This window comes from Agelaius phoeniceus, chromosome 2 (assembly GCF_051311805.1).
Source record: "Agelaius phoeniceus isolate bAgePho1 chromosome 2, bAgePho1.hap1, whole genome shotgun sequence".
NCBI classification, from domain to species: domain Eukaryota; kingdom Metazoa; phylum Chordata; class Aves; order Passeriformes; family Icteridae; genus Agelaius; species Agelaius phoeniceus.
In genome coordinates this window covers 100875781-100947869 of record NC_135266.1, presented here as the reverse complement: position 1 = coordinate 100947869, position 72089 = coordinate 100875781, and the positions used below count along the sequence as shown (strand labels likewise).

General features: G+C 39.3%; 1 protein-coding gene across 1 annotated transcript; it reads left to right on the top strand.

Annotated features, from left to right (window-relative positions):
- Nucleotides 1–23426: 23426 nt before the first annotated feature.
- Nucleotides 23427–43465, top strand: ZPLD1 (zona pellucida like domain containing 1). Its single transcript, XM_054628128.2, has 10 exons — nucleotides 23427–23532; nucleotides 28695–28915; nucleotides 31234–31415; nucleotides 32045–32117; nucleotides 35144–35241; nucleotides 35862–35942; nucleotides 36754–36925; nucleotides 38252–38360; nucleotides 41347–41376; nucleotides 43290–43465. Exons 1-10 carry the CDS (start codon nucleotides 23427–23429, stop codon nucleotides 43463–43465), a joined length of 1248 nt encoding a protein of 415 aa, XP_054484103.2.
- Nucleotides 43466–72089: the final 28624 nt, after the last annotated feature.

Sequence of the window (72089 nt, the reverse complement as noted above, 5' to 3'; positions counted from 1 at the left end):
TAAGAGTAGCTAATTCCTAAGATGGACTTCTTGATGATTGATAAAACCAAACATTATTCACAGTCTCAGAGGTGCATCTTTATGTATTTGCTCGGTGAGAGAAGTAAGCATCTTAAATTTGGGAGCAGGCCAGCAGCTGTGCTGTGCTCAGTCCATGGGATGATGGGCTCCTGCATCTCCCATGCATGAGCAGCCAGCCATGCATCATGGCCATGTGAGGCCTGCTGCCTTTCAGGGAGACATTGGTAGCAGCTGCAGTGAGAGGCAGCAGGAAATCAGGCTAATTTCCTAGGATGTTACTGAAAAGAAGGGTCCAGGTCTGTGGCTGTTGGGTGGGAAATCACCCTGTTCCACCTGTGACAGCCCAGCCCCACCTCTGTTTGGCTGGGTGAGCATGGTGGCATCACTGCCTGGCTCACAGCAGGGTCTGGGAGAGAGCTCTGTGTGGTCCTGCCTGTGGCTTCCAGAGGGGCCTTGGATCTGAATCCGTTTTTGTTTTGTCCAGGGGCACTGATGAATCCCATGACCAGGTCTGCCTCTTGTCCCCAGACCCTGGGACCTGGCTCTGAGGCCACCAGGACTGCTGGCTGCCTTGCCCTGGCAAGCAGCTGGCCCTTTGCTGCTTCCTGACACTGAGTGCCTTGGGTGTCCAAAGATACTGTGGGTCCTTGCAGTTGCTTTCCTGAGGAATCAGGTCCTGGAAACCAGTGGTTGATTTGATTGTTTGTTTGTCTAAGGTGTTAGCTCTATGGGGGAAATAAAGTTAGTATTTCTGGTAGCTTGTGACAGAAAATATCTCCTTGATATCTTGCTTGCAGAGCATAATGAAACAATGCCATGATGGCCAAGACCTTTAGTAGTATAATAACTGTGGTTTTCTGCACAGTGGGGTCTAAAACATGATACATATGCCATTTCTTTTGACAGACATGCAGCACTTGAAAAAACTGGGTTTTCATCTATGGAATGCTTCTTTACAAACCTGAAATGTGCTGGTGGCATGAAATACTTTTAGTGAGATGTTAATTAAATATAGTGAATGTGGGTACCAGCCAGGCCAGCCAGAAAGATATTTGCAACAGTTCTACATGTAAAACAACATGAAGCATATGCAGTGCTTTCCTTTGTGATGGGAGGGGAGAAGGTGACAGCCACCAAGCAAGAGATGCAGTGGAAACAGTGGTTTGTCTTGGGGTCATCATGCTGCAGGACTGTTTCAGAGGTGCTGGAGCAAGGCTGAGAATGGCTTGGATTTGTTCTGCTGTATGAAAACATGGAAAAATTACAATCCTGAAAAATCAGGACTAGTGGAAACTTCTTTTTATTTTTGCTTTTTCTATGACAGTTTTAAAATTATGGAGGAATTGTACAAATTTTATTCATGTTACCCACATTAACCCAACATCTCACCCTTCAGTGAAGTCTCCTGTATGCATCTTGTGAGTGGAGAAAAGAATGGCTACGTTTATGTGTTGCAGTAAAATGGGAAACTAAATTGATGGAGGTCAGTGGTAGAATTTTTTGTGTATCATGGAAGCATAAAACCCATGTGAGTTCTATGAACAACTCAGCTTGATTCCCATTGGGATCTTCTTCAGAGTTTGTGGATTCCTTTGTGTTTTGTTGTTGTGTGGAAGAATGGAGATACTTGTGGCAGTGACCAAAGCTAATGTGCTGAAAATGGAAGGTCTTGGGAAGGGTGAATTTGTGGACAGAAGTCACAATCTTGTTTAACTGCCTATACCACATTACCTTCCTGCTTCTCTCTTTTCAGAGTACTGGATTGTGTTGCTAGTTTGTCTGTACCAGTGCTGCTTGTAGATTACTTACTTTTTTTTTTTTCCCTCTGTGCTTGCTTCCAAACACTCATCCTTCTGTCCTGACCTACACAAGACATATAGGCACTTCCAGCTTACTGTGCTCCTACTTAGTGTTTAAAAGGCCTTAGTCTGGATCTAAGCTGAGGTAATTTTTCTCCCAGATAAATAACTTAAAGGTACAGGTAATGAAATAATCATGTAAATATAAGACACCCTAATTCAGCAGAGCCACTAAATGGACTTCATCAACTATTTACTAGTATATTAAGAATACACATGCATAAAAATAGACTGAAGTCTCAGCTAAGTCTCTGCCCATGTTTTTCCTAATACAAATATTCAGATGGAAAACATAAGTGGTCTGAAGTGTTAGGTTGGCTGATAACCTTTTTCTTAAGGGCATGGGAAAATTGTGTGTCCTAATTGTTACTCCTATAGGTGTATTTTAGCTCCCATACTTCTTCATAAATGTACCATGCGAACTTAAGTCAATAAATGAACTCAAATGAAACTTATTAAAATCTAACTCTGTTCACATCATTAATTGCATGACGTTTTATATCCCTAGAACAAGCATCTCTACTGTAAAAGAACCTGCACACAAGGTCATCTGTCCTTGCGAAGTTATGGATTATAAATCTGGCCCAAGTATTTATGCTGGTAGTCATTTTTGTTCTTCTCTTGCTCATAGTTCATAATATCTTTTAAATAATGGCATTATGGAACTTATTTTATCCCAATATGAGCATTTGAGTTATTTACAAGCTGAGAGCCCTTGCTTGGTACTATTAATGTAGATTTTTGAAATAAAGTAATGAAATGATACAGTTTAGTGTGTGCATAGAAACAATGTGAGTATAATTAGAAGTAAGTGAATTCTGGAAGTAATTACTTTCAAACATTGGTATTCACACCCAGTGTATTGATCTGTGTTAATGTGATTATCTCTAGGCAGTGTCTAAGTACTGCAGCTCCCTTCTGTGAAATTTCTGTTTTTACTCTTTGTGCAAGCAGATGAGGCCGCTCTTGTCATTACACTGTGTCTTGTTCCAGAGATGGGGGCTCTGCCTCATTGTCTGGTGGTTTGCTGAGTGTATTCATGCTCTGCTTGTACTCCTCTAGGATGTGAAAGTGCAGTTTTAGCTGGCTGTGTCAGTGTTGCCCGTTTCTTTGTTAACTTGTTGCTGCATTCTTCTACACTGACTTGTGTCTGTGGTCTTTCAAGATCCTTTGTGGCTTTAGATGTTACAATTCCTTCCTCATTCAGTACTGATAATGTTGCCTTTTCCCTATAATCAGTGATGTGTTCTGCTTAAAACTTAAAACATTTTCTTCATTATTTTGCTTCCTCTCAAGCCAGGTAAGAAATCCTAGCAAATATCTCTAAATATACCTGTTCATCTCCCTATTAAGGCTCTGTTAGGTTAAGGCCTGAACACATCTTGGCTAGACTGCTTATGGTCTAAACCATTTCTCTTCCATTCCCAGAAAAGATGCTTCAATGTGATGAGAAAGAGCATGGAAAGGCTGGGAGCAGGGGCTGGATTTATGGCTGGGAATGGGATTTATCTGGCCTGTTTTTCCTGCTGCTCCAAGACAAGGGCCCAAGGACCAGAGCTCCTCATGCTGCTGCGTGGGGTCTCATGGCTTTACTGGATGTCCTGTATGTAAGCCACATGTTCTTGTGGACTGCAAATATAATTAGTAAGCTTTTGGGACAGATGCTATCATCTGGGTGTTTCTGCAGTCTCTGGCATAAATGTAGGATTGTTACAGTAGAAAGAGTATATAATTGTCAATGGATTTTATAGACAGTGCTTTATTTAGTTAAAGTTCTTTAACCAGAGCTTTAGCTGAAAGAAAATAGAAATATAAAGCTGAAAGAGAATTGAAAATGTTATTTATTTAAGAAAAATAAATGTTAGTGTGGACTTTTTTAAACTAGTGCATTATGTTGTATGTTCTTTCCATATGTTATTTTTATTCTCACTTATAATGTTTGGAATTAAACTAGACAGTAAACTCTCCAAAGCACAATTGTTTTCCCAAATGTATTTGTCTTGCAAGTAGCAGGCTTTCATCTTAAGAGAGCAGCTTCTTGCATAGAATAATAAAAAGCAATAGCAGTTACTTTTGTTTGGAAGTAAAGCTGAAAATGATGTGGACTGTATAGAAAAAGTGTAAAAACAGTAGGCTTTGTTTATGATCTCCCTTCCCCTGTGCTAGCTTAAGCTGTAAGCTACAAGTATAATTGTGGTCTGTGGATATACTGCTTTAAAACAGATACAAGATCACATCCTGATGCATCTGTTCAAAGATTGGTTATAATCATTAGTGGTTACGCTTGTAGATTATTTTAGTAAGAGTTTTCATCTACTTTACTTGGATTCCATGTTTTACTACTGATAATGTTGCCACGAGCTTACATCACAAACGTGACTGTCTTTTATGTGATTGTCTCCGAGACTGTACATGGGTCCTGTTGAGGGAAAAGTAATTTTTTTATGTATAAAAAGATTTATTACATAAGTAGAGTTTGTGTGTATGTGTTGGGCAGATTTTTAAAGCATGAGCTTCATTTTCTGCGGCTCCGCCACCTGATATGGGCTTTCTAGTGTTCTCCAGTATTTCTTTTAAGTTAATCATAGGTCTGCAGCTCTTCATTGCTACAAGGATTTCTTGAAGCTGTGATTTGTATTTTATTCAGGAATAGCATTGCTAAAGTTCTTGCTTCTTCTCTGTTTTGTGACCCATTGTTATTCATACATTCTTTTCTCTGTTCTAATTTTAAAACCGTCTGTGTTCCAATTTAGCTGAAGTGTTCAATGTATTCCTTTTTATGTTACTTAAAAGTTTTTGTATTTCTTAGTGGCTTGATTTCAGAAAGAGATGTGATGGAGCCAGCTGGCTGAGAAATGGATTTCTCCATTTCACAGGAGAACTTCTCTACACTTATTTTAGAAAAATGATCTCTTTATTTCCCCAGCACCCCGATTTGAAATGGAAATGAAGTTCCAAATGTTCTGTGGAATTCAGTTTATGAAAAAAAAATATTTCAGATGTATCAAGCTAAAAAAACCTCCAAACCCAAGCTCTGATGCTGTTTGAATGATTTATTTAACATTTTACTTGAGATATTTTCAATGACCAACATGCTAATGTTTTGGTCTCTTTAATCTGATTTTGTTTTCACTGCTCAAAAAAGTGTGGAGGAGAAGAATAAGTACCTTTACAAACAATAAAGTACAGGAGACTCTCCAGCCACAGTGTAAGAATACATAGAAAAATAAATAAAACATCTGTTTTGAACATTGCTTTACCTAAAAAGCCATTTTCTGGTAAGAATTGTTGTCCTTGTGTAGCTGGTAACAAATGTGAGAGTCTGTGCCTATCCCTGTGTCATTTCAGCCATTGCTGCTCAGCATTCAAAAGCCTGACAACACTTGTGTGAGTTGTGTAGGCACAACAGAGTGTTTTATCCATGTAAATGTGAATCAGGTATTTACCTGATTCATGGATAGTTTTTTAAAAATGCTTGGGGTTCCCTGTGCTGTAGCCTGGCTCCCATGGGTAGAGCTGTGGGCTTGAAACATATTGAAGTTAAAGACTGTCTCATCTCGCAGGATAAACTTTCAAACCATGTTTGGTGTGGTTAGTGTGGGTCCTGGGCTAAGCAAAAGGGAGGGGTCTGTCTCTCACAACAGTATTTCTTTATCACAGAAAGACAAAAATATCCTATTACACCCTTAAATGTCTTTCTTGGCTGTAGCCATGCAGTGTGTCCTCAGTACAGCAAGCTTTTTGTGCTGCCACACATAACTGTGAGCTGCAAATTCCTGTGATCTGTTACTGCTGCATTTAGCAGTAACAGTACTTCTAAATCAAATGACTTCTGAGTGGTTATCTTGATTAAAGCACTTGAATGAATAAATAATTCAGTGGACTTAATAGTAAGGAAAGAAATAGATCAAGTGGAGCTGTAATTCTTGAGAAAATATATTTTCCTCAACTTTTAACTTTATGGATTTTTTAAAAAAATATTTAATCACAATGTTTTTTGTTTTCTTCATTTTTGCAGTGTATTTGTTTAGTGTACTAAAATATACTTTGATCTGTTGCTATGGTATTTAATAGGCAATTCAGATATTTAGCCTACAGTATCTTTCCATAATGTACAGAATAATGAAGATTTGCAAGCATTCATTTCTTCTGTGTTTTCTCTAGAAAATGAGTATGAAATTTAGAGCTTAAACTTTGTAGCTATTTGTGCTGGTTTACCATGGAGGAAGATGAAAATTAAGATGTGTAATGCTGTACCACCAGTATGTTTTAATTTGCAGTCCTGAGAAGTAGTCTTGTAGACTCTTGTACAACAGCAAAGAAGGGACAAAATCACAGACTGGGTAGGTTGGAAAGGGCCACAATGGGTCCATCTGGTCCAACCTCCCTGCTCAAGCAGGGTCATCCCAGAGCACAGGGTTGTATCCAGACAGGTCTGGAATATCTCCAGTGAGGGGGACTCCAGCAGCCTCTCTGGACAACCTCTTCCAGTGCTCAGTCACCTGCAGAGTAAAGAATTTCAGAGTATTTCAGAGAAGGGCAGTTCAAAGTGGGGATGAATTTTACCAATTCAGGTGGATCAGCTGAGGTCTGGTGATGGGCATGTTCAGCTAGTGAACAAAGGGAGAAAGCATCAGCTTTGAGTTCTCTCAATGAAGAATGTGGGGTACATTGTTTCCTGCTTTGGGAGATTAAACTCTGCAATTAAAAATACATGTTCAAACAATCAGAGAGAGAGTTACAGGTTCCTTCTTTCTCACCCCCCACAGAAATATCTGATCTTATTTGACTGACTACTAAGGTAATGGCCATAATCCTCATTCTCCACTGAAATGAACAACTTAGGGAATGTCTAACTTGTTCGGAGATGTGACAGAAAGAAAAAAAGAAAGGATATGTCCAAAAATTGGAGCACTCCTCCCCCTCATAATTCTGTGCCTTTAGCTAGAGCAAAAATGATTTTGAAGTACTTGTGAATTTTAGAGCACAACACCAAATTTAAACAGAAAACAACAACTCAGCAACCTTTTCCCTTTCCCCAAACTATACCATTTTTTAATTACTCTACTCTCTAGCAGAAGATAAATAGTTCCTGAAGATAAACAACATTTTTTTATTGAATTTTGCCCTGACAAACAAATAGCTCCCTTGGAATCCAACCATGTCCAGGGATGAAGATAACTCTTTACAAGAGAAAATTGTGCTTGCTACACAATAAAGACGTGATGTAATAGACAATTAATAGTCAGTCAGTCTAAATTGCTGACAAGAGCAGGGTGCAATCAAATAAAATGAAAGCACTAGAGGGTGAAACAAGTGAGAGGAGTTAACATTGAATTTTGTACATACAGTCTTAACTCTAAATACAAATTATAGAGGAATTAAAATAACTTAATGTGTAGAGGAGTCGGATGACAAGACTGATTCCAACCTTTCTCCTGAAAAAATCCAGTGAGCGCTTTTAGCATAGGGCATTTATGGATTGATGATGTATGGGTGGGAGAGGAAAACAAGCCTGACTCATGGTAGCAAGAATGTAGATTATGTATGCGGATTTTATGTGTTGCCATAAAAGAAGAAATCAAACGTCAGCTTGAATGATAAGACCATGTTTTTAACTTCTGTTATCCCTCTTGTGATGCTATTTGTGAAAAAGTTTGGTGGCCGTGATAGAAAGCTGCCTCTGCAGTAGCTCCTCTTGTTAATTCAGGGATCTGGCTGCTTGACTTATATGTAGAAGACTTAGATTTAATTCCTCTCTAGTCTAAGAGCATTATTTCAACTTTGTTTCTCAGGACAGTGCTGTGGGCACTGATCTAGATGTATGCTGAACTGGATTATTTTCTCATTTGCTGTAATTGACATTAGAGTTTTCATTTAACCATTTCAGTATGAGCTGGTGGGGACAATTCCTGTTGCCACTAACCCAGGTGTAAGTTTCATCCTTTGACCTAATGGAGTGGTCCCCAAGGTGGAGCTGGAGGAGGGACATTCAGCCTGTTCTCCTGTGCACTGGGCAAATGCCCTAATAGCTCTGGGGGTGGAGTGGGATGAGAACACAGTCTTGGTAATACTACAGTGATGGCAGCACAACTGATTTTATCATCACCTTATGATGATTAGCTCTTTGCCATATCTGTGAAGATGCCCAAGAGGGGAAGCAAATATTTGTTCAACAGGGCACAAGAATGCTTTCATTCTCAGCTTTGATAATGACCATGAAATATCCATCTTGAGTGGATCCAAAGTCATGTCCTTTTTTAGCTGATGCAACCACTAAGCTGGGAACTCCTCCTTGCACAAGGAGAGCTGTTCTGGCACATGTCCCTGCTTGGAGGGAGCCTGGGGCAGAAAGGTGTTCTTGTGCTGGGTGCTCGTAAATGATCTGAAGACGAGTGAAAATCGATGCACCCTTGGCAAATTATGATTTGGGAGCTCATTATCTCTTTGTGAAACTCATTTTCCAGCCTACTGATTAGGCTTATAAAAGCACAGTTTTAATATGCCTCCCGCCCTGTTTTTAATTCCCTGGCTGACAGTAAAGAAAATTCTGACCAACTCTCAGGACAATTTATACTCTTCTTTTATCTTGATGGCATATTGATCCTGCTGAACGTTCCTTCTGCAAAATAATGAACGTGCATCTTAAATGCAGTTCATAGGGGCTGTGCAGTAAGCTTTTTTTCTTCCTAGGGGCAGTTTGCTGCTTTTGTATTCTGAGAGCAACCTAGGAGGAATGGGTCAAGGCTCATCTGTGAAAAAATCTTTCTGATCTCCGTCACTCTTTTTTACTCCTTTATTAGAGTTTCCTGACATTTAATGGTCTTATTGTTTTGAAGTTTTAATCTTGCATTTAATTATAGAAAATTGTCATAGTAACTACAACAGTGACTATATTAGGCTGGGAAAAATCGTATAAAAAATGGTCTTAGAAATCTGTCCATAATTGACTAAACATGGGAAACTGCATTTATTTCTAATACTGTGCTTGCTTTTTTTTTTTTTTTCCTTGAAAATAAGTAGCTTAAATCCCCCCTGCCTCCAAAAATAAGAGACTTCCAAAAGAACCTTCTGGTGTAATGTAAGCCAGGCTCTAAAGCTGAAAACCCCATTTACACCAAAGGAGGCACGGGTAACCATTTGGCTTGGGGAACTTCACTGGTGTATTCAAGTACATAAAACTCTCATCCTACCTTACTTGGTGATTGCTTTCCTTCTTGGAGAAGCCCCAGGCTGTGGGTGCATACATGGTCTGCAGCAGTGCTTGGTCAGGCAGCCCCTTTGCCCAGCTCACTTTGGGCTGTCACTGAGCTGGAGCAGAAGCTGGGACTATCTGCATGTAATTTTCACCATTGTGAGCAGGGCCTGACTCTCTGAGAAGGAAATAAAGGTCTCAGGATTTGTCACTGGAATAATGGCAATTTCAGGCATATTTCTGGCATATTTCTTTGCAATGCAAGCTAAACTACCTGTATTTTTCCAACAAATAATTATTGCCTCATTCACCCTACACTCTGGAGGCGAACAGGCTCGCAATCATATGAATGAGGTAATCTTTCAGCAACTTAACACTAAACTTGAGAACAGATGAAATAAGGAAACCACTTAGAGGAAAATGACCTCTCTGTGATAGCCCTTTCTCAGAAATAGAAGATTTGCTGTTCAGCACCAGCAAGTGTGTAGGGAACCAGCTGAATGGGAGAATCTGTCCACTCCTCTAAGTACTTAATGGGACACTTATTTCTCTTTTCTAAAGAAAGGCTGGTGACATCTGCATTTAGTTGAAGAAGCTAATGGCAGAGGGAGACAAGGAAAAAGGCTATGCTGTAAAGCAAGAGGACCAGGTGAATATTCCTTTCAGGTCAAAAACACCCTTTCTTCTCATCTGAGGGATGAAGGGGCCTCTGCAGAAGAAGAAAATGCTTTAACTACTGAAAAATTAAGAGTAATCTGGGACAGGAATAAAGACTGTCGGTTTGGCTGGGCGGTGGAAATATGCTCATAAAGGAGGGTGCCTCAGTTGTTACATACAAGTGTGCAGTGTTTAGGATTCATCTAATGCTACCAAAGAGTGTGCATATTTGGAAATTGTAGCCTTAAAAACAAACTTGTGTCTTGTGTGTGAAAAGCGTAACTCTCTGACTGGAGATAAGATAGCAAATGGTAATGTGGTGATTTTTTTGTTTTTTTTTTTTTAGATTTGAGACAAAATAAAAATTTTCTGTATAATCCAAAAGGAAGTTGAATTCCTGATTTATTTTCACACTGAGGTGTCAAGTCTGTAATTGTCAACACAAAAACTCTGTTTCAAAACAGCCGCAGGTGAGCTAAGGTAATCTGTGGTGTAGGTGTAGATCAGTTGTAGGTTCTGCCAGTAGGGGCTTAAAAATCTAAAACTAAAAAGCAGAGTTGTGAAATAAAAAGGAATTTTCAATGGAGAAATGAGCTGGTTTTAATGCTGTTCTAAAACATAGGGAGTATGTATTTATTACCACTGAGCAGGCAGGTTTGCCTAAATCCAGAGAAGCTGAAGGAGTCGCGTGTGTATTTTTTATTCCAATTCCCAATTTGTAACCACAGCCATTTCTAATTCACGGTATTATATATTCACACTCTGCTAATACTGAAACATGCTGGACTTTTGATGTATATTGTTATGTGCTAGTAAAACTAACAGGGATTTGTCTTTCCCAGTTTTGTGGTCTGTACCCAAATGAAACCGATGCCAGGGTTATTCACAACCTGTTCAGGTCATGTTTTTGCCTTTGGTGAAACTTTGCCTAAACTGGATTTGGTTCTGTGATGTTTCATTGCAGGTATACTTTCATGATCATCTTTCTCACTTGTGCTCCCTGTTCTGCTAGTAGATTGCATTGGAGAGATTTAAATTACAATTGCTTTGGCAAGATAGAAAGTGAACTAGATGGTTTTGAGGTTGAATACTATTCAGTTAAAACTGGTGTGCACTTTCTCTAGATGCCAATAATGTAAACAGCCGTGACAATTTTTAAGCCATATGTTTGTGTGAGTATATTTGATTACAACTAGGGAGGAATCTCTCATGCAGTATTGATTTTTTTACTTTTTTTTTTCCTTGTGGTTACAGCACACATTGATTTGGTACAGTAAGAATTATATAAGTTGTTAATCCAGTTTAGCTGGGGTTTGAATTAGGTCTGATCTTTTAGAAAATAAACTCAGGTAGTAATGTGAATTGCTTATATCAAGGGGCTCAATGTGGACTTAATTATGAGAAATGCCTAGAAAAGCAAGTGTGTGTATGTGGAGTTTAAGTGCAGATGAATACAGCTGTAAGAAATGCAAAACAACTGGAGAAGGTGTGGGAGCCTGTTTGGAGGCTTCCAAGATTTCATTGTCAGAAGAACTGAATGTGGATGATGATTATGATGATATCTTGGCAGAAAATCCACGAGAATACTCTCAAATATAAGCCTATACACAGATATATGTCCCAAAAATATGCTGAACTTTGACAGGTTATTTTATCAGAAAGATTTGGTTGTTTGTGTTTTGACAGCTGACGTTGTTCTTTTAACTATCCTTTTTTTTTTCAGACATATTTTAAACATTTGATGTTGACATATATTCTACAAAAAGCATCATTTTATAGAAAATTTTCACAATATAGTTGTGCATAAAAAATTCTTCTGTTTCTAAACAGTGGAGATGTGCTTTGGCTGAGTTGTTCCATTAGAAGGTCATTTAAGCTGCCGAACTTATTTCATGGATGGTCCAGCAACCACTGTGCACCTTCAGAGCCCATTTCCAAAAAACCCAGAATCCCTCTTTACAGAGCAGAGCCTTTCACATTTAAACTGAGAATGGGAATTTCATATGACTTATGACATTGAAGAATATTTTGTTTTGAAATAGCCTCTGTGCTTCAATGTAGCTGAGGTTTGTAGAATTTCATATTAACAGTGAAATTCTGATGTGGTCTGTGTTTGGTAGAAGCAAGTTTAAGATAATTCCAGAGCTATCTATTAGAGGATAATAGTGATAAAACCCAGGAGATTTTTTTATTGTGGTTAATAATAAAGGATGATCTCATCTATATTATTTTTATTAAGATAATTGAAAATCTGATAAAATATGTAGTTACATTGTTGGCAAAACAGCAGTGGAATTTGGCTTGCATGTGGGCTGGTTAAAATCTTTGGACATAATCTTTTATTTGAAATTTGTTCTTCTCTATTGAGTTTTTCTATTTTCTTGCAGTTTCTCTGTCTCTTCACAGGTATTTAGATATGGGTAGCAAGGTTTTTATGTTCTGGAGAAGAGGGAAAAACAAATGTTTTTGCTTATGTGTTACACCCTTCTATATAAAAGAAAAAGTTCCTTAGAAGCTAATAGATAAAATTAGTAATCAAACTGTGTCCAAATCTCCTTGAAAATTATGGTTTAGAAGAATAAGCTTGTCTGATTTCAAATAATATATAAAATATGAGTGAGATGGGCAGAGGGATTTGTGGAATGGAGGCAGATTTTTAATTTGGAAATGAGTAAGATGTCTCTTAATGAGGTACATTTGGAAAGCTTATTGTGATCTATTCATAGAACTGTAGTCTTATATTTGTTCTGGCCAGAATAGCTGTTGTAAATCATGCTGAAAACTCTGAAAACCATTGAATATTATACAGGGTGAAAATAGTTTTCCTTATGAATTCTCTTAGATTGGAGAATCAAATATTTGGGGGCACATTCTCTCAAGGGTTAATGGTGAAATAGTCACACTTTTTTTTTTTTTCCTGTCAAAGGATTCAGGAATTTTTTTTTTATAATGTAAAGAACAGAGAAATAGCACATTATATAGCAGGTGAATTACTGAATTCTCCAAAGAGAAGTTAAAAAACAAACTTGGATTTTTGAGGGTGTGTGGTATATCCTTCAGGTCACTTATAGGTACAGTGTTATAGCAGTGAAGGGCTTGTTTTTACTAAGAACAGGGATTTGTTGATTTATAGCTTCCAGTAAACAAGAGCAGTTAATAAATCATGAAACATGCTGGGCTGTTTTTCACCCTGCCTATGGGGTTTTAATAGATTGAGGGGAAACCAGCTGCCCTTCCAGGTGGCAAAAGCTGTTTGGGGTTGGGAACATCTAGGTAATCACAGTTTCCCTGAGAAGGTGAAGGTGAGAGGTGCTTGTCAGCAGTGAGTGCCGCACAGCATGCCGTGCTGTGCCCTGCTGGGATCAAGGCAGTGGAAGCGGCCACTGGGGCTGTGCTGCCCAGCTGGCTTTTAACCCACTTCTGCTCACACACCTGGGCAGGTGGAAGTGTGCTCACCTCTGCCAAGCTGCTCCTACAGCTTTTGGGGAGAGCTCTCTCCCAGAGGAGCACAGCCACAGCTTCTACATGGATAGCTGCTGGTGAGCAACTCCTTGAGTAAGGCTCACATAATAAGGACCTGTCCCGCAGTCTTGTGCTTTGTCTCCTTAATTTGTTGAAAAACAGTCTGCAGCAAGGGAAAGGTGGGATGACACCTGTCAGGATTTCATTGTGTACATGCTCCTGCAGAGGGAGGAAACCCAGATGTTGCAGAAGCTGTGATTGCTGTCAGTGGAAACAGAAATTGCACTGTGATTTATGATGATTTGATGCTTCCAATAATCTCATCTGAAGACCAAAAGGCAAGGGATGGCTTTTGTTATTGGACATGTCTTAAATGATAAAACAACATAAACAGAGATTCTCATTTTGGAAACCTACTCAAGGTTAGACTGTTCTTTAAATGCACTTGTTTGTGAAACAGGTATTACATAGAAAAATTTTAGTTTGGATTTGTATGACACTTCAGTGTTAAGAGGAAAGTCTGCTTTCCTCTGTCATTGCCCTGACACTGGAGGATGATGAGGAGGGGGGTCAGTGCATCATGTTGGTGCTGGTTCTGCCAGGTCTGCTCTGTGGGCCTGCCTGGGTTGCCATCAATGTATACAGTGTGCACTGCAGCACTTTGATGTTTAAGAGGAGCTGGCCAAAGTGAAGGCATGGCAGAGGCAGGGCTTTTCTCTTCTAAAAACTGCCCCACATTCCAACAAATCCAGACACCTCAAAGCTGTCTCTATGATGCAAAAGCCTACAAACTACTGTTTTCCCTGGCCAGAGGTGTAACAAAAGCTTCCAAGCATAGATGGTTACAATATAAACTGAAGGGAGGGGGCTGAAGGAGGAAGAAAGTCTCATGCCAGAAATGAGAATTAAACATCCCCTCCCCTTCCCCCCCCCAAATCTCAGAAATGGAGGAATAGACATTATGAAGCAGGCTTAGTTTCTAGCAGCTTGATCTTTGCCTTTGTGTGCACTTGGCTTTGTGTGCATTGATGTCCTGTTGGTAATTATCATTCTGTTGTCACCTGTATTCATGATGACACCCCTATATCACATTTTCATCGCAGCGTGAAATGTCGCTCTTTTTGCTTTTGTTTTGTTTAGTACTATGAGTTTAGCCCAGAGCTGAAAAAAAAACAAAAGACACTTCTCACAACACACAATGGTACATTGATAACCTTGCAGTTTAGTTACTGATCCTATCTCAATGCTTCCATCTCTCTCCTTCCTCCCACCCCTCTTTTTAAACAGACAAGGTTTTCCCTCAACAAGCTGATGACAGAATAATTTCTCCGGGTTGATTGTTCGCCCCACATGGTCCTCTGGATTTCTTCATACAAGTGGAGAGAAGCAGATCAAAAGCCTGCAAGAAAAAAACAGGCAAAGGATTGAAAAAAGCCACCATAAAGAACCTACTCAGGTTTCATTCTGATGATGAACAGGCTTGTAAAGTATTCTGAGACCTGTCAAATTTTCCCATCTGAAATCCAGACCTACTTTAAAAAGAATTTTCATAATGAGTGTCTCTTTTCCTCCATCCACAGGCTCAGAGTATTTTCTGAAAAAGTTCTGCAGGGCAGAGGAGTTGAACAGTTGATCACATGCAGGAGCACGGGATAGATGGAGTACAGCTGACTCAACAACTACAGGGGATTTGGGTAAGTGCCCACCATGTCAGCCAACTAGGACTTACTAAAATATTGGTTAATATCACAGTATTCATTACTTTTAAAAGGAAATTCTTACTTTGTCATCCATCAGACAAATTAAACCTCACTAGGAAATCTCAGGGGTAGTTTATTGGGGAAAAAGTATGCAGGGAATGGCTGATGCAAACATGAAGGCATTAACATCCAGCTGAGATTGACTTTTGCAAGTTAGCTTTTACCTAAGGGTACACAGACCAGACTTGTGCTAGTAATGCTAGGGGAGGAAGGTTATAAGCCCTGTGCAATGTGGAGGCTATCAGTGTATGTCAAACCCACTCGTGCTGCTTTCAGGAGGGAAACAATTAATTGCTTGAAGGAGGCAATGTTATCCAACTTGTGGTGTCAGCCAGCCTGTTCCCACAGTCACTGCATTGATGGAGGAAAATTTTGATAAGCAGGAATTCTTATCTGGCTCCACTGCAGTTGAATGACAAGAGTTTGTTGAGTGGAAGTGACATTGTTTCCGGTCACAAAGCTGGCTGGACATGGTAATTGCACCACCTTTGTTTATTTTTAAAGTAATGATAACAGCAATATATTCTTCAGTGAAGATTGCAGGGATTTGAAATCAAGTCTTGGGTTAAGCTGATGAAGTGATACTGTCCAAATTGACATAGTTACTGTGATTGCCTTGCGTACTGTGGGGGAAAGCCTTAGGAGCTGCAGGAGATAGGAATGCTGGCCCTGCTTGCATATTCTTGGTCAAAGAATGGTTTTACCAGCTCATGATGATTTGTTTTTTTTCTAACCAGATCTTCAGCAGTACACCTCAGGCTTGTTTTACAGGTTGGCTCAAAAATTACTTCAAATCTTGTTTTAAGTCGCAGATGGCTACAACATGGACTTGAAACATGATGAAAGAAATAGCCATAAGCGAATCTCTTCTGTTTCACAGTAGAAACAGTTTTTCTTTTTTAAATATAAATTTGGGAACAGAATGTCTTTGATTTCATAGTTTATGAAATCTGTGGTATTACATGCTTTCTTTGACCAAGATATTGGCAGCATTATTTACTGCTAATTTGTTTAACTTCCAAGGATTAGATAAGGTTGTGCTCTACTGCAGCGTTATTATACATCCTTAGTGCTTAGTTGTTGTTTCTAAAAGCAAAGAAATTGAACTAATCATGATGGCATGAATTCTTGGTGCTTTTTGTCAGGGAAGTCTTATTTTACTGGTAACTTTTCAAGCCGCAAACAGATGGCTGCAGTATAATCTACTTGCTAGTGACATCAAACATTATTTTACTGAAGATTTATATTTATATTGCTCTCTTCAAAAGCATAAAAAGCGCAATTAAGTAGAATGATACTAATTTAGATCTTTATCTGCCCGTGTGATTGCAGGGCTCTGGGGTCAGGCAATAGGATTAAGAGCATCTCATCACTAGATCAGTGTGTTTGAATCCAGACCATGGTTAGAGGCGACTAAAGGCCAGCAGAATGTGATGACACTTCAGGGGCCTCTATCAAAAGATTTGACCGTCTCTGTAAATTTGCTAGCTGGTGGAACCCCTATAATGATCAGTGGTCTGAGAAGGAAATCTGTAGACTGAATGTGCATGTGTGGGGACTGTATTTAAGCTTAGGAACAGTCTTTTAGTTCCAGGTTTTAGGGACAGTCTTTGTACACTACCAGTGCAGGGGACGTGACACAGCTTTTACTTTTGTGTTTCAGTCCAAGGTGATCCTGGACTTGCTTTAGTTGCAGTGATTGTCAAATTTCAGTGTCCCCACTAAAAGTGAAGGAGAAACACAATGTAGACCAGCTGCAATAGAGCTAAATTGTCCCATTTTTTTCCTCACTATTGGATTAATTAGACAGTGTCTTAAACGCTGTAGTTCTGTTCATTACAGATACTTCTATATGTGTTTGCCAGCCAGTAAGTGAATGTGGCACAGCTGGTGTTTATCTGATGGCTCTTGTTTTGTAATCAGCTTGTTTATAGTATTTTGTGGCTGAAGTAAGATAAAGAAAATCCAACATTATTTTTATTTTAGTTTTATGATGTGAGTCAGAACTGCAGTGACTTCAATAGGGAATCCATCAATGTTTTCAGTTGGTTTATGTTCCTGGTGTTTCAGTTGAATCCACTGAAGTTGTACTAAAGAGTTTAACCACAAAATTAAAGAAAAGCAGAGCACAAGAGGCCAAATTACGTGGATTTTAATGATTCAAAGGAGGTCTTTATTTGTCAGGAATATCCAAATTTGAGCTACAATGATCTCTTCAGACCAGTCAATGCAATAATCTCCAAATCTTATACTGAATTTCCTTTCTTTTTTTCTCAGGTATCTTGCTGATGTCAAAGTTTTTCTAATGCAGTAGACAATACTAAGCAGAGCTATGTTGAAAGTAATATGGAACAGTGTAGGGGGAAGATATCACATTTGAAGAATATAATTTCACTAGACTGGAATAAATCTACTGTTTAGCACAGAATAGCAGGAAAACAGACCTCAACACTTGCAAGTGAATAAATTTTATTAGACCTAGTAAGTCAAAATCTCTGACTTGTTCAACAAATAATTGTTTAGATTTATTTATACTATTATAATTGTGTTTTCCCTGGGGTCTGTCTTCTTGGAAGAAGGTATTGTGCTGCTTTGTATAAATCTCCTGGAAATATTTCATAAGGGTGTAGTATTCACTTGATCACTATTCTCTTTTTACATTGTAAATATGCAGTTAACTCAGTTTCTTTTCAGACTAGATTTAAAAAAAAAAAAAGTGCATCCAAGGATTGGTTGTAAAAATAAAGACACACACATATGCTAAGGTACAATGTTTAAAAGTTTATTAGGAATGTTTTGAAGTATTAGAGGGTAGGTTTGTATTTTTTTTAAGAGCTTTTTGGCAGTATGGTACACCAATTAAATTTCCCTAGTCATTAGGCAGGCAGAAAAACTGTCTCAGCTGGATTTCTGGGTTTTTGCCTATCTGAGGCTCTGAGATGAAGCTCCAGATGGACCTGTGCTACTGCCTCTCTCTAAACACACCTGGCTTTATAGATTCAAGAGCTGTAAGGCTTCTATTATTTACCCAACACACACATTTATTTCTCACTACAGTCATAAGATTCACAAAAAACACTGAGCTGTGAATTCTGGAAGCAGATGCAGGTTTTCACCCTTTTGGTGTTCAGAAGGGTTTAGAATTATTATTTCATTTCAATTCATAAGCACATTATGTATTGCTTCCATATAAATATTTTATGATCTTGAATATGACTTGTCCATTGTAGTGTGCTGGTGAAAATCTGGGGTCCTTCAAATTAAAGTCCAATGATTTTGTTGTAGCTTCCTTTTGTGGAAACTTGACATCTCTTTCTCAGACCCTTTGGCTTTTTTGTTCTGTGAAAGAGATTATTTTAAAAAGACTCGAAAATAACACAAAATTCTTTTAACTTACAGCAGATTTTTAAAAAATTTTGGACCAAAGCAAAAGCTTTGTTTTTCAAAAGCTGCAAAAATTTCTTCAGTCTCATTTTCCTTGGACAGTATGGGCACCTACTTGATTCACAAAACATCTTGGCATTTGAGACTTTAGCTATGATTTAGAATTGGTCAGGGAAAGCTCCCATTTGGTTCTGGTTGTATTTTGATTAAGGAGGTGTTCCAAGCTTTGACCTGATATTTAATTACAAATCTAATATATTATGGAATTAATTCAGGATTCCTTTTTATAAATCTCAAGAATTGAGGGCAAAAATATGACTAGGAAATACATACAGGTCATTCTGAGGCCAGATGATTGATGCTGAAGGCAAGTCTCTGCCTGACTAATGTGTGTTTTTAAATCATGGTCTTTCTCATTCAGTCCACAACTGCTGTGTTCTGAATAGCTATGAGAGAGATTAGTTTATTTATTTTAAGCAAAAATATTTTCACATTTTCCATGTGTGAAAAATCAGCTGGTTTTGTACATTCTGAGGTGCACCAATTTCTGATGTTCTTAGTTTTATTATTTCCTCATATATGTTGAATTTGCTGTGAGCCTTAAATACTGTAATTTTGGGAATATACAGGCTGTTCATAGGTTTAGTAGGGAACTGTGGAACTGCAAGGCTTGTGTGTGTGCCTCTGTGTGTTTGCATTTATCATGTACCTATATGTATGTGCATGTCTGTAGATATTTATTTTTTCAATTTTGCAGGTTTTTCTAGGTGTCAGAAATGTGATGGCACTATGGGGTCTGAAATCACAGAACACTCTAAAAAAGATATTGGTGTTTCAAAGTTTCAGGTCCAGAGATTATCTACAAACATAGAGAAATTTTGTAGTTGAAATGTGTCTTAAAGTTCTTTGCATCTCAGTTGCCCTTTATGTATTAAAAAAGACTTTTAAAAAGGCAATTATCACCTTTTGATAGACGTATCTTTAAAACAGTTGCTGTAAAGATCTAAGTCCTGTTTTATCTGCATCATAAGACCCAAGGATATAAAGTGGAAGGCGATAGTGAAAACAACCTGGATAATTTACTTCAACAGGATGTACAAGTCAAAAGAAAAAGTTCCACTGAAGAACTTGAAGTAGAGAGATATTCTTCTGTTTTTGTTCACTGGGTTACTTTTAAGTGATGGCAAACAGTCTCGTGTGTGTTTAGATGCAAAGTGGTTCTGGAGGACCTGAGAGTGGCACAGTAAATGCGCTTCACAACTATTCACATCTTGGGTGCACGTGCAGAAACAAGTGTGGCAGAAAGATGAATGCAATTCAGATGGACAAGGAACTATTTTGTCATGAGATGGCTGAGATGGGCTTGTTGAACTATGTAATGATAATTTGAAAATACTTTGTGAGCAGAAGTAATGTTCCTACTCCATTACGTGTAGATACCTAGTGTACATTGTTAGACAACATTTAAGCAGTTACTGGGTATACCAGGCATTTATGAAAACACTTATGAATGTGGCACCAGCCTATTATGTGCTCATCACATCTATAATTTTCTTTCAGAATTTTTTGTTATTACTATTAACTATTCTTTTTAAAAGATGTATCCAGTCAGAAGGCATGAGGATCACCATATTATTCTGCTGAACTGCATACCCTGTAGATTAAAAATAGAAAATAAGCAGTGGACTATAGAAAGTTCTTATAAAATACAGGAAGAATATTTGAAATAATCATGTACTTGGAAGTTGCAACTGGCTCACAAATGCAATTCAATAAAAATGTAGGGCTGAGTCAGTGAATACTGTTGACAATGGAAAATTTTTGAAGATCTTTTTAGAGAGCATGAGAGAGAAAAGAAATTAATATCAGGTCATGACAGAGGAAAGAAGAGGGAAATTATATCAAACTATAGCTTCTCAGTGGAATTAAATTCCTAAATTGACTGCAAAAGCTTGTGATGTTTAAATCATAAACATCTTTACTTGGGAATTCTCTGCAGGTTTTCTGATATGGTGAAGTTTATCAAAGCAAGGACAAGGGCTTTATAAAGTGATAGCAATTAAAGTGAGCACTGGCTGTTGCAACTCTGACCTCTCTGTACTCTTCAGTGATGAGCAGCACAGACAGCGGCGCCTGAGTCTTGGTAAATCAGTGAAACATGTGGGTTTGTTGTTTAGGAGTTTAATGAACAGAAGGGGTCAGATTTCCCTTGCAGTATGTGTTGGCATCTTTTTAATCCTGGGAATCTTCTTAACAGCCAAATATGTTTGTTGTAGATCAAAGAAGCCTTTTGTTTTTAAACCACCAAGAACAGCATTCCTCAAAAAAGGTAACCTAAGAATTGCATACTAAATGAAGAAAAAAAATCCTCATGTATTTCACTCCAGAATTATAAATCATCCCATTCCTGACACTTGCTATCTTACGATTTTGTACATAGATTTTTAGTTTCATATTTATATGCCAGCAATAATATCATGTTCCTGATACTATTTGATAAAACTTTTATGCTTCTATAATTGTATTAAGTGGTCAGCCATATTGGTATGGTAGAAAACTTTTGGTTAGGATGCCTTATACATTTGGGAGGTCTGAAGTTCAGAAATTTCTGTTGAGAAATAGCTTGCTAGGGGCCTTTAAGACCAGACTGGAAAAGCCAAAACAGCTGCCTTAGTTGTGTCTGGGGTGGGCAGATCAGTGGTGTTGGCCTCTCAGGATGCTTTCTAGCCCTACAGTTCTCTTGAAAAATGAAAAATTATGCATATTCATAGCTTATTTAACCAAAACCAGCAGGAGTCAGCTCAATTGCTGATGTGGATCTGCATGTTGATTCATATACAGATGAGTCAATAGCCAAAAAGCAAGTAGGACGTTATTGGTTGTGTTAAAATCTGAATTGTTCTGAATACAGCTAGAGAAATAATGCTATAAATACTTAATGTCTTAATTCAGATTTTTTCCTTAGCAATCATCTATTCTTCTTCCAAAATGCAGCAGTTTAAGTTATGTTTAATAATTAAAATTTTAGAATTTATTGTGAAGTTCTGCTTTTCATATAAAATAATAATTACAGCTTTATCAGTGGCATCTTTCTTTTAACTCTTTTCAAACAGTCTTTTTTACTAGCAGAAAACCACTGTGGGTGTTAGAAAATTAAACTCAGATTTAGATCTTGGTAAATTGCCCTTGATATATCCCATTGTAATGGACATCAGAAACCAGCCCATATACAAGAGAACAGTAATATCCACTTTATCAATGTAACTGCTGTATGTACAAGCAGAGGTAAGGCTCCAGAACACTGGAGAAATGCCAATATTCTGAAAGAAAAGATGTTTCTTTCAAAATAACGTATGAATTTTCATAGTAAACAAACAAGCAAAACACTGCTGTGCTTCTCCATCTGAGAGTGATGAAAGGGTGAAGAGATCATGAAAATACAGAGGTTTCATAGCAACCCAGTTGGAAATTTTATTTTCTTTCTTATGTTTTCACAATTCTTCATCAACATTACCTGCAAGTGCTGTCAATCTCCACAGGAATCTAATGGAGAAAGTGTTGAGAGTCAAAGAGTGCTTTTGTTTGGAATTAGGTATCCACCTGAAACAAAAAGGAGGTTGCATTGTTGCTGTAACTCACTCGTTGAGAAAGTTGTGAAGAACTAGGTGGGAGAGCTGCTTTTGGATGTGATAGTAGCAAAAGTTACACCTGACTTCCCAAATGTGCACGCTTAACTGGAAGCTGGTGTTTCCAATTCTGCGTTTTATTCCGTGTACTTCAGAGCAGAATTGCACAGGAATCATTGGCTGTACACTTGGACACACCTTTGACCTTTTAGTAGAATTTGGGTCAGTGTTTTCTTGGAGTTGATCTGTTAATTGACAAAGCATGTGGGAGTGTCCTCTAGGGGTCTTTCTTTCAGCATGGTTTGAAAATTAGTGGCAGCTTTTGCATTATTGAGGAGAAGTAGCTCACACTGCTGTGTAGCCTTGAAAGATCCAGTAAAGAGTTAGAGTTTGTCTCAAGTGTTCTCTCCATGTGCTGTGGCCAGCTCTTCTCAGCAATGCAGGACAGTCCCTTGCCATGCCAGGTATGGCTGCAATTTGGTGTGCTACATCTCTGGAGTTTGCACATGTACCTTATCCACTTGGAGAGAGGTGATCTATGGTCTTAGAGGAAGCAATTCCCTAAATCTTAGAATTGCTGAGTTCCTGTCTAGGCAAATAGAGAGCATTGCCACATTTGGGGTCTACATCAGCAGCTATATTCTCTAGAATGACAAAATCTTACATATATAAAAACCCCAAATAAACAAACAAAATAAACCAAACAAAAAAATTAGTGCACTTGGATTCACTGACAAAAATCTCAATATTTTGGGATGTTTTTGACAGACATGTATAAGAAGTTGGGATTTTTTTTGGTTGTGGTAAATACCACAGGTATTACACCTTGGAGCTTTCCTTGCAAAAGGAATCATTACTGAGAACACTTGAAATTCATATGTTCTGATTGCCAGATACAATTCAAGTAGATGCAAGTGTCTGTACCAGCTCTTTGTGGAAGCTCAATTTAATTGCATTTGTGCTGCAAAGAATAAATGTTTGGCAAATAGATATGAACCAGTTTTTATTAAAAGATCTTGAACCTCCAGAATTTCTGAGCTAACCATTTATTTCTGTGGTTTTCTATGACTTGGAAAAATAGTTTTATTATAGCCAAGATGTCTTTCTTCAGCAATTTTACGCTGAAACATCAAAAAATGGTTGGAATTTAAATATTCAAGCAATTCCAATCTATCATTATATTTTAGGCTTGTTTTTTTTTCCTTTTCTATTATTCTTGAGTGCCTTTTATTTTGTCACAAGTTATGATTGAAGTTAGAAGCTAATAGAAATTAGGCATTACTCAGGAGCAGAGAAATGGGCCCTGCTGTCTGTGACCTCTTTCCCAGAAGCTTGTGAGCTTTATCCCCAGTTCCTTTGCTGGAGATCATCACCTCCCAGCAGTAGAATGTTTGCAGTGAGCATCTTTAATGCAATGAACAGATGTGTATAATAACCACTCCATGTTTTGCTAGGTTTTGCAATGGAACAGGTATGGTTGCTGCTCCTGCTGACGATTAAAGTGCTCCCAGTGACTGCTCAGTTCAATGGATACAACTGCGATGCTAACCTCCATAGCAGGTTTCCTGGTAAGTATTTAATAGACTTTTTTCTAATGGCTTCTTTATTGTCTTGGTTCAAAGCAGTGCTTATTTTTAAATACGGAGCTTTAAATCTGTCTAAGGCCTGGGGGTAGGACTCCACATTAAGTGAGTGTTAACTGTTTTTGTGACAATGAACTTGCCTAATGCTGCACTTTACTTCCTTCTTAATTGCACAATGGGTCAAATTGAGCCTGGTAGCAAGGCAAACAATTCCCCTCACACCAGTGGGGCTTGACCTGCTTTTGCCAGTGCTCTAAACTGTCCGAGACATTCACCAGAGCTCATATTGTTGTAAATGTTCTCTATAGATTTAACACTCTCACACTTCTAACTGGGTTTTCTTTCACGTTTGGGTTTTATAGTTTTCTTTTCCTGGGTAAGAGAATATAATTATATCCTTTTAATAAAATAAAGAAATAGGTATCTATTTTAAGCAAAATTACCTTGATGGCAAAATTTTAGTGCCTCACTTCAACATTAAGTCCTTGCTTAGGGACATGTGAAGCAATAAGTTGTGTCTATAGATGATGTATTTTCTTTCCTCTAAGAAAATGGGAATGAAGTCATTCTGGGGACATTGGATGCTCAGAGCTGTTAATGCAATGAGAAATAGAAATGAAATGTCAGTCTTGGTGTCATGGTATCAAGGCTTACTAAGGCAAAGGCTCCTTTAGTTTCTATTACATTGCTGATCCTTCCTGCTTCAGTTGTACCATGGGCAGAATAATAATAATAAAAAGAAGCCTGTGAGTACTGTCTCTCTCATATCTTGTTTTTCTGAGATAGCGATTGACTTGAATAGTTCAGTAATGAACACTCAGTGTAGTATTACACTGTAATACCTCTCCTGTTGTTGCTTTCTGAATAATAAAAGTTTTGATTTTTTTTTTTTTTTTCCAGGAGGGGTCAGCTCTTTTATTAAATTTAAGTCAGCAGAAGGCAGAAAGTCGGTTTATTGATTCCCATGTTACTATCACACTGCTAGGTGTTTTGTTGGCATAAGGACCAACAGTAGGTTTGATTCTTTTCCACTTAATCAATATGAATGTGAAGAACAGTGAAATAAGACATGCAAAGAAGATTAAGTACATTGTCTCCATTTCCAAGAAAATCACAATTTAGCTGAGTATTTTGCAAACTACTTTTTAATGTATATATTCCTATTCTATTCATAATATATATATTCCACTTAGCATCAATTTTTGCAGGCTTACCTCTGAAGTGTGAGTGAATTTTCCCACCTGCTTTGGAGTTACCTTTTGAGTTTCTTATGTAATTGTGGTTTATCTGGTCCTAATTTCAGACTTCTTGAGATGTTTGCAACAGATAGAGGGAAGTTTATGTTCCTCTTTCTATGTTTTAAAATTTTTCTCTGGTCATTTTTTGCACCTGCTCTGTGCCAATGTTTGTTTGCAATGCGATACCTGCGAATTGAATTCATCTCTTATTGAGGATACTTAGGGGCCTCTTGCAGCTCTGCCTCATAAAAATGAATCGTATCAGATTCCATGTCTGCCAAATCTCATTGACTTGGGAGAAAATCTGTTTAGGTTACAGGCAAACAGATTTTTCTTAAAGTAAATTCTAATCACCCCTAACTGGCCATAAGTGCTGAGAGCAGAGTCCTTCTTTTTCTTGTTTGTCATAAAAGATTCAAAGGCCAGGATTTAATCAACAGTCTTACTGTTGATGTTGAGAGCTAGGAAAGAAAAATAATTCTGTTTGTTAGTTGTGCATCTGAGATGGAGTTAAAAGCCAGGAACCCCTTTTGCCCCAATTTGACAGGTGTTATTTTCAATATGCAGAAGGGTTTGCTATGTAATGGGCTGGGGCTATTGGAGCTGTGAGGCTGCTGAAGATGGAGAGAGCCTCTGCAGGGAGAAGGGGCTCAATCTTCCTGTGCTGGCTTCCCCAGCACCTGGCTCAGGAGAGGTCAAAAAGGAGAACATTTTAAAACCAGTATCTTCCAGGTTGAGATAGTACTCACAGAGCCTTGTTGTGGGTAGATTTTTCTTCCTGTTCCTTATTTGTTCCACACAAGGAGTCTTTATTGCTGTCAGCTGGAATTCCAAGCATGACGTGCATATACTGGAGAAGCCATTGGGTGTTGCAGTTGTCTCCTCTTTTTCTTTAAATGTTGATAAGAAACAGGAGTTGTCTTCAACAAAGAGGACAAATGAAGCCTTCCTAGAGGAACCATGGAGCTCATCCATTTTTCATTTGTTTGTGCTTTTATCATTCATTGCTTAGGTGACTTCTTGCATAGGAATAGTGCTGCATAAATCGGATGACAATCAAACAGAACTTTTGTTTCTGCAGTTTGCAGGTTTATTTAAGAGTGCAGGTATGCAGTAGTCATCAAGAACGAAGGAAAAATAGCCCCATTTTTGGTAGACTGAAAATGCAAAAATGATTTTTTTGTACCAAAGATAGATTTGTTCTAGAGAATACATAATTAGGTTAGATCTTGCCATCATTTAGAAAGCTTACATAGGGAAAAACTTTAGTTCTGCATTGCAGTGAAGCATAGCTTTTAGAAGGCTTCTGGGGCATAGAGCCATAGTAGTCTGTCTCCATTGGGACATGCAGTTTTGATTTAGGGGGTCTTGTCTTGAGTTCATGTTGAGAACTTTGTAGGGACTGAGGAAATGTTGCAGCTTTTTCATATACACTATGCATTTTAATTCAATATCAAAGCAGGGATTTGATCAAAGAGGAGGTTCATGAGGAGAAACTGGTTTTGAATTACAGAGGTCTTTTCATTCCTCTTCTGATGGAATGACTTTTATCAATGGTGTTCTGTGGAAACTCTTCTCCTCTGAGGGTTTTTTTGCTGCCTGTCCTGGGGTGAGTTGTCAATGTGTGGAGGGGTAACAGAGCAGAAGTGGGCAGTGAAGCTCCCAGCATTTGTCCCCATGAGTCTGCCCATAATTCGAGATGGTCTCTGTTTCTGTAGGATCTGTGTACCTCTTGGGCTTTACTCTCTTGCTTGAGAGACATCCATGAGCACTTCTGGCTGTAGATAGCTTGTGTGATTTGAGTCAGAAAGAAACCAAATTTGCCTGTATGGAAGCTCTGAGCCCTTGCAGTTAAGACTTCACCAGCTGGGTGCCATAACCATCAAGCCATCACTCCTCTGACTCAGAAAACCAGAGGCTTTTAATGCAGGAATGCAAATACTTTTTGTTGGTTTGTTTCTTTTAACTTATATAGGAATAATATTTACACTCCCAAATTGTCAAGAAATGTGCTAGATATTTAGCATCTAAGAGGGCATTAGATCTGTTTGGGACTGGGTTCAGATAAATTTCTGCACGAAAAATGTTTTATTTCCAGAATGGACTAATTTGGCAGCAATACTTCCTCATGAAATAGTGGGCAGAAAAGTTTAAGTCTGGAAAGGTTGTTTATCCTCCTCCTGTATCACGCAGAAGTTGGTTTTGTATGATAAGTCTCATCTCCCATAGTGTCAAATGATAATTTTGCAAGCAGTAATGATATGTTAATTGGTAAAGTTATTATTCTGCTTTCTGAAAAGGCTTAAAGTGAGTTATGAAATTACCTGAGCTACTTTGTTACATCCTGTAATTCGTTATGATCTGTTTGTGCATCAGTCCAAGGAAGCATCAATGCACACTTTGCCATTCCCTGTTTTGTGCTGGCCCCTCTACCTTGGTACACTCATTAAATGGATGGTAATAGTCCTCCTGCAGAGAAAACGAAGGCATGCTGCTTCCTGATCTTTGTGCGTTACATTAGTGGGATTATGATTGTGTACAAACCAGGAGAATTTCATGCCAAATCACTTCAACTCCTCTCTCGCCTCCAGTACCTTTCTGCCCAGATTTACACCCAGTGAGTAACATTTATCATGGCATTAGCTCAGGACTAAGTTTGGCCTGTTATTTTCTGCACTTGATTGTTTTGGCTTGAAAGCCACCATTAAAGCTGTCTAAATTAAACTACTTGTGCTCCTGTACCATGGGGGAAGAACTAGTTCATTGTAATGGAAATTTCATTTCCTCTCTGCTGTGACTACGAAGTGAAACAATTCATTTTAGCAGGCTTAATGGTACAGTATTGACTGAAGTTGTTCTACAATTTTTAATAGCCCTTAATCTTTAAACAGATGTAATAAATTAGTTCTATAAAAGAGTAATGTCTGTGTTTAATACAATGCAGTATGTATTTTTGTAAAGCACTGGGGGGAAACGCCAGAACAGGCCCCCAGCCATCTATGGGCAAAGAAGACCTTAAAGAAGAGCAACGTTAGAGCTCTAAAGGAAAACAGTCTGTTGCTTGTGCCTGTATCTGAACCTGATGCTTTTCCATTCAGAACATAGCAATCTTCAAAGCTTTTGAATAAAAGGTCAAATTGGCGAAGACACTTTTTTTGCTTTTCAAAAATTGATCAGTTTTAACAGCTGCTTCTTTCTAGGTCTTTTGTGTTGTCATAATGCACAGAATGAAAGATTGCAAGATGCTTTGTGGTATTGATCGTAGTCTTTCAAGAGCCAACTGATTTTTCATTAAAGCTCAAGTTGATGGTTCTTAAAAAAAAAAAAAACCCAAAGCCAAAATCCAGGGAAAACCAACTTTAGAGAGATCATAATAAATTACTCTGATATGCTGTGATTGTACTTCAAAGTCTGCACAGCCTGAGACTGTGATCTCATACAAAGTGGACTCCAGACAACTCAGAAAAATGTAGCCAGTTTTCATGCCAGAGTGGGCTGGGGGGCAGAGCTTGGCCTTCTCTATTTCTCAAAATTGCTGGAAATTTCTGTTCCAGAGGGGGCTGCTTAATCAGACTCCAAATATTTAAACACTTGCTGTTTTCTACTCTATTGCAGTGTTTCATTTTACAAATGTGCTACTAAAAGATTTGCTGCGGGATTAATATATTTCTTGCTTGTTTACGCTATGTTACTATATTAACTTTTGGTTTTTTCTTCAGAAAAATGGTAGAGTCAAATCTGTTCTTCAGACTAATGAAATTCCTACCTTTATACTCTAATATTTTCCTGAAACTGAAATCTAAAAAATTATTTGATTGGAAGTCACAACACTAGACTAACTGCTATAATAGTTGTATAATGATTACTTCAAATCTTCTTACAATGTCTTTCCCTGTGTTTTTGTTGCAGCTGAGCGAGATATCAATGTTTTCTGTGGAGTACAGACAATTACTATGAAGATAAATTTTTGCACAGTTCTTTTTTCTGGTTATTCTGAGACAGATCTGGCACTGAATGGGAAACATGGGGATGCCCACTGCAGGGGCTTCATCAATAATAACACCTTTCCAGCAGTGGTCATTTTCATCATCAATCTGAGTACTTTGGAATCCTGTGGAAACACTTTAGTGGTAAGACCAAATCAAAGTGAAATTATAGCATGGCTATATATACATAGGATCAAGTGAATGCCCTTGACAGCATTGTATCTTTCATAGATAATATTTACTTTGTCTTGTCCAGTTGGAAACAAACCACAGGAAGCTGGTAATTTATAATCTTGATTACTATTGAGAAAATATGGTAGGACACACATTTGTCGTCTGATTAGAAAGTGTAATTATTTTAAAGTATTTTTTCAGTGGAAGAATGAGATTGTTCCAAGGTATTTCTAAAAGTCTTGCTGATCATGCCTTAGATTTTGAAGAAGTGGAGAGTTTAATAGTTCATGTGTATCACATTGAGTGATATCAATGTACATATGAATCACTTAAAAATAAAGTTTAAAAATGTATTATTTTCAAGTCTTTTATTATCTCCAAAATCTTATTTGTACTTGCTCCCTGTCAATTTTTATAACAAACCCCCTGTTTGGTTACAAATAATTTTGCTGAAATGTTTGATACACTCTGTGACTTAGGGTAAAATCTTATTTTAAGACTTAGGACTTAAACTTTCAACAAAACCCAGTTCAGCCAATTCAGGACTCTCTTTTCCAGCTGTAGCACCTCTATGACTTGCAGTAGAGGAATTTTTCAGGAAGCAACTTCTTCCTGTTCCTGTGTAGCTGGTCACCTTGTAAAGTCTCCGAACTTGCTATTTGATCATAATTGTAAGAGATTGATGTTTAAAAAACAAAACAAAAAGACCCCCTGGTCTGATAAGTCCAAATAATTGGAGCTTCCCATGAAGTCCCCCATCAGGCTGCACTGAATACAAAGACAAAGCAGCTGCTAAAAATATAATAAAAAACATTCCTCCATCCTCTCTGTTTATTCATGCTGTGCCCCCAAGTGAAGACAAAAATGGAGCAGGGAGCATTTTTTATCATGTTCCCCACACTGGAGTTTTACAATCCCCTGCATTTCTTGGCAGTGTTTCACAGCGAAGACCTTCAAGCTAATTTTCAATAAAAGTAAAGGAAAGACAACAGTTCAGGCAGAACTTGTGTAAAACCCATGTCTTTCTGTAACACAGAAGGCTCAGCTTTTTACTTTATGGGAGTAGGGTGGTGAGGAAGTTAAAAAAGCTTTGGTTGACTGTACTAATTTAGCCTAATTTAGCCTGTACTGTTTAGGCAAAAACTCAGATCCTGGAAAATTCTATTTTCAACGTTTTTGTGCCATTAAAAAAATTAGGTATGCTATGGGCAAAATGCATGCCGGCTTCTGTCTTTTAGGTGTGTTTTTGATGGACAAAGAAATCAAAATTCCTGCTGTGCATCCTGTGCTACTTACTGCAAAATGCTACGACTCATGTGCACCTAAGGATGATTCTTCCATAATCAAATAGTTTTTTAAGAAACCATGTGTTTTAAAGCTACTGAGAACATCTGTTTTGCTAATACAGTTGTACAAAAGAAAGGCTGCAGTAGAAATCCAGTGCCATGTTAATTTACCCTGTTGTGTCTGTGCCTACTGAGAAAGGAATTTGTGCTGTTCTCAGTTGTTTTCAAACAGCCCCCTTATTCACATCAGTAGCTACAGATAGAGTGGGGCTGGGCTGATACCAGCAGGGAAGTGTCCCTCAGTTTTCCTGAGGACTGTGTGTTCTTGCAGGCTCTTCACACTCTGTGAGCTGAGCAACGCAGAATAGCACGTGGATGCAATTCAGGTTGCATTGACATTAATTTTGTATTACTTTTGAGCTCTGTAATTTCTGACAGTTTATAGTTTATATGTAAGATTTAGAAATATATAATATAAAGACAGCCACGCTCAAAGTTCAACTATTTGGATTGTATCTGCTTATAAAAGTACTTTATTTTTGATGTCCAAACTGAAGCACAACAGTGAGAGAATATTGTTTCTGTGGACAAAATTGCTTGTGTGTTGGCCTTTTTATTGGATATAGAAGCTCATTGTAAGGTAATACTTTTCAACATTAATAGAAAAGTAGCTTTAGTTTTTCCCAATAAGTTGCATAAATTAATTGGGAATATAGAGAAAAAAAGTACCTACCAAAAAAATATGCTTCCAAGATCCATAATTCTTTTCAAATGTTGCTCAAGTCTCTTCTAAGAACAGGGATACAGCTTGTGACATTTATATGCAGGATTCCAGGGAGGTGAAAAACAGAACACAGTGAAGATGTTATTAAACTAAATAATTTTTGAATGTTTTAGTAAAGATACTTCAGGGTAAATTATGGACTAAACCATCAGTGTCCTTAAGTTCTTTTGCTCTACAGTTAACTTCAGCTAATAGTAATTTTCTCTCTTCCTCAATAGGTATCCTCAGCTCGAGGTAGCAATGCTTATGGAAATACCTCAGTGGTACAGATAGGTAATGTTTCAGGCTATATTGATACACCAGACCCACCAACGATTATCAGCTATCTGCCTGGGCTTCTGTACAAATTTAGCTGTAGCTACCCACTGGAGTACTTGGTTAACAATACCCAGCTTGCTTCGTAAGTGCTTTTTCATTTCTATGTGTTTCATCCCCATGGTTGTGTGAGCATGTATATGTGCAGGCCATAAACAGCATTGTAGCAATTTTGGCTGTTTAAGAATAAAGGGAAAGGAAAAAGCACCAAAAGAAGAAGTATTGCAAGGAAAAAGAAAATTCTGTGGTGTCATTATATGAGATAATATAATTTATGAAGACCCGCTGTTATGAAGAGACCCTTAGATAATGTAAAACTTCCCTTAAAATTCAGGTTTTCTTCTCAAAAATTATAGCAGAAAAAAAAATTCTTCATGAAATAGAAACTTGTAAATATACAATGCAAGAGAAAATATTTCCATGAGTAAACTTTGTACATCATGTCAAGTGAGTTCCTTTTTGTCATTTTGCCTCTCTGCTAATTATTTTTCTGATTCGTGTTTCCAGTACCATCCATTATTTTCTGCATAGTTAAGACTGTCAGTATTTCCACTATAAATTCCTGTTTCTGAAGTTTATAACCCAAATGCATAAATTAACTCCTTGTGATATGACTCATTGAGTTTTTTAATGATAAAGCCTACTGAAGTATGCAAAAACAAAAATAAGGTATCTTTCTTCATGATGGTTTTTTGGTTTCTGGGTCTGTTGTAGGTCATCCGCTGCTATTTCTGTAAGAGAGAACAATGGTACATTTATCAGCACTTTGAATTTGTTGCTTTACAATGTGAGTACAAAACACAGTATGACCTGGACTGAATTAATCTCTGCGCTATGTGGTTACAAACTGTTTTAGCAGATGAAAGTATAGATTCCTCTTCATAATTTGCTGTTTTCTTCCCACTCCCCCCATGAGCCAAGACTTTCTTCCAGGCATCTTTCTTCTCTGAATTCCTTCTTCCTTTTTGTTTGCATGTACCTGCTGTCTTGTGTTTATATGGCTGGTCTTTGAGGACAGACACAGTCTTTTTGTCCTGTATTTATACAGTTCCTCAATTTACAGCTCTGCCTTCCAGCTGGTAGTGCCATGTGACCCATCAATTGTAGCCATAACAATCATACTGCAGAGTGCATATTTTGTTTGCATTTATTATGTTTCTCTGTGTGTCTATAGGTGCTTTGTGCCTAAACAGAGAGTACTCTGTAGAATTCTATAAAATTATTCCAGACCTATTCCCATAGCAATGAACTGTAGCACTTTGGCTGTGGTATTTTTATGTTCAAGCCTCATCAGAGTGTTTCAATCATCTGTGGTTGTTGTGAAGGATGCATCAGTTCCAAATCTATATCCTGATGTATATGCTGCCTTAAGGTGTGGACTTTAAAGATTTAAAGGGTTAATAATTATGACAGTTTTCATCCAATGGTTCTTCCTTATGTTTTAGATAATTTGAATATGCATTATTGTAAAAGCTTTTACCATGTAAATGGGTTGGTGTCACTGAAACATGAAAAATGCAAGGACCTCTATTTAACATTAATCCCTGAAATTATATTTTTGTGTTGATTAAAATTTTTACTCATACATTTTAAATACCTGATTTAAATATCAATTTTTCAATCTATCAAGCATCATTTTTTGTAAATTATGAATCCGATTTTTTTTTGCATTATTATTCATGCCATCGTGTTGCTGAGTTATAATTCATGCAACTGATTTAAAAGTCAATGCTTTATGCTTTGAACATAATGAGCTATAAATATTGCAACAGGACATTTTTCAATGGCATTCTCTAAAAAATCATGTTTGTTTGAAAGAGCAAAGCTCCAAATAACAACCTATAATCTGTTAAAATGATGATTATAGTTCTCTCATTTTTAAATAAACCTGTGATCAAAAAAGATGGGGCAGAATGAAGAAGGCAAATTTCTCAGTCAAACCAAGCATTGACCACTGCATGTTGACTGCCTTTCAGGGCCTGGTTCAGCAAACAGCCAGGAATAAATGCTATTGATGCTCATATTGAGCACATTATTTCCTGGAGAGATCTCCAAAAGCCAAAATGTGCTTTCATCCTGCCCACCCCTGTATAAGTTTACAAGTTGACCGTCACCAGTGGTGGTAGCAGCCACATGACTAGCCCTAATGAGTAGCACTGTCAATGAATAATACTGCTAAGGCTGGCAGATTCCAGTGGTGGATATGCCCTTCTGCTTCACTCCCCAGGGCTGGATAAATACATGGATAGCTTGTGCACTGCCTGCATCTTTCCTTGTTGGGAGTGCCTCTGGACACCTGCTGTCTTGTGAGCTCGCTTGATCCCTGTTAGTAGTCCTTGTTTTGGGCCTCAAGGCTCATGTCCACCCTTGCAATTAGTGAGGGGATGTGTACAGATTTGTCTCTTGACTGCAAGCTGTCTTCTCCAAATTTAGCTGTATGGCTATTTCTTAACATTGACTCTTCATCTTCTAAGCTTACCTCTGTCTTCTGTCACAAAGTGTTGTTTAGATTTACTTTGTGATGCTAGTACATGTCATTGTTAGGAAAGAGAAGAGCTGTTATGGTAGACTCAGAGTTTAATAGCAAAATGTTTAATAGGCTTTCACAGAGCCTAAGTGGCTATGTGCTTTTATGCCTTTTTGCAAACATCTCTCTAAATGAATAAAAACTACTCTTAAAGAATAAAGAGCAACTATGGAGTGTAATAGTGAAGGTCTTGCACTTTTTAATCAGTTGCAAAATGTGGCAGAACTGTTATAGAAATGTATAATTAATCTGATTATTATTAAGCCTACCTGAAGGCCTCTGATATTGCATAGATTAGATATTGGGCATGCTGTTAATTTTGGCATTTGAAAAAAAAATCACTTGGTCTCTGGTGCAAACCCTCTTGTTGCTGTCATTTGCTGCTTGCCATGGTCTCACTTGCCACAATGAACCTGGATGAAGTCTTATCTACCAGTTTTTTTCATATATATCGAGTGTTTGGAACTTTGACAAGAGGTCTCAACATGCTGAGTCACTGTGCTATCTGTATTAGCACTGTATTTGACAATGGTGACTTTACCAGGTAGTGCATTTTGATATTCTCAGTTAATCTCTGTTGAGCAGATCTCTTTCATTGCTTTGTTGGTAAAGTGATGTTAATGGTTGAGATTTTGAACAAAAAGCCCCAGTAAAACAGCTATATTTAAGTAGTAGTATATGGGGAATTCCCAACTTTTGTGTTGAATACAGCTTTCTTGAAACAGTTCTTTTGAAATACTACAATTTAAATGAAAATGTTTGTTACTTGTGATTTTCAATAAGCCACTTCGACAGAAACTACACTTTGGCATAGCAGAATGTCTTTGTTCTCACAGACTATAGTTTGAAATATATAACATCTCATGGATAATATTGCTAACTCCACTAATTCAAATAACCTCAGCAACCTTTCCTGGGAAAGAGTGCATTGTGACAACCCCGTAAATCTCCTTTATTAGAAAACCGGAGTATCTTCTCTGTGTGCCTGTAAGCTCTGGGAGACTTACTGAAGTGGCAATGAATGATATGTTTTGCTTAATCACTGAGCCAACCACCTTATTAAATCATATATTCTCCCAAATTGTTGCATGGGGCAAAGCCAGTCTTTACAGACAAACTTGTAGGCAATTTCTCTGGCATTACTTCTTGCTTCTTCCCTTACAGAGAACTAAGTAGCAATCATTCTACACAGAAGGGTCAGAAAAATTGCTGAGAGCTCAGTCTGGTTGCAGATGGGTTGTTAAAGTGGAATTTCTGTTACAATTGAGGCAATGTTTATTTTACAGGATTCAACCTACAGCCAGCAACTCCTTATTCCAAGCACAGGTTTACCTTTGAAAACCAAAATATATGCAGCTGTAAGAGCAACCAACCTTGATGGCAGGTACCATAGAGGGTGTTATTTCTTATCTTGCTTGCTTTTTAGCTCCTGTTACTTATCTGATTTAGAATCATGTACTTTCCTCATTGCTTTTTGTATTTCAAAATAATGGTTGGTGTTCAATAATCACTGCTCTCAGCTGGAGGGTGTCAGGTCCCTGGCAGTGAATGCATATTTTGCTGCAGGTCTCATTATGAAAGTTTTCCTGAATTAGACTTTAAATCCTATATTGCTTTTTTATTTAAGAATAGGCCTCTCTTGGACCAAACGAGAAAATCCAGGGCTTTTAAAAGTGGGTTGGTTTTGATTTCTAGTCCTTTGTGGCCATGATTTCTGAGAGGAGGTGTGCAGTGTGTGTTGGTGTGGTGGTTGACTTACATGAAAGCAAATTATTTGATTTATAAAGTTCTGCTGCTATGTTGTGCTGTTTAATCTTCTAAGAAGTTGAAGAAACAGGATGCCTGGCATGTGACCTGTTTAACACGGTAACTCAGTTTCACTGTAACAGCCTGCACTACCTGTTTGTATGCTTTTCTGTGCTGTCCTTTCATCTCACCTCACTCACACCCCTGCCATGCTTGCATTGCCAGCTCCCCTCATCTATCCCTTTACTCCCTGTGCAGGTGGAATGTTTTGATGGACTACTGTTACACCACACCATCTGGCAATCCTAGTGATGATCTTCGATATGACCTTTTCTTCAGGTAGGGCCTCTTGCAAACCCAGAATTTTGTTGGTCCTTCTTTAAAAAAATAATTATAAACTTTTTCAATAGTAGTGTCTTAAACTGCCTGGAAAGTTTAAGCATTGTTAGTAGATAGGACCAAGGGCTAGGCTTATAGATAACATGTCTGAGCTTCTTTTTGGGTGAACATAAACATAGAAGGAGGTGCCAAGTCATAAGAATTATGAAGACAGAAAAGCATATATCCAAAGTACTTCTACCAGAGATAACATAAATGCTTAAAGTGAATGGCAAAACTGGCCTTTATTTTACCAAAGGTGAATGTGGTGAATTACAATGATATAAAACATCAGAGACTTCAGTCCAGGAAAGTAGTTAAGCAAATGATTAAATATAAATAGATGCTCCTACTTCTACTCACAGTAATAACATTTATTTGAATTGGAACTTTGAAAAATATCCTGGCAATGTCTTAAATTTTATCCATGACACCTAATGGAGAAGTACTGTCTTCATTTGGAGTTGCCTGTCTATACTGATTAGCATACCTGCTTCTTGCTTCAGGTTTCAAGTTTCTTTGAGCAGTGGAATTAAATGGTACCTTGGTTATAGCTCTGGTGCTGCAAAACAAAACAGTGGTTTTGTAGAAATGTGTTTCAGCAGAGGAACCTGCAGCCTAATGGTGCAGGCAGATTATATCTGCAGATATTTTCATTTCCAAGGAACTAAAGCGTTGATCTTGCTGCTTAAGCTATCATATTCCCAGCTAAGAGCTTCAAAATACTAACAGAGCTGCTCATCCCAGTTTCACTCTTCTCTACCAAAACTAGCTGTGACAAGGACCCGCAGACAACCATAATTGAAAACGGCAAGAGTCAAATGGGCCGGTTTTCCTTTGAGGTGTTTCGCTTTGTGAAGCACAAGAACCAGAAGATGTCCACGGTCTTCCTTCACTGTGTGACGAAGTTATGCAGAGCAGATGACTGTCCCTTTCTTGTGCCAGTAAGTTGTAATTATCTGGGTATAAAATAGGCATCCTGGAGTTCTGCATACAAATGTTGTGGAAGTTTGGATGGCACAGAATGAAAGCGACTTGTAGAGGCTGAAGTGAGAATGTTTTTTGTGTCTGGAGGAATGTGAAACTACTGATGAAGAATATGGAAATGAATACTGTCATCTGGAGATAAAATAATACTAGACCTGCAAAACACAGGTTATTGAGTATATGAGAAATTACTTCTTTGCCTTGTGGTCCTTAATTTTAAAAGTAACAACTTTGAGATGGCTTTCAGGTTGATGTTCTTAGTATAGTAGTAAGAGATCCATCATCACAGTGATGAAGAGAAATATCTTAGAATATAGTTTATGGAAAAGTTAAAGCTATAGAAAATGGTGTTATACTGACAAGGAAAATTTGTGGAAGTTTCTCACAGTGAAAAAAACATCATGCCCCTTAGAGTATATCATCTCCTCTATCATCTGAAACCTACTCTTGCGCTGAAGTTCGTGATGTTATGTCTATTTAAAATTAACTAATTTTAGGAGTATCAGGAACAACAAATAAATTTTGGAAATGGAAACATTTAAATAAACATATAAACACAAAGTTCTGTGCTCTCTTCAGAACACTGCATTGTTTCCTACTGAATGACTTCCCATTTAGAATTTTAAAGTGCGGACAGTTCAGTATACTCCTGAAATTTTGTATGCTATTTTATATTTTTATGTTACACATTTAGAAAATTCATTTTGCATTCATTTTATATTCTGAGGTTTTTGAAGTTCTTTTACAAGGAGCTGAAACTAAGGAAATGCTCCTGTTTGGAGCACACTTGAGTACCATAGATTAAGGTAGATGGTAGGTTACAAATGTTAAAGGCGCATTCCAGATGAGAGTGCTGAGGATTGTTTTAGTGTGTCATTGCTATTTAGAACTCCATGGAAGATGTGCAAACTCTCACTCAAGAAGCTTGCTAAAATAGGGATTGTCAAGCAAAACAGATTTGTTGGGGAAAACTGTCTGTAAACATAGCTTTGGGAAATTAACTACTGAAAATTTAATATACTATAAGATGGATCTTGTACACAACAGTAATGTAGCTTTGTAAACAAAGTGAGGCAAAATAAAATGGGAAGCCAGGAATTTATAAGATGCACTCCTAGGCGATATTGCAGATGCTTTTATTGCAAAGTGATTTAATGCATACTAAGAAATAAAATCAAAGTTGTAGTATTCCTTACCAAAGAATTCATATTACATCAGGATGCACAAAAAGGCCACAGTTCTGTTCCACTCTGAGTCTGTGATTGTTTTGATTGACCACTCAGATCTGCAGTAACAGAGAAAGAAGAGACACTGGTGGAAGGACGACTTGGCGCCCTCAGAGCACATCGGGCAATGCTGTAATCTCTGCTGGCCCCATCATTACAAGGAGTGGTAGGAATAAGCAATCTTTCTCTATGGACTGCAGGAATTTCATAAACCTGGGCAAATGTTTTGCAGTTTAATGTAAATTTGCAGTCACTTTTTGCTGAGTATTTTTTTACTACTACTGAATATTTTTTACGACATTTTTTACTACTTTCTTTGGTAGAAATTTTGAGCTACTATTTTTGTTTGGCTCTCACATGCTTCTTCCTCCAATAAAATCACCGTAGGATACTGTTACACATATAAGGCTATTATAAAAGTCCAGACTCAGTGGGTTGACATTTTTTTTGTCAGATTTCACTGGAGATAATAGAATTTAAGGCATTGTGTTCAGTGTTGCAATTTAATTTGGATGGATAATGAATATTCACTGTCACTTTCTATTCACCATTTCCTCCAGCTTCCCTCTGGGTTTTTATCTACATGTTGCTTAAAATTAATGCACACTATTCTTAGATTCAGCTGTAAGAAAGAAATGGGACAAAACCATTGTAAATTTTAAACAGTGGGACAAAATCCAGTTTTAATTGAGGGTGAAATTCCATGATTTTCATTTTTATTGCCAATTGTTTTAGGAAAAAAATAAAAGGCAGCTCTAAATGTAACCTGCAGTCTCTGAAAAAAATTTATATGACTGCTGTTTAAGTTTTACAAATTACCAATATTTATAAGTAGTTGCAGTTAAGCAATTGATTTTAGCAGTCTTAGGTTTAGGATGCTGAGAGTAGGACTGAACCTGGTCTAGGAAATCTAATTTAAAACTTGAGAATAAAATCCTTCTTTAAATACCAAGTAGTTGTACCTGTATACAAAGAGAGCAACTGACCCTTGAGAATGGGGAGCCACCTCACGAGAGACCATTTCTAAAGCAAACAGGCTCTGTTATGAGCAGCATATCTGCAATGAAAATGAGTGATTTTTTTCATTATACATGGTCCCATTTGAGTTGCTGCCATCTGATTAGCCAAGAAAAGTGAGAAGAACTAACTTCAAAGTTGCATACATGAGTACATATGGGAAATGAGTGATGGATTTGCTCAGCCAAACAAGCGTGCTGGAGTAATGCTGCCTTAGGCAAGGAATGGAAACTAGATACAGCTTCTTATACAAGCAGCCCCTGGTAGGTAATATAGCTCATGATTCAAATGCTGTGGATGCTATTTTTACAATTCAAAAATTAAAATAAAAGGATACTGATCAATTATCTTTAAATATTGCATAGCTTCAAGCAAAGAGATCTGATGGATGTTTAATGGTGCCAAAGAAAGTATAAACAATTGTATAATTTCATGACAACTGTTGAGGTTGTTTAAATAAAATCATGAATAAGGCTGAAAAAGGAAAATAATTTTTAAACATATTCTAAAGGTGGGTGGATAAAGCTTTTATGATTTCTTCATCTTCATAGTGTGCTTTTGGAGCATTCTGCTCATGCTGACAGAAGGATGGTTTAATGGGAAGTACTTGAAAAAAAATGGGATTCAATTCTAAATTCTGACACAAGTTTAATGATTGGCATTGGGCAAGTCCCTCAATCTCCCTTGCATTTCCCTTTATCTTCTGGATCAGAAACAGGGAATTAGTCCTGCTGTCAATTCCCTTTGTGAAAATAAACTCGTAAGAACCAGGAGGTTGATGAAACTGTTTTAACAAACTAAAAGGGGGAAGGTCATGTGAGAACTTGACCAAAACTATCTGGATGATGAATAATTTTGGATAAATTTGGAAAATTTTGGATAATTTTTTTGAATTTAGGTGAATTTTGGATGAGGAATACCAGGGTGTAGCGCTGGCTTGCACTGATGTGAGGGTGCATGGAAGCGCTTACACTATTTTCAAGGCTAGCTCTGGTCTAGCTTTAACACAGATACATTTGTCCAGAGCCCATCAAACCTGCTGCACCTGCCTCACCACAGTCCATATGCCAGGAGTGGGACTGCAGAGATGTGCCCTTCCCTCATTTAGGGTGGAGCTGCAGCTGTCCCAGGGCTGGCCTGGGCACGTCAGCTCCTGCAGGGGCTCCTCAAGGTAGCTGGGTCCCCCTGTGACTGTCACCTGCTGCTCTGGCAGTGGGGCTGCTGATGCAGCTGCCTTGGTAGGAACAGAAGAGTGCTGCTGCAAAAGAGTGATGGTCCTTCTCCCGAGTGTTTCTGAGCTCATATTTCTAACATTTGGCTCTTTTCAGGGAAATGTTATTCCTTTTTGTTAATCCAAAATAAGTCATTACAGGAGGCGTACACAGAAGAAAATGCTTTAGTCTCTGTATGGAGACAAAGCAGGGACCTACTTGTGAAGTTAAAATTATGTAGCTTTTGATGGATATCTCACTTAAGCTTGGGAGACAGCTGCTCAAAACAAATGTATATGTGAACTGTGCTCACAGATTGCACAAAAAGCCCCCAAAACAGTGACAAGAATTGAAATTCTGAAATGGACACTGGTAAGTAAAAACTGAAGACAAAATACAAATGTTAGCCTGAATATAAAGCCACTATGTAACTGCCAAGAGGAAAATGAGCATGGCAAAAAGAACTTTTTTGTAATAATTTATGGCCGCTGACATATTTTTTCTTGTAAAACTCAAGGTTTTTCCTATAGAACTATTTTATAATATGATTAAGTGAAGGGGCTTACATATAACCTTGTGCTTATGCTTCTGTTGTTACTGAGGGAGACAGCAGGACTGGCCACCTTTTCAATTAAGATATTCTTGATTTAAGGTGGTATTGTTTTGTTTTTCCACAATTTAAATTTAAAAATTTAAATTAATATTTTAATATCTCCTGGTATTAAAAATGAAGCAATGACATGCAATTAATGTTATTGTCCATATTTTAACAGAGATGCTAAAAGCTGCTAGTCAATGTGGAAAGTTGACCTGATGTATTTTTAAAATAAAGCTACAACTACTGGCTTTTGTGTTTCAAGAGGGAGGAGGTAGGCATAGGTATTTTAAAAATATAACACATCTTTTTTTTTTTTTTTAATATAGATGAGACGCCAACCAACAATTCACAGCTTGGTAAGTTAATCAGAATTTCAAGAAACATAAGAGGGTTTATGAGGGAAGCAGAACTGAGGATGAACCATTTTGATTAATATCTATACACTGGGATTTTTTTCCTTTTTAAAATTTTTATTTATTTTTGTTGCTTAAATGAGTCAATACCAACATGCTCTGAAAAGAAAGTGATTGGTGAGTATGGAATTCTCAGTTTAATTTGTGCACCCAACACCATCTACATTGAAATTTTAATTCCTGTGATGAAATTGAAATGAAGATCTGATGCTACAACATTTGAGGGTGAAGGGTACATTACAGCCACCAGAGAAATGATGCAAAACCAGATTTAAACAGTAAGATTTTCCCATGCCACACAGGAGTAAAATAGGAAAATTGTTGTTATGGTGCAGTCTAGCTTGGTTCACATCTCAAAGCCAGAAGGTCAGAGCTTCAGCTCCTGTTCTCCTAGCGTTTAACCTCACAAAGAGCCTTTGGAAAAACTTGGATGGAACTTGTGCCCTGCTAGGGCAGTGAAGGAAATAGGCTGCAGGGGAGTTCAGCTCTTTAAGTTTCAGGGTGCTTTTCCTTTGGGCACTTGGAACACTTGTGTCAGCCTGTCTGTTACTATTTTCTGCTGGCAACAAGGAGTGGCTGATGGCTAAGAAAGGATCATCAGGTGGTACATTGGGCCATTCCACCTTGTATTTCTTCCTAACAGGACTGAGTGGAACAAAGAATCCATTCTGATTCTGAACTCTGATGCAATTTGTTCATTTCTCTACTCAAGTCAGAACATGTAAAATCAGTTGCTGTTCTTGTCTGTCATGGAGAGTTCTCCCTGTAATTAATTGTTCCCTGGTGTGCTCCTACCCATGGATATGATTAAAATGATAAAAAGCAATTCTTTATATGCTGCACACAGTTTGCTGTGTTGATGGCTGCTATGTTTCCTTCCCATCCAACAAAAGAAGCATCCTCCCATCACAGAGCAAAAGCCTTTCCTTTGCCTGTTGGTGTCTCTGTGGAGAGCACAGAGGTAGAGTGGGGTGAGGTTACTGCTGCAGCAGCCAGAAAGCAGCACAGTGTTTGGAAGGGGAGGGTGACCAGATCAACAGTGCTGATTTCCTTTCAGCTTGGGTGAGAAGAGTGGGATTAATGGTATTGAGAGCAGGGGGCTGCTTCTGGGAGGAGCAGTCTGGTTTCTCACATGAAGACTGTGTTGTCATTTCACCTCACTCTCCACCACTGGTAATGGCAGATTCTCATGGGTGCTCAAATGCTTTTTTTCCCCTCCTGCTGGAAAACACAGTACCAGCTGTGGGTGTATGTGGCCCATTATCTCAGAACTGGTCCATGTGCAGCTTGCTGATCTGCAATAAGTACTCAATATGTCATCTTTCCTATCTGAGAATTGATAAACATATTAAGAAGCCCTTTCTGAAGGTGTGCAACAAGCTTCCAGAATGTCCAATATCCAGTGCCAGACATGTCTGCTGATTTATATAGACTTTGAATTGAAATGTAGACAATGACAGTGGGGAAGAAATCTTTTCATTAACTTGATTAGGCCACAAATCCTTATACATCTACGTTGATAGTCCTTGGATAAGTTCTTGGATAAGTCCTTGGATAATGATAGTCTTGCCTTGAGTAGCACAGGTTGGTCACTGGAAGATGAGGGATAATGCCTCAAAAGGCACATGTCTTTATCCTCCAACATGATTGATATTGAAAGAATTAATAACTGTTTTCAAAATATACTTAGATGAGCTTTATCCAAGTAGACAGGTGCACATTCTGAGGTAAGCTAGTTTTAGTTCCTTCCTTGCAATTATACCGTGTATTGGGTGTTGGAAGGGGATGGCAGAAGTGTGTGGCACTCATGAGAGATAAAACCAGGTGTCACCTGAGAATTTTTCTTCTCCTTGCAGCTCACCCAAACGGACCTCCTTTCCAGATGAACACGGTCACCAGTGCGCTGATTTCAGGCATTGTCGTCCTAGGAATTTCAAGCATTTTCTTTTTTGTGTGTTCTCTAACCCTTCTGCACAGAAACTGGCCCAACAGTTCAGTCCTGAGTGGCATCCGAAACCCAGTTTTCAACTGAAAGTGATGATTTGTTTGCACTTTTTGTTTGGGGTTGCCTTTCTCATCTGTGAAGTATGATTCCATTAAAAAGTAATATTAAGGCAACACTCCAGTGGTATCCAGCTTCTGTTCCAGCTATTCTGTATTTGTAGATTTGCTAGATGATGTTTTGTACGTAAGCAGAGTGATGTTGGTAACAAGCCTAGAAAATGTTGAGAATCTCAATTGTGTTTGCGATCAGACTGCATGACATTTGCCCATGAACGTGCTCACAATAGAGCTGATGTCTTCATCTGCTCAGTAAGGTCTAAAAGCTGAAGAGGCTGCAGATGAGAACCTTTCCAAGTATGTCACTTTAATACAAAGGCTGATGTATTCAGGAAAGTTCCTAAGTTCATGAACACCTAGTAAGATAAGGATAACTTCTTTTTTGTTATTACATTTTTCACAAATACAAGTGTGTCTCAGGAGGAATTTGTTTTCAGCTGTCTTGGCTAAAAATAACTGAAGAGAGGCTTGGAACAAGTGACTTTTACTTATTTGTAATTTGGAAGCGTTTTCTTATATATATCTTCCATTGGCTTGTGGGGGTATCATTTATCAAGTATCACCCAAACTTTCCTCACAGAAAATTATTTTTGGAGCACAATTTGGCAACTGAGTAAAGCTCTCAGTAATATACTAATTGTTAAGGGCAAGTTTTGCCCTGTGAGATTTTCAGTTCTCAGATAAAACTTTCATTTCCACGTGAACAGTCATCAACCAGTGCTGATTTCTTTAGCAGATTTTCTGCATGAGTTAGACTTGTCCACTGCATGGATGAGGGGAAGAGGGCAGCTAGAAGGATAACAGGCTACAAGCAGTACTGTACTTTTGCCTCTAGTTAGTCTGATGAACATCTGACTTACCTGAAGTAAATGTGAGGGGCAGGTGCCCTCAAACAGGAGCACAAGGCAGTGGCTTAGCTGTGTAGACAAAAATGCTGGTACTAGAGAGGCCACCATAGACACAACATATTAAGCTGGACTGGATAGACAGTTGGGATTTTGGTCACACATACAGCAGTTAAATTTCATTTTTCGTGTACTGTACATATTGGCCTAGAAACACCTCATTGATATTTATCATCATCCTGTGTTAACTGTGTCTGTGTCAGAACTGGCTAATGATCAGGGCTTTTTGGCTCTCAAGGCTAAAGACAAATACAGTCTTGTTCTCAGTTTTCTCTGACCCTGCACATGCTGTATAAAGGCCTGTTGTTTGCAAATTCCACTGTGCTGTAGGGCAGTATCCCTAACAACCAATACTGTGCCTGTTTTCCTCCAGTCTTAATACCTCAGAAACATTTTTGCACTTCAGGGGTTAGGTCTGATGACATGTAAAACACGATTGTTTAATAAAATTAAACATTTCAGAGTGGATGCTTTGTCTGAACTGTTTTCCTTCCCCTGTCCAATTGCTACTTTTGTACGTGCTTCCAGGGACCTCATTCTACAAAGAGGAAAACTGCACCTGCTTTTTTAAGTTGGTTTGGTAAGAGCTTTCAATATACAGGATAAATTAATATAATTATAGATTTACTGACCTTTAAAGGAGTGTGGTAAACTCTGAAGATTTATATTCCAGCCTGGGGATAAATAAATTCAGATAATCTATTTTAATTTACTAATAAAGACCACCACAAAATCCCATTAATGTAATTACTACTTAGTAAGGAGCAGCTTTAGCTGCTTTAGTTGCTTTCAGCTTTAGCTGAAAGTTTCCAGTGATGGAGATAGCCATTATCATCCTTAGAAAGTTGTTTCAGCAGTTAATTGATCTCGTCAATGCTTTTTAAAATGGTTACTAATGTGAATATGCCCATTTTAACTTACTGGCTGTTAAAAAATGTCAGGCTGTGTCTGCTAGAGAGAGGGAGAGACCCTTTTTCTAACACAAATCCCATACAGTTTAGCTAAGACCACAGAAAAAGAAAGTGAGAGGTGTTGGAAGCAAAAAAAATTGCTGATATGGTATCATACTATTTGATTTCTCTGTGTTTCTGGAAGACAGTTTGTTGCTTTTCTATAAGGAAATGTATTTCATAGTAATTAACCAAGTCTTGTTGACCACATTTTTTGAGGCTCAGGTAACCTATTACAAAAATGGAGTTGCTACTCAATAATGTAATATGCAGAATGTTATTCTTTTTTTTTAATTTCTGGAGTGTTTTGTTTTTGTGAAGAACCAGGTAAGAGATCTGTGTAATTTTTCCTCATGTGTAAATTGCTGGTACCAAAGGGTGATCTCCCTCTAGCTGAATTAGTGACAGAGTTCCAACAGCCATCTGTAGGAGTCATTACTGAGCTTGCTATGGATTGTGAATTTATTTGTCTTAATCATTCATTAAAAGAGATAAATGTATGTTCCTCCTTGGTAAAGAAACATGGAGAGCCACAGGTGGAAAATGATGCCTTAACCAAGGCTTATCCATTTACAGATCTGACATGGGAATGATTTATGAGTTGTAGGGGAGCTGAAAACTTGAGCCAGGCTGGCAAAATATTTCTGGGAATGTGAAGACTGACTGAATTCATAAAAACATCTCCATCCTGGTTTGTTTGAAAGAAATATACAGGTGTTAAGGAATAAGTGGAATCCATAATTTGTGACCTCACAAGTTTCAGGTAAGAGGTTAGGCAGAAGTTGAGTGGATATGCATGAAGGTTACACCCTACTTTTTGAAAGGCAGGATGTCAGTTGAGAGGGAATGGGGAATGGAATGAAAATAAAAGTTTTAAATGAAGTACTGAAACTAAGATGACACTTTGTACCTTGTGTGAAGGAGCTCTGGCCCAATACAAAATGGGAATTTTGCAGGTGTTAAGTGAAACAGAATTGCTACAAGAATAGTGGCTCTGATAACGTAAGCAATTCTTTTAGGGGTGCCTGTTATGTGTGGTTTTTTTTAATGCTTTTTTGGCACAGAGGTCAAGTTTCTGCAGGTAATCACAGTGTACTGAAATATTCTCAGGTCTGTGACCCAGATTGTGGAGTAGACCAAAAAGAAACTGAAATTTTAAGCTCAGTTCTAAATCTAGTAGAATTTTATAAATATATAGAGTGGTGAAAACACTTGCAGGCTTCCCCCTTGGGAGAGATAAATGGCATATCCAACTGGAGCTATGTATACTAGTGCTTGAGATAAATTCACTTGATGTTTGAGAAACAGGCCTTGGCTGAGGAAGCTGGAAGTAAATCATGTTTCCTACTTCATTCAGCAGGCAGTATTTCTTACTCTCAATATCTCTTAGGCTCCACAAAGGTGCCAGAAGAAGCAGACTTGGCCTGATTGAACTCCTCACCTCGTCATCTGGAGGAGACATAGGTAGGAGTGTTGTGGTAAACTAGGAAATGTTCCAATTGTTGCAAATTGGTCCTTCCTCAGGTTACTCCCAGGTTTTATTTCAATGCCACTTGGACCTTCCACCATGCCTTTCAGGAAGAAGCAGGTAGGATGGATGTGGAAGAGACATCAGAGAATAGCTCTGCATAGACTGGACCTGTGGTTGCAGTACTGTCATGGCTCTTTGCCATAATGTCTCTTTTGAAATGTTTTATTAATTTTTCTCTTATTAATTAATTAATTCTTTCCTGGTCTTTTAAAGAGAATGTTTGTATAATTAGGAAGCTCACTCTTGAGATTAGAGAAATGGAAAATACACAGTGGAAAAGTTGTTTGAGTGACTTATTTTGTGAAGAAGGTAAACTAATCATGTTTGGAAAACAGAGGAAGGTGCTGGCCAGCCAGATTTCAAATGCTGCTATTGCACTTTTAACCTCTGCTTTTGGACTTCAGGGTGTAGCGTGAAAAGTACTTTGTGCTCAAACAGGATCTGCTCCTGTCTTTGCAACCAAAAAATGCTATTCAGCCATAGCTGAAACATTTGCTGCAATCCCCTGTGGAAAGGGGAAATCTTCACTCTTTTGAACTCATAAGATGGTGGTGGTTATAGACATTCACTATCCTCACCTGAACAGGCATAAAATGCTCTGTTTACATCCTGGACTACTTGTGTATAGACTCTAGGTCTCTGAAGTGTGTTTATGGAACTTGCTTGTTTTGCATACATAAAACAAAAAAATAGCTTTGCTTCAGCATGTTTTCAACCCCTTTTTCTGGACTGAAGATTGAATCAAGGGAGGCCCAGTGTTCCTGCCAGCAGTCTGCTATATTTCTCATCAAGACAGAGAGGCTGAATGATATCCATTACAGACACTCTTTTAAGTGGGTAAAGAAGAATCTGCTCTTGTGACTGTTTTCTCCTCAGTGTTGTAATCCCTCATCTCTTGATTCAAGCTGAGCTTGAATCAAGCTCTATTCAGACAATGTTTTACTTTTATCAGGTAGTAATATGTCTCTGCTTAGCAGCTGTTTTGAGGGACAGCCTCATTTTAGTGTGGTTTTTTAAACTGATTTTTTATCAGTTTATGAAGAGGAATTAGTGAACTGGACCAGTCAGTACAATTGCAAGCTACTTTATAGAGCAGATATTCCTGATTTGTGTTTTCCCCTCTCCAGATTCTAATAGATAAAAATAATGATCCTGTTAATGCAAATGCTGATTGCAAATGACTGTTAGGGCAAAAACTCAGTGTAGGGCCTGTAGTGGATGACTCAGAGGATCATGCACGCACAGTGTACACAAGCCTGTGTATTCTGCACAGGCTTGCACCCGTTCTGGAACCAGTGACACGTCAGGAGGTGAGTAGACTGGGCACTGTCTCACTTCAGAGTCAAACCCTGCTTCTGGATGTTAGGGGCCGCACAGCTGGGCCAATGCCATGTGATGGACTTCCCTCCCTCACCCCAAAACACTGAGCACTGGGTTGCATATTGAAAATCACAGCACTGTCATTATTGTGGGCAGAACCATGAGGTGGGTGGCCAGGACAGGTGCTCCCAGTCAGCCTCCCCACCGTGTCCTGGTGCTTCCCAGGCTGCAGGTCTGACTCTGGGAGAGCTCTGCACGTGCACTGGAACTTGGCAAAGTGGGAGCAGAGCCATGGCAGTGCTTGTGCTGCTTGTTTGTACTGCTGCTCCTGCAGACTGCTGAGCAGCTTGTTCTGCGGCACATGAACCCCACACAGACTTGCTCTGCTGGGAACACCAATTAAATACAGAAACAGGAATGTGGGAATTAGTGAGAAATCACAGAATAAGCCCCTTTCTGGATAATAGTGCTTGTTTTCACAAATGAAGGCAGGGCAGGGAGATGGGGAGGTGTCAGGACTGTGGCCTCAGGTGCAAGGGCAGCAGCACCTGCACAATGGGCTGCTGAGATGTCAGGCCCCAAGGAAGAGAAGCAGCTTTATTCCATGTGTTATGTGGCAGGAATTTTTAATGTTTATGGTGTCTATGGGGCAAGCAAATATCTAGGGTTGGCCAGGTACACTCCAGAGCAGTTAGTGCATAATGTAGGCTCTGTGGTATAAACTAGAAAGGACTGAGTCAGCCTGGGGAAATCTGCTTTGATACTGAGCTTACATCAAGATCATAGGTCTTCAGATTGAAACTTTAAGCACTCATCTACTTTTTTCTTGTACAGATCACTTCTACCACAGCAATATGTGTTTTTCTTCAGTGGCACTTGGGTGCTCTCAATTCTGTCAGCTTTTTTTTATCAGAGCTTGCAGAGCACTACACAGGTACAGTGCTCAGATAGGAATCTCTACCTGGGAGCTGCTATTAAATTAATTTCACTTTATAAAAGTGTTTCTGGTCTGTCAGGTGCAAAATGGCTGTGCCTTGTGTCTTGTGCCTTCACTGCTAATGTGAAACTTAGACATGCTTTGAGCAGGGTCCTGTCTCAGTTGCTAACCTAATTTTAATCCTTAGAGTGGAAATTGCCAATAGCTTATGATAGTGCTTTGTATTTCTTTAGCAATTTTAAAATCTTCAAATTCTTAAAGCCTATTAGGTTCTTCATTCCCTCAGCAGGTGTTCTAGCCTCTGACTATCTTGTTGGCCCTCCATCAGACTTCTTCCAGTTTACTGATGTTTTCCTTTTAATGTGGGATTAGAAAATGACATAGGTTATCTAGTTTGTGCAAAAAGTGATGAGTAGTGGGGGGAAATTACTTCCCTCAATCTCCTGGCCATGCTCCTGTTCATACAGCCCTGGACACTGCTGACCTGCCTTGCTGCCAGGACCCACTGCTGGCTCCTGTGCAGCCTCCTGCCCACCAAGATCCCTCCCTGCTTTCCACCAGGGCTGCTCCCAACCAGCCAGTCCCCAGCCTGTGTCTCTGCAGGGGTTAATCCCAAGCAGATACAGCACTTTGCAGTTGTGCTTGTTGAATTTCATAGCATCCCTGTCAGCCCATTCCTCCAGTGTGGTGAGGTCCCTCTAAAGGGCAGCCCCACTCTCAAGAGTATTGGGTGGTAACCCTAGTTTGTGGCATCTAAAAATTTTACTATAGTCTGCTCTGTCACCTTCTCCAGATCATTGATAAAGGCATTGAAAAGGACAATCTCAAGCAGATTTCCACATACTCCATTTGTTGCTGGTATCCAGGCAGACAGTGACTACTGCCTGCTGAACTAAATCATTCCTCCACTTGTCCAGCTGAAAGAGATGTCACTGTCAGTTCAAGGTTCATGTTCTGCTGATCTTGTATGATAGGCACAATGACAATGCTACACAACAGAGGTTGTTATATTGCTTATTTTTAATCTGGAAAATACATCAGAAATCCAATCCTGACAGAAAGCTAATGGTACAAAGTAAAGCACTAAGGAGCTATGCTCAGATATGCTGTGTTTTCTTGGAAAGGCTCTTATTTTCCTTAGAATGTTGCTTTGCCTCATAGGTACAAGGTAAACAGTGAACCAGGGTAGTTTCAAGCAATGTTTGAAAAGGAGTTTGCAGCTGAGTGGAGCCCTATCTCTTTTATTAAAAAAGTTAAGTTTTCAGTGAATAAGGCAGGGAAATGGTCTAAAAGACAATGGCTGTATGGTGAAACTGGCTGATTCTGGTTTTCCCAGTTGGACAATGCTTCTGGGTCAGTCTCTTGCTGGATATGGCTGGAATGACAGTAAATTTAAGTCAGGCTCTGTACCTTAATTCTTCACCTTCTCCCCACCTCCAATGTACTCAAGCCAAAGCCTTAATCCTTGGCATCATTCTTGGTGCAGTTTTCCACCACTGTGTGTATTTCTGACCCTGCCTTCTGCTTTGGGGCTTTTTGAGGCCATAACCCCTGTGCTCAGAAACAAGACCATTGTTTCTGCTGCTCCCTGACTGGGTGGGTGCCTGTCTGCTCTCATGGCTGGCTCTAGCCTGCCTTGACTGCAGTTCTGCTTCTGTCCATCCAGCCCAGCTTAGCCCTAAACTGTGACTGTGTGGGAACCATGTAAGCATTATCCCCATTGTGTTTCTGGTTCTGAGTGTTAGTGTCCCTCCTCCAGGTGGTTAAGCTGAACTCTTCTTAGGTAACTGTTGCCTTTCAATTTCCACTTACTTGGGATAGGACACAGGAGACCTCTGGTTATAGTAATGAAAGCATACAGTGGCTAACAGTCTAGAAAATGAGTTCTTGTTTTGGTAAATGTCAAACCTACTGCTCCTCTGGGTAAGTCTTATGGAAATAAATTTTGATGCTCAATATATTGAGCATGGTCTGCTGCTGTTGTTATACTGGAATGAAGATCTCATAGTATTATGAGGAAGGAAAATGTGTCAAGCCACAGTGACACATTTTACTAATATTTTTTCACTTGCTTCATAATTAAAAAATAAATTGAAATCTCTCTGCTTCAGTAGCATTTTTGGTCTATTCCATTTTGGACTGGAGTTGTGCAAAAAATGTCACTGATACATTCTGATTTACATGAATTTGCATACAGCATGAGGGCCTTCTAGAGTTAATAAAATAAAGCAGCAAGACACTTGTGTTTCCAGAGGGCATCCCTCTTAAGTTCTTCCTCAGCTCTTTGTCCTTACAATTCATACAGGTTTGCTCTGATGATACAGAGGCTACATGCCATTCTCATTATTTTACATGTTTTGCCATGGAAGAAGGCTGGAAAGAGACCTATATCCTGCTTCTTGTTTCTTTTTTTTATGATTGACTGGCTTAATTCTGCTTCCAGGTGTCTTGGAATCTCCTTTTAAGGTAGATATGGAGATCACTTGTCGTTGGCTGCCTGCAGGTAGAGAAGCTGAATTTTGCTGCTGTTCTGCTGTCTGGAAAGAGCTTCCCTCTGTGAGGAATACCTCTGTAGTGATTATCAGGCTGTGAATATACAATAGAATAGCTAATGGTATCTGTATCTGGTTCCATCTGGTAAAAACAGTTTGGCCTCACACAGAGTTGCCTCACAGTTCCTGTTTGAATTGCTGAAACACAGAAATGGATACACTAGGAAGAGCACTGCCAGCAGGTCGAGGGAGGTGATCCTGCCCCTTTAGTCAGCCCTAGTGAGGCACATCTGGAATGCTGTGTCCAGTTCTAAGCTCCTCAGGACAAAGGACACATGGAGCTCCTGGAGCAGGTCCAGTGGAGGGCAATGAAAATGAATAATGGGCTGGAGCATCTCTCTTACAAGGAAAATCTGAGGCAACTGTCTTGGGATCTCTAGCTGGTCAGAGTGACCCCGAGATGCATTAGAAAGTCTCTTTTCGAGAAGGCCTGGTGCTCGAAGAAGGAGTCAGAGCTCTTAATTTCTCAGTCTCAAGGTTGTTTATTGTTTCTTATCTATAAAATTCTTTCTCCTGTCCTGCTGAGGTCTGTTCAGCAAGACAGACAGAGGCATTCTGCCTGCCCCTGGGGTGGTGTTATCTTTTTATACTAAAAACTACGTGTACAATATTTACAACTACTTTCCAATACCTATCACCTGTGTTAGACAGTGAGCTTCTACTCTAAACCAATCTAAAAGTGCCAACATCACCCAGAAGATGGAGGCCAAGAAGAAGAAGGAGAAAGGCTGGACACACACATATTCCTCCATCTTGCCCCCTGAACCCCCATTCTAAAACCCCCAAAAATCTATTTTTCACCCCATAATAAATTCACTATTATTCTACTTAAACTTTCGTAGCTTCTAATTCTTCATATGAGGTTGATAATTGTTTTTTCCAAGGGCTCAATCAAAGGCACAGGGGTCTTGGGCTCTGTGCCAAGGTCTCTGAGCCCCCTGGGCAGGGTCTCGAGTTCTCCAGGGCAGCCAGAGGAATTTCCTGGGTTCCAACACAGCTGGGCCTGTCCAGCCTTGAGAAGAGACTGCTTAGAGGGGATCCTGTCAGTACCAACAAGTATCTGAAAGAAGGGTGTCAGGAGGATGGATCCAGGCTCTTGGCAATGCTGAGAAATGGGACCAGAGACAATGGGCAGAAATTGAAGCACAGAAGTTCCATCTGAACGTGAGGAGGAACTTATTTACTGTGCAGTGACTGAGCATTGGAACAGACTGGCCAGAGAGGTTGTAGAGTCTTCCGCGCTGGAAACGTTCCAGACCCACGGGGACACAATCCTGTGCTATGTGCTCTGGTATGACTCTGCTTGAGCAGGGAGGTTGGACCAGATGATGCACTGTGGTCTCTTCCAACCTTACCCAGTCTGTGTTTCTGTGACATAGGTGTATTTTACAGAGATGTAAATTTTGTGATGTAAGCTGCATGCTTTCTTTTCCTAATTTTTTTTTCCATCTGTACATGGTTTCCTTTCCCTTGAAATTTTGGTTTCCTATCTCAGAAGCTCGCTGAAAACTTTCCTTTCTTAATAGTCATCTTTCAATACCTTCCTCAGCACTGTTGCAATAGTCCTTCACCCTCTGGCTTCTGCTGTAATACTCTGGTGTCTTTTATAACTATAGTGTTTCTGTTTCTCTGTTCTTTTCAAAGCTGCTAGGGACAGTAGAAAAGGTATCTAAAGAGGAAAATAATAAACAACAGTCTGATTTTGTTTTCTCAGTTGATTTTTGCAAGATACCCTTGATCAAGTATTTGCTGAGGTATAGCAATGAAAGTCAGGATTAGCAAAGTAGCCTTTGGGGAGACTTTTATTTGAAAAAAAAATTGTATATCCTTCCATCTTGGATAAAATGTCTCCTCTGTCTTTCTAGGCTATAGAGAATGCTTTACCTGCTTTTAATTTTAACTGGGTGACTTAGCTGGGCAGGGTTTCTTCCAGTGAAATATAGATGTGGGATAGTAATGTACAAAGAACACATGAATTGTTAAGGTTGTGAGTAGAGCTTATAAAACAAGTTATTTGTTACCATTTTATTCATTTAGTCACCTGAAGAGTTATGCCACTGTAAAACTGAAGAAATGGATAGATACTCCTGTGGGATACAACAGATCTGTTGACATCACAGGTTCTGTTTGACCAGCCTGATCTCCTATGACAAAATGACCTGCTGATGAGGGAAAGGCTGTGGGTGTTGTTTGTCTAAACTTCAGTGAGGCATTTGGCACTGTCTCCCACAGAGCTCTCATGGAGGAACTGGCTGTTCATGGCTTGGATGGGAATGCTCTTTATCAAGTAAAAAACTGGCTGGGTGTCCAGGCCCAGAGAGTGGTGGTGAAGGAAACCAAATCCAGTTGGCAGCTGTGATTTTGAGGTGGCAACAAGCTGTTTGGACATGGTGGTATTGTGCAGGTTTGGTCGATATCCAGACAAGAAGAATGGGAACCTAAGTTAGCTGGGACTTGTTCATTTCCTCAACAATGGGACCTGGCATCTGGTAATGTTCTGAGTCCCACTCTGTTGAGACAAGCCTGTGCAGTCCTCAGCTGAGGATTATTCTGTAGCATCTGTCTTGAGCAAGTGATGGGAGAAAGCTGAGGTACAAAGTTATGGTTTGTGAACTATGTCATGGTACTTGGGCAACTTTCATCTGCTATTAGGGCTGGGTAAGACAGCTGATGTGGGGCAGCTACCAGAAGATAAATACCAAAAGATAAGTAAAACACAAATCCATGCCCAGCTTAGAGCGTAACTTTCTCCTGGAGCACTGGGAGGGCAGCTGCTGGCTTTTTGGAGTGCAGAGTGCCCATCTCCTGCTCTGCTGGAACAACACCTACATGTGTTGTAGCATCTTTGTCACAGCATATCCCAATGTTTACCACTGTGGGCTGGATAACGATGGAAAAGTGGAAAGGAGGCAGAATTAAAATGAAGAAGCAAGAATGAAAAGAAGTTTTGCAGGTGAAAGCTGAAAATGTGTTAAGCCTCAATCACTTCCTTGAATCCAGACCAGAGCTGTTTTAGGGATGTATTGCAGTACCTTCCTGGTATGGACACCTCAGTTAGATGGAGTATAGCTCCAGACAGCAATGCTTTCAAGGTTATTTTGTTGACCAAGGATTAAGGAGTCACTCTGATAAGTTAGCAAATAGTGTGATAGATGCAGAGATATGGTCAGGTTTTTTTTCTGAACTAGCACATTTCCAAGTCAGTCAAGGCAGCATGTAGGACTTATGAGCAGCTGCTCTCAGTTCGTGGTAATGTTAGTAAATTTTCTGAGGAGTCAATGGGAATCAATCAGGTTGGTACACTGAATGCTGCGGTGTCTGTGATGTCCATGTAAGATCAGTAAGTGCCCAGAGAACCACTGCTGATAGCACCAGCTATATCAGAGGATTTCTTGGAGTAGAGTTGGGAAAAATACTTCTTTTGCTGTTGTCACACTTTATATTTACCAGTAAAGAGAAGGCACTTAGTAATTATAAAGATCAACATTTGAAAATACAAATATATGGTATTTACTGGGAATTTATGTATCTGTATATAATGAGCTAAAATTCTTGACCTTATCTCTTGCCCTCTTTTGAAAGATAGGAAGCTTCTGTCCTGTGGCTTCTGATGGCAGCCCAGTACCTCTTTCCTGGCTCATCCCATGAATGGTGGCAGAAATCAGAGCCCTGCAGCTCATATAATCTATCCTGATATTTTGTTTCAGGTCTGTCAATCATTACAGTACTGTACAAGGCTATTTCACATCACCCATATGAGCTCTGAGAAAATGACTTTGTGCTGAGGAGTAATATCATGTTTTGCTTTTATAGTGCTCTATGTTGTACTGCAATATGAGGAGATTGTTTTTTCTTTTTATCTGATGCCATTATTTGTTTTTTTCCATGGACAAAGGCCATACAGATGCCCTTTGCATGTGTAATAAACTCCTTGGCAGCAAGAAGGAATAAGCTGGGTTTTTCGGGAGCATAGACTGAGCAATTAAAAAGCCAGTTGAAAATGCAAATAGGTGCTCTCTTATATGAAAAACTTTTATTCTCCGTAGAAGTGTGTGCTGGTTTTGCACAAAAAGAGGCAAACTTAAGAAGCAGTTGCAGTTTTGAAGAGTACAGCATTGCTCTGAATAAAAATCCCTATGTGTCTGTAGCGAGATAGTCTTCATGTAAAGGCCTGTCCTTCCAAAATCAGCCCTGGAGTAAGCTGCTTTCAAGGTGGGAATCCCCTGGCTCTGGGGAAAGGCAGGAAAGCCTGTGCTGGAGCTGGAGTTGTTGAGAATTATTGTCAAATACCAGTAAGTGACAAGAAAAGGAAAAAAATAATCACTTTTTCTTCAGTGACCTCCTAGTCAGAATCCTTGGGGTTTGGCTCCCCTCTGCTTGCAGGCGGTAGGGGCAGTAAATGAATGGAATAGCACAGAGAAGGTTTGTGTGGTTCTGGGGATGTTCCAGGGCAGTGAGGCCGAAGCAGTGCTCTGCACTCTCATTTGCATGGATGGCTTTAAAGGCTGTAATTTCAGACTTCATAACATCCCTATTGGCCAAGGCAAAGTCCTGTGTTTGTTCCACAGTGAAGCAGGTGGTTCTTCCTGGCATTCCCCTTCTGGAACTGAGGCCTGGCCATGGATTTTCAGGTAAGACATCCTACATGAGTGTAAGTGGGATGCAGCACCACCATTAGCTTGGTGTTGTTTCAAGCTTGCTGCTGTGCCATAGGTTAAAACCAAACTGCAGGAAGCCCAGTAGATCAGGAGCTTTTTGACCATTCTGTTTCAAATTGAATTCCTGTAAGTACCTTTTGCTTCTGCTTTTCTCTGGTTTTTTTTTCCTTGGAGCTCAGAGTATGTGAAGGTATCAAAAGAGTTAAAGTTCTTACATTTTAAAAAGGCAGCACTTCTGTATCCATTAAAAAGTTCAGTTAACTCTTTATAGAACAGGTTTAAGCAGTCTTACTTGCCACTGGCCTGATTTTTCAAATTGTTTACTAAGCACCCAAGATCCCTCAACTTTAGAGGATACAGGGGAGATAGTTCATTGCCAAGCAATGATAACACAAAAAGGAAAGAAGAGCATTCCTTGTTATCTCCTCTCATATTTACTGATTCCAGGCCAACTAGATTGCCTTTGGTCTCTTTAACCTGCAAGTCTGTAGTGTGTTGTAGAGCACCTCCAGATTGAGCAGAAACTTAAAGCAGAGCAGTTGTGAAGTATCAGCTGGTAAAGAAAAGCCCTGAGAGACAGCATCAACTCACAGAAAGTTGAGTACCCTGTACCAGGTATGGTTGTAGCAAAGCAATCCTGGGGACCTATCACCTCACTACACAGAGTCAGTGACTGCTAAACCCTGAGCTCCTCAGAACATGAGCACAGAGCCTCAGGAACTTTGGGGCTCTGGTTTGGTTTCTGATGTTAGTCTGCCCTAGCTAGAGAGGCAGTGGATGACACACACACAAGTCTATTGCATTTCACATTTTTCTCATGTTCTTGGTGTCCTGTGTGAGAATGGCAGGAGGGAAACTGTATGCAAAGACCTGTTAATATCATCAAATGTTCTCCACAAAGCAGGGAGCAACCTCCCTCTTCACACTAGAGAAGACAGGAATGTTTATTATTTGTGAGATGGTGGGGGGTAAAGTAAAGGAGAACAAAAAGCCTCAGCATGATAGCAATCTATGCCTAGGAATAAACATAGAAAGTATTGTACAGTGAAAAGGAAAAAACATCTTAGGGATAGGTTACTCAAGCCAGCAAAACTCTCTCAACGTTAAATGATGTATGAGAAACTCAGAAGTGTAATTTGAAGACAGATGTTGTGCCAGTTACGCTCCTTTGACTTCTTACAACAATTTCTGTCAGCAGATACTGCAGTCAGTAACATTTCATGAGCTGCTATTCCTGTTGTAGGGAATTGCTTCTCTCTGTTTGTTTTTTTTTCCTTTGCTGGAGATTTGCCTTTTATTAGCCAAGACCCAGCAGTCACTGATTCTTGGAAGAGTGACATTTGAATAGCTGAAGCTGCAGTGACCTACTTCTTGTAACAGTTTGATAAGGAGCTCCACAATGGGTCATGCCTCTAAACAGCTGTATCTTGCAAAAACATTTGCTTCGTGGGAATTTTAATCTCATCTCTGCCCCTTTGTATCTAACTAAACATGTGAAAATATAAAGATTTTCCAATGAGTGAGTTTGCAAAACTGAGTTTGTAATGAGTTAAATGGTGCAGAAAGTGAGCCCTGACTGATATTTCAAAATTTGAGAAATGCTGTAAAGTCACAGCAAGTTAACTCCTCCTTGGAACAGGATGTAGGGGTGGTGGCAGTGTGTGTGTCTGTGGCTTGGCATGCTGGTTTTGCTCACACTGCTTGCTTACCTCCATCTTCTGCCTCTGATTTGGAAAAGATCCTTAGCTGCTTGCACTGCTCTCTACATTTCCCCCCTATCCTAACACCTTTCTCCCCAGTTCCTAATTTTCTTCCTTTATTTCTCTCATAATCATGCCTTCCCTGCTTCTTCAAACCCAGAGTAAAGATGAATCTATAAAACTCTATTGATATTTTCAAAGCAGTTTCTTGATTTTCAGATGAAAACTGTGTTCTAGCACTTGCTCCTCTTAAACATGACAAAACAGAGAAATAATGTATTAAATAGTTTATGGAGAAATTAAAAAGGGAAGAGATAAGTATTTAATACCTTGACTCTCCCCACTTAATTTTTTTTTTTTTGGGTCAAATAATGCTTAATAAATTGCCCTAGAGTTAACTTTTTAGTTGGTTAATATTGAGGCTGTTTACATCAATAACTTACTGCTATGTAAAGTAACAAATTTGCAAAAGGTTCAGGACAATGATCTTCTGGCTGTTTTTCAAATCAATAGGAATAAATGAGGCATTTCTATTGAAATTACATTTCACTCAGGAATAATTTTGTGAAAATAGGCTGCTACAATTAGAAGTAACTTAGATTAGTGATGATCCATTCCACAAAATCTTTCCCCAGAAGAGAATGGACAAAAATGTCTCTCTCCAATAAAAATACATCCTCAAAAAAGACCTTTCTCTTTGTGCTTGTTCATTTGAATAGAGAAAAAAAAAATCAATTTGATGTTAAAGCTTTTCTGTTTACAAAAAAAAGTCCCCCCTCAACACAATCAAGTTAACTAATGGCAAAGCTATTTTTCTGCCAAGAGGCTGCATCATTAAACTGGGAATTAGACAAATGAGATCCTAATGCGTTTTAATAAAAACAATATATTTCTCCCTTCACTCTAAACCCTTGTAGTCTTGCATATTTTTTGTACTTATGCCACTGGCTATGTGGAGCTCAGTTATAATTGCTCACCTTATAACTCCTTCTGACACTTATACCTAGAGCAGATTGCATTACAGGGATGTGGATGTATTCTGATTGCATGGGATATTTTTTAGTTATTCTAGAAATGTTTTCAGGAGAAATTAAGGTAGTTTTGAATGGCTTTTCAACCACTGAAAATGTGAATCTGTTATGCATTTTATGCATATTATGCACATCTTACTCTTCCACATTGTTCCATTAAAGATGTGCATTTTGGAGAGAAATGGCAATATGTAGGAATAGCATTTATCTATGCAACAGTTCTGTTCCTTGGGCATACTAAGACATCCTTTTGTGAGTAAAACTAAATGTTGTGACTTTTATTTCTTTTCCTTGCAGCTAATGTTCCAGAAAACCCCACATGAATGTGCAGCCAGATCCTTGTCTCATCCCTGCACTGTTGGTTTAAGACATTTCACTTATTCAGGATCCTCCCTGCAGGAGCCCAGGACTGCTTGTTTGCCTTTGGGCTCTGAGCTAGGTTTGATGCCTGCCAGTGAGAGGCTGTGAAAGACAGGGAAACCTGTGAAAAGAGGGCTTCTCTCATCTTGCAACTCACGTTTAATTTATGAATCATGTTTAGATGTGAATGCCTTGTATGTAAATCTTATAAAATTTTTTAGCTTTCCCATCTGTCTGAGACGTGCTAAGCCATGCTTCCTAACTCTAGGAACCCATGTTCATCATCTCTTTCACCTGTTTGAAATTTCCTCCCATTTGTCTTCTGTTGCTTAAGCAAATCAGTTGTTTGGTATCCCTGCTGGATTTTTGGCTTCTATTTCACGTGGTTTGTTAATTTTTTTTTTTTACCCTAATATGCACGGCTCCTGTGAACTCCTTGGGATTTGTTTCCTTCTGTAACTGTACTAGTGTTTCACACAGGAAATAAGAAAGTTTCTAGTAGCAAACAAGTTCACACGTCGGCAGAGTAATCAAAGAATCATCAAGGTTGGAAGAGACCTTGACAATCACCTAGTCTAACATGGGTCTTCAACACTGTTAGAGAAATGCTAGAGATTTCTTTTAATTCCTCTGTGTGGAGTTCTTTTTCCAATGGGAGAAAGGATTTAAAAAGCTTTTCCTGAGTGTGAAGTGAGCAAACATTCTGCAGGGGAAGCATTGGCATTACTCTTTCCCATTTTAATTTATGGTTTTCACCTTCAGAGTGCTCTGAACACTAGATGAAACACTGCAGTTCTTTGTCCTGTACCTTTCCCTGCTGTGCCCACTGCAGGCAGACCTCCAGTGGAATCCATCAGCTCCTGGCTGCCAGGACATTTCTCCAGGATATGGTGAGGTGTATGGGCGTCTCCTCAGTAGTCTTGCTCTTTTCTTGTTGCTGCCCTGAGGGAAAACACTGAGATGGTGCCTTCCAAGAACAATGGTCCTCTCCAGCCAGGAGCACTCAACTAAAGAAGCCTGGTCTGTGTGTGGAGGATGGTGCTCCTCATTACAAGTATGGCCAGAGTTCAGGCCATAAAGGTGAGCAGAGTGTGCCAGTGGAGAGCATGTTGAGTGTATGGATGGGTCCTGCTGTCTGGCTTGGTCATGGAGAGGAAGCTAACGAATGTGGTGTTGCTCTTTTAAATGCTTGTCTGAGCTTCCCATGTGAAATTTTTTTTATTTTACTCTCTATGGTGAGAAAAGCAGACTGAGCAGAACTGGAAGGAAAAGCAAAACCCCAATGTAGTCCTTGGGGTCCTTCCACTGGTAGAAGGATAGAACTCATAGATTTGAGTTCATCTAGATTACTAGTAGGGAAGGGAATGTGTGGAGTTCAGCAAGGAGAAGTATTCTCCTTTAGGCATCCAAAGGCAAATGCCATGGATCAAATGCGTGCCCAAACCACTGCCTGTCAGTGTGGTGAAGGGTCTGAGCAGAGCCAGCACAGTGCCCTGGCGTCCTGCACACGTGCAGGCAAAAAGCAAATTCCAGATTTAAACCTTCCCCCTGACTTTACCCCACTCATAGGGGTGGTGATGTTCAAAACCAACCTGACTTCAGGTGATGTTGCTGGGGGGCTGCTCACTATTTTCTTACTCATCCAGACAACAAGTGCTGCAGAATTGATTACATCACTGCTAAAAGATAGGTGAGGCTTTGTGGCCACAGCTCTCTTCACAGGGAGCAGCAGGCACAACTTCCCAAGGATTTTTCCTGGGAAGGCAGTGAGAACCTCAGAGAAGAAGAGAAACAATTCTTATCTCTATTCACTGCTCCTGTTGTTTTTGCACATGTGGAATGTGTTATGGGGATTGTTTACCAAAAGTGATTTTGTTAACTGGACACCAGTGAAAGTTGGCCAATGACTCAAAGCTGTGTCCTGGCTGTCTGAGGCAGTCATGGGTTTTTCTTTAGTGTAATATGGAATAGTATCTCTTTAGTATGTAATTTAATATAGTATTAGTGTAATATAGTATAGTTTTAATAAAGCAATTGTTCAGCATTCTGAGTCATGGAGTCAGAGCACATTATTCCCTGGCTGGGAGATTGCCTCTTTCTAGGATAAGGCTTTGTATGTACTGATGTCCTACTAGATGTTGTTGGGGCAGGCAGACTTACTAGTCTTTGCTCTGTAGTTTCTGTGATTTGTTATAATCTTTGTTACCTTACTCTCCAAAGCGGCTGAGTTGTAGAAAATATAACAACCTGCTCTGCACGGTGAATTGTAGAAATCTCATCTTGACTTGCACTGAGTCGGAGGTGAAGCTCATGACTTGCTTTGTCTGTCATGCTTCATCTGTCACAATAGGAGCAAAGAAATGTTTCATGTCTTGATTAAAACCAAATGTAAGCATGGAAATTGCCCACTAATTACCATCAATGTCAAGTAATTTTCTCCTACGCAGTAGTTATATTTGTTTATTATGCATGTTTATTGCAGTCTTCTGGCCAGTGCTTATGATCAATACCCATTAAGGAAGAGGATACAGAAAATTCAGGGTCTGACCTGCAAAGCCAGTCAGAAGTATCACAGTTAAGCTCAGACTGAGAAATATGACATGGGTAGTATTGTGAGTTTTGTCATCCTGTCCTAGGTTCTCAGATACAAAACTCTCTTGAGTGTCTGAAGGCCTTTTATTTTGTGAAATAGTGAAGTCTATAAAATTGGTATAGTTCTTTGGATAGTGTTGTAATTCATATTTCACTCACTGTCCTCTGGTGCAGCTCTGAACATGAGTCTCACTGTGCATTCCTAGTCTTTACCTATGGACACTCTTGCCAGCTCTTGCTGTATGTCCATTGATTCTTTTTCTGCAAAAAAAGTTTCATTTTCTGGAGTTGCATGGTTAGGTGAGATTCTCAGGCTTTGTTTAGAAAGTTCTTGATCTCTTTTAGTGGTGGAGAGGATTTTGAAAATGTGATCTCTAAGGGCTCAAAGGATGAAAGAATGAATGTCAGAGGTATTATTTTTAAATTTTATGCCTTCTGACATCTGATGTGGCTTTTCACGGCTTGAAGAAGGCATTACGACCTTAAAGCACCAGACACAGCTCCCTTATGATGAAAAGGCAATAATTTTGCTGCTTTAGCAAAAAAGCTTGGCACTTAGGCACCTGAATCTGCATTTTTGATGCAAAATGGGTGTATGCTGCTTTTGTGGAACCAGAGAAGCCTGTGTCAATGTGAAAATGTTTCCCTCTGTGTTCTGCTAGTTGCTTTGCACTGGCACTGGGAAATGGTACCCTCACACAGGAGAGCCCTAGGACTGAGTCAAGGAACTTTCTGTTCTGCTTAAGACCTCATGCTGTAGTAGCTATCCTGAGGTATATTCATTTAATTGTTAGTTTGGTAAATCTTGATTATATTTTTCTCATTTCAGTAGGCCAGCAATTTCCCTCCCTGTTGTCTCCCAGGGAGCCTGTCCAGGAAAATGTTCCAGAACAGATGAAATTCTGACCTTCAGTCATCAAACTGATGAGCAGTTTTGTGGTTTCTGACTAGTGTGAGCAGAAGTGATTCTGGGTCCCACATGAATCTTTGAGAGAAAGCTTGGTTTGGGAAGATGTCTTTGTGGGCTTTTTCTGTTTAGTCACATGTATAACAGGGTCAAGAATAGTTCCCAGTGGTTTGATATGTGTTTCAAATTCTCTTCCATGAGATGAACCTTCTGGGACCAGAATCCAGTTTTTTAAAAAAGATTTTACGTGCCCAGTAGTTCACAGTCTGAGTTGCTTTAATCTATGATGTTCAGGAAAGTTTTACTGGCATCCCCTCAGACTTAAGGCTCTGAGCCCTTACTGAAAGTAAATTCCTACTTACTCTGTTGAGACCTGGCTAAAACTGCCCCTCAAAGTGGTAGAAAGGGAGATTGTCCAGAAACCATTTTGGCAGAGGGGTATAGCAACTAATTTCTGTTTAAGGACTTCTCACTGGGACACAATTGCATAACAAAAGCATCTAAACAGTTTCCAGAGCACAGTGTTATACTGCAGCCTTGGAGCCCAAGCAAAGCCCCCCAGGGCACTGTGCAGCTCCTGAAGTAGGTGTGCACTTCAGTTCCTTTGAAATTCCAATTTTCATCTCTGTAAATCCCTTGGCAATACTTGTAACAAAATGCCTGCGTCAGAGAAATTTATTACTACTACTGACACAATAATACAAGGGGAAATCAGACATTGCTTAGAAATTTGAATTTCTGGTATAAAAATGCCTCTGTCAGGGCTGTGCATTACACAGTACCTGCATTTTCTCATTTAAAGTAGTACATCATCTTCAGCTCTACTGCTGGCTTTCAGCTCTTGCCTGCCCCCCACCCACCCCCCCCTTCGTTAATAATTGGCAAATGATGGGATGTGATTACATGGCCATTTACAGTGCTTATTAGCATTTCATTTATAACATTATCATATAAAACTGACTTAATTGCCCTCTGGGTGTAAACATTTAAATTTTGTACATGGCAGCTCCATTCACTTCTCTGCCACTGAGGAATACAGTATATTACTTCTCAGAAAAGAAAACACAAATTTGTCACGGATGGCTACATCCACTGTACGTGGAGAAGAAAGGGCTTAAAAGATGCTATGGCTCCTTGGGAGTATACACAAGGATAACAACATAATTTGCATTCAGGCATTTGCATATATGGTACAGTAATTTGGCATGGCTCCTTTGGTTTTTATCTCAAAGGAGGGAAGGATTGTCATTTTTCCAGTTAGTATCCTAAAAATCACATACTCTAATGCTGCAAAAAGCCTCCACAAAAGCATCCATAGCTTTGTCACTGTAGAATTATTCTCAATAGAATATTTATTGGTGCTTTGTCAAATCTACATATAAATATACCAATTGATGGCTTGGCATTATTTTCTTTTGGAGGGTATTCCAGAAGCTGAGCAGAGGTCTGTCTGGGGACTTTTTCCTTGGTGCTAGGTCTGAAATTTCATTGCATTTGTCCTTCTGTTCTTACCTGGTCTATCCCCTGCCTGCTCATTCAGCCAAGCTGGGCACATTTTTAGCCATCCATCTCCTTCTGAGGGACTTCTGAACCTCTTCAGGGAGCTGCTGTTTTCCACCTCATGATGCTCTTTAAATGCCCACAGCCAATCTCTTCCATAAACTCTGCCCTTGCCTCCAAATGTTATTGGCCATTTTCTTCTGATCTCTCTCTGGGTAGCAGCTCACTCAAAGCAGCCATCAATGTGCCAGCTGCTGCTGTGCCGAGGCTGCCGGCCTGATCCAGAGAGTGCTGAAGCCAGAGGAAAGCCTTCGTTGATTTTGGATCAGTACCATGATGAGGAACCAGGGAATAAGATAATGGCCCATAACTTAAAGCACTGAAATGTGGGCCTGCATCACAGTGCAAAGATTGAGTGCTTGAAGGGTAAAGGTCTTCCACAGCCATAACCAAGAGGCAACAGCAATTAGCTAATAAACCTAAAAAAATAAATAAAAATAAACGGCCAGAGTAATTTTTGTGGCTGGAGGCAGTTGAAGGCATTTTGGCAGGCTGGGCAGAGCTCAGCTTGGCAGTGGTGGGCTAGGAGCAGTACAGCTGGCAGTGCTCCCTCTGGGGTCTGGGCTGAGAGGAGAGCTGGGGGGTTTGGTCACAGACTGACAGAGTGTGACAACAGTTTGCTTGTGTTGGAGTTTGGTGGAAGCAAAGGGAAAAGAGGTCTGCAGTGCTGCCAGGATCTCAGCAGCTTTGGGAAGACTGGGACTGGGATGAGGGATTGGTGGGGGTTGTCTGTGCTCCTGAAGCCAGCCAGTCTCCACTCCTGCCCTGAGTATGGGGAGGCAACAGCTGAGTATGGGGAGGCAACAGCTGTGTCTGGGAAGGCAGGTGATGGGGCTAGGTGAATGTTTTTCAGCATTCCTGAAAAACAAGGTGTTTTGTTTCTGTGGTGTTGGGGTCAAGAGTTACTGCTGTGAATTTCTCTTTCACCAAAAGGCTGTGCAGATGAGAGATGGGCAGAGACTGCCAGCAGGACAGAATCAGAATGAGTGCCCTGCCTTCTTCCTCCCCACTATGCTGCTCTTTCACGCTGTGCTAACTTGTCTGCCCATAGGTCTGACATTCAGAGGAAGGGGGCTGACATCTTTCTCAGGGCTTTCTGGTCTCACCTCTCCTTCTGGACCTGCCTCTGCTTTTGCCATGTAGTTGTATGCCTTTTCTCTTGTTTGTGCCTAGCTTGCTTCCATCATCTTCCTGTTTGGCCGTGATCCTACTGGCTTCCTCCATTGCCAGAAAGCCACCCTTGTGCTGTCCCCATCCAAAACTGCTGCCTCACATCCTTTTGCTCTTACCTCTCCAGTGGCCAGCCCAGTGCTGGAGCAGTTGCTTCATACACTAAAGCCAAGATGGGGAAGATGAAGAGCAAGGTGATTTAAACCTGAATAAGGAGCTTCTTGGAACTCCAGCCATGTAAGCTGGGGGCAGTGTCTGAAGCTGCTCAGTGCTCTGCTTTCCCACAGCACCCCTGGGCTGGACTGAGGGCAGCAGGAGTTCCCCTGCTCTACAGCCTGTCCATATAGTGCCTTTCAGGTGACAGCCTGATGAGCTCTTCCTCATCCCACCAGCCAGCACTGGAGCCCAGGAACAGAGCCTGCAGTGCATGGGAGTGGTCTCTGATTCGGAAGATGCTGCTGGGATATCCCACTGCTCTCCCTAAGATGTTGTTTGCTGTTACCTGGAGTGTAGAGGGCCTCTCTGCCTGAGGTGAGACAAAACACATGTGGTATCAGTGTTGTTTTTTTCTTCCTCTGCGGTGTTTTCAGTCTCATCTGGGCTTCCTGAAGAAAGCAGATAAGTTCTTGATCTTTTATCAAAGACCAGCAATGCATATTTCCACACAGACTGAGCTAGCTGGCTGATATCCTTTGCATCAGCAAGATGGTTACTTCAGATTTTCTTTTCCTTCCAGCTTTTGCCCAAAGCAGCTTGATTCATTTCAGTGTCTCTCTTACTGACCTTGCAGGTTAACTTTTTTGAATGTCTATGAGAATAGAGGATCTTTAGAAATGAACCAAAAATGTCATCATACCTGAACACGCGCAGAGAGGATGTGAAACACATTGTATTAAATTGCTTTCCATGCAGGAAAGGGGAGAACAATTATTTGAGATAAGGAAGGAAAACAAATATGAAAAAGAATAAATGTGAAATGAAAGAGGAAGGAGAAAAGAAAAAGAGACCACCCTCCCACACAAAAAAAATGATAAATGACAATTGCAGTGGCCATGTTTCCATGGCTAATTCCTAAGGATGCACTGCCACCTGCCAGCCTTTGAGCAAAACGCATGGAAAGAAAAAGTGGATTTCATTCCTAATTGTACTGTCCCGTGACTGCCTAAATTGCTGTGTGGCCAATATATCCATTCTAGAAAAGAAAGTGCAAGCAAGGATTTACACATGGATTTGTGCACTACTCATTGTGCAAAGGACCAGAATCCATTTGCAAGGTGGAGCACCCTGAGCCCAGCCAGGGCTGGCTGTGAATCAGGGCTGAGGGACACTGCAGCCCAGGCCCTGCAGAGCCTCTCTTGCCCTGTCCTCAGCTGAGGTATGAAACATTGGGAGGGGAAGGCACAAATAAACGGGGTGCTGAAGAGCTGATTTATGCTCTTAGAAGAGATTAAATCTGCTGCATGTTACAGGATTGTTAAATAGGAGCAAAAGGGATGGGTTGCTGAAACTTGAAGGTGACAAATAATGGAAGGAAAAGAAATATTGATTTAGGGTGGGTGCCCAGGAGTAATGGGATGAAATTTCAAAGGGAAACATGGATGTTGTGTATTAGGAAATGCTTCCACATACTGAGATCTATCAAGCTGTGAATATCTCAGGGGAAGCTTCTTCACCCCAGGCACTTTAAACTAGAATAGAATAAATGGTATGAAATTATTATAGAGTGAAGTCTTATAGTGGCAAGGGGATGAAATAGACAATCTAATAGGTTTTTATTTCCTCTCTGAGCTGACTCTCCATTGTCTTTCATTATGCAGCACAAGCTGTTCAAGCTTGCTTGTCCAGCAGAGCACTGCTACTGCTATGCACACAGATGTGTTGCACAACACCTGGTAAAGGATGCACAGAGTACAGCTTTGCCTTGAACCTGCTGCAAGGCAATGTAAATTGCATTTCTGATCTCTCAGCCTCTTAGTCCTGGCTCAGATTTAGCTTTTCTTTAGCACTGTGCAGGGTCCATTACCGTGAAGAAACTCATACATGTTTTGTTCAATATATTTCTTAGATGAAAATATTTTTGTAATTTGAAGCAGTACATCACCCTAAGACCTGATTGAGTCAAAACCAATTTAGCAAGGACAATCTAGTTAACTTCTCCTAAAGTGACATTGTCTTCTCTTGGTAGGGTTGTGTTGGATGTAAAAATTCAGAAATGCCTCTGGAAATTGAAAAAACCTTCCATTTCCTTTTTAAACTTTGAATATTCCTTGGGTTGTGACTGAGATAAAAAGTAACTGTCTTGTGTTCGTGACTGAATGAACATTCTTAAGAGACTTTCTTGTGAGAAATGGTAAACAATTAAAGAAGTGGTTACTTGTGAGAGTTTGTCTTTTTGCATACAAAGGTGAAAATTAGAGAAAGTGATGGAAATGTACAGTTGGAACAACATGCTAAGAGCAGAATCAAACCATGATTCTTATCACCTAGTTAAGTGAGTTCACTACAAAAATATTGGCTTACCAAGAATTTTTCTTTTTTTTTTTTTTTTTTTTTTTTTTTGTGTGCATTTATTCTGAAATACAATTTTAAAAGAGCCTCTCTCACTTTTGTCATAAGGGCACCACACCAGTTGGCTGTGGCCTTACAAGGCTCATGCATTAGCTGCCAACCTAACACTGTGAGTTTAACTTTCCTCTTCCCTTATGAAACTGACTGTGTTTTTTTCCCTTTTCCTTCACACTGGGAATCATCTTAAAACAAGTTCCACTTACAGATACTGAGAGAAGTTTTAGTTTAAGGATGCAATTACCATATGGTTGAAACTAGGCATATATTTACCCCTATTTATCTATTTAAATTAATATTAAGAACATGTGCTTGTTTCTAAAAAGCAATTATTGTCTGTCACTGAGCTTTAGGAACTGAGTTTATGGAATTATTCTTGGGAAATGTGAAGTTTAATCTCTAATGAATGTAAGAAGAAAAATATTTGCTATTACCTACAGAGTGATGGCCAAAGCTATGTCACTCTGAAGACCAAAGTTGGCTGACTGCACATGTAGCACCTGAACTGCTACTTTAACTCTGGTGAAAACAGCAAAGTATTCAGAGCCTCAGATCTTGGTCCTCTGGATGAACCAGAGGTTGTGATGGTATTTTACACCAGAAGGTCTCTTGAGTCTGGTTTTTCTCAAACACAGCTTGGAGATCTCACATGCATTGTTGAGTCCCAGCTGCAGATAGATTAAAAGCCAGCTGTGAAAGTCAGAAGAGTACCAGTCCCCAGTGTTCAGTGTGTGGAAGCTCACACTTCTCCTTGCAGTTCAGAGATGATCAGTGATCAAGCCAGAGGGCAGTTTTAGGGTACAACAATGCCAGTTAGAGTCCTCTGAACCGCTGGGTCACCAAGCACAGTGTCAGGGCAGAATACATAAAAATTTAAGCTGGGCCTGAGCAGTAATTCCTTGTTTTAGGAGCTGATGTGACATTGGGGCAGCTGGGGAATGAGGTGGTCCTTGCTGCAAAAACAATGTCTATCAGCCTTCTTTCAGGACAGGGGAACTGGGTGAGGACTGCTTTGGCAAGGAAAGGTGAAGTTAGTGCCTTGTGGACAAGGGACAAATGTGCTGCAAAGTGTGTGGGAAGGAGGAGTTGGTGAAAAGCAAAGCAGCTGTAGGGGTTGGATGATGCACTAGAAGAAAGAACAAATCATCTGGACTGTATTGTGTTCATTGTTTTGCCTTCTGGATGGAATATGCTGTGAGTGGGGACACTGGAATAATTGAATGCTCAATAACAGAGTATTTGTTAGGACTTCTTCTGGCTTGGTTATGCTAGTGACAACTTATGCAGCAGGTTCTTTGATTTGTATTCTCTGCAGGAGAGGAATAAAAATGAATACCCACCACATTAATCCCTTTAAAAATTATGTGTGGATGGGCTAAACAAACTTTAGTGGTTCTATTTCCTAATAAACAAGGAAATCATTACAAAAAGTTTATCAGCTTTACTTTGGTTAATCACCTCTATTGTTTCACTTCTATTGTGTAGTCTGCAAGAATAAATTAAGCTGAATGAGCCTTTATGAAAGTCCTTTTTAACAACATTTTTGTTTGGAGTTTACCTACCAACTCTGTAAAACTCTTTACATTTCTAGGTTTTCAGATGGATCTTACAACATCTATTGTGCTTTCCTAAATGTAGAGTAAAAAGGAAACCCTAGTTCTCTTAGATCTACCCTCTGGGACTAATTATACTCATTTGACTAGAGCAGCAGTTAGATCTGAATTATAGTCATGAATAAGTTAGATCTTAATTAAAGTCATGTTTGGGTGCAAAAGGCAATGTCATACATGCAAAGAAGCTGCTTTGTAATATGCGGAAATTAGTGTTAATAGTAATTTGTGTATGAGATTTGGATTCCAATTTATTCTTCATATTGCTCTCTCTGGCACTTTACCCAGTTGATAGTGCATCCTGCTCCCGTTTCCATGTTTGAGTACTCTCAAAGTAATAGAAGGTAAAATATTGCTAAGCCAAAAAATAAGATGACTCACTCAGTTCACATCAATATTTAAGGAGCTTTGTAATTGTCAAGGCCTTATCAGGTGTTTGACAATATCTTGCTTCTATTTGGAATATGTTGAAAAATTAACGATATTATGGTGTACTGTAACATCTTTCTTCTGAAGACTTTCAGAGTTTCCCAGGAGGACAGCTTAATCTCATTTTTTTCCCTGTTCTGATCTGTTCTCATCTCTCATAAAGTTGCCAATAACACATAAATTAAACTGTAGGGAGGGTAGGTTTAGGTTAGATAGCAGAAAAAAATTCTTTATTGCAATTGTGGTAATGCCCTGAAAGAGCTTACACAGAGTAGTTGTGGATGCCCCATCCTGGAAGTGTTCCAGGCCAGGCTGGATGGAGCTTTGAGCAAGGAAGGGAAGGGTTCCCTGTCATGGCAAGGGGTTGGAGCTAGATAAGCTTTGAGGTCTCTTCCAACACAAAGTGTTCTATTTTATTGTACTTGAAGCGAACCTTGACGAAGGCAGGAATGATGCATCTGACTCCATGTTCTCAGAAGGCTCATTTATTACTTTATTATACTATATTATATTAAAGAATACTATACTATACTATGTGAAAGAATACAGAAAGGATACTCAGTGCTAAAAAGCTAATAATGAAAACTCATGGTTCTTTCCAGAGTCCCAACACAGCTTGGCCCCAGTTGGCCAAAGAGTCAAAACAACTTGCACCAGAGTCCAATCAGGCAATCACCTGTGGGTAAACAATCTCCAAACACATTCCACAGAAGCACAACACAGGAGAAGCAAATGAGATAAAATTGTTTCCCTTTTCTCTGAGGCCTCTCAGCTTTCCAGGAGAAAAATCCTGGGCGAAGGGATTTTTTCAGAGAATGTGAATGCCACACTATGGTGTGTACATACAGAAATGGTGTGTACATACATAAATACACTTTAAAACACTACTGCATTTGGGCAGCCTTTTACCATTGTAACCCTTGTACAACTTGTGTAAGGCCAGTTAAATACATTGGGCTCAAAGATCAGCATGGGAATGCCACCTAGACCAAGGGATGCCTACATGGATAACCAAAACACTCCAGTGAATTAGTGACTGTGTCTTTATGAGATGTTCCTCTTGCTGAATGGTGATCTGGGCCTTGTAAAGAGAATTGTCTCCTGCTTAGTGTGAGCGGGTAGCCTGAGGCACAGTGTGAAAGCTTGGCACATTATGACAGGCTTTTTTTCCTTTCCTATGGCATGTTTTCTGCCAAATGCTGCATCCAAATATGTCAGTTGACAAAGGATCTTCTATATTTTTGTGACCATCCTGTCATATGTTTTTATTTCTGAAGGAAACTTTGAGAAAGTCCAAGTACTTTCTTTTGATATTCTCTAAGGAACATGTTGTTTCTTGAAAGAAGATGCTATCTTTTGATCCCAAGCAACTTCTTTTTTGACACTTTGATATATTTATTTAGAAAAATAAGGAGGAGTTGAAGAGATAGAAAACTTAAAATAGAATAAGCCTTTTTGACACCATCCTGAAAGAATTATTGTTGCCTTGTGATAATTTTTCCCCCATTAGATGCACTATATATATCTATATCTATCTATCTATCTATCTATTTTTCTCTCTCTCTCTCTCTCTATATATATATATAGATATATACGTGTATATAATATATGCTGAGGAAAATTCAGGCAATCATGATACTTTTGTATTTGTTTCACTGCTCTGATCAATGATTCTGGCTTTCCACTGAATAGCACTGAAGAGGAAGAGCCTGGGTTTGGCCCTCACAGTGTCCAGTGGATGTGGAACTCTGGGGATCATCTTGGAAGATGGATCTGGTGCACAAAGTTGCACATGGGTGTAGGTCAGATCATTGTGCA

Coding starts and splice junctions, on each gene's coding strand:
- ZPLD1 (XM_054628128.2), top strand. CDS start 23,427: ATGGAACAGGTATGGTTGCTGCTCCTGCTGACGATTAAAGTGCTCCCA. Junction 35,242..35,861: donor GCAACCAACCTTGATGGCAG/GTACCATAGAGG, acceptor CTCCCTGTGCAG/GTGGAATGTTTTGATGGACT. Junction 36,926..38,251: donor ACTGTCCCTTTCTTGTGCCA/GTAAGTTGTAAT, acceptor TTGACCACTCAG/ATCTGCAGTAACAGAGAAAG.